Below are 72,089 nucleotides of genomic sequence, written 5' to 3'. Positions count from 1 at the left end.
TAAGAGGAGAAACAATCAGCTGTGCTGCCAGGCTTAGAAAGGAAGATAGAAACGAAGTAGAGAAACTAATGGCCAAACTAGTTGAGGTGGAAGAACAACATATAAAGGATATCGCTACTGGCAGTAATACCGAGGCTAGTCAGGGAGTTCTATTGGAAGTAAAAGCGGCACTTCAGAAGGAGGTTACACAGAAAGCAATAGGGGAGTACCAAGCTTCGAGGGCAAAGAGGTATGAAACGGGTGAGCAAGCTGGTAGAGCACTTGCACTCCGGATTAGACAGGAAAAAACAAAGAATGCGATCCCATGTATAGAAGAGGAAGAGATAACATACACAGAGATAAAAGATATCCTAGCGATATTTAAAAAATACTATCAGGAACTATATGAGAAGGACCCTTTCAATTACCAGCCACCAGCCGACTGGACTGGACTACGGCAACGCCCTCTACGCCGGAACCACCGCCAAGCTGCAGAAGAGACTCCAGCGGATCCAGAACGATTGAGCCAGACTCATCCTCGACATCCCACGACACAGCCACATCTCCGGACATCTGAGAGACCTGCATTGGCTCCCCGTCAACAAAAGAATCACCTTCCGCCTCCTCACCCACGCACACAAAGCCCTACACGATCAAGGCCCCAGCTACCTCAACAACCGCATCAACTTCTACGCTCCCAAACGACACCTCCGATCAGCCAACCTCGCCCTCGCCGCCGTCCCCCACATCCGAAGAACGACAACGGGAGGAAGGTCCTTCTCCTACCTGGCCCCCAAGACCTGGAACTCCCTACCGACCGACCTGCGCCTGACCCAAGACCACCTCTCCTTCAGGAAGAAGCTCAAGACCTGGCTATTTGAGCAGTAGCAGCACCCCCCCCCCTAGCGCCTTGAGACCCTCCGGGTAAGTAGTGCGCTATATAAATTCCTGTGATTGATTGATTGAATTATGATCAGGAGGATAGGTGTATTGACAGAGGACCGTGTTTGGATAATACAACAAGAAAAGCACTCTATAAAGATATTACGTCTGAGTAAGTCTTATCTGCCCTGCGAGAATTAGCACCAGGGAAAGCATCTGGTCCTGATGGTCTCCCCTCGGAGGTTTATAAAGCTATTGAAAAAGAGATCGCTCCTCTTTTAGTAGATCTTTTTAATGGGATATTGTACACTGGGGTGGTCCCCGATTCATGGAAGGAAACTAACATTATAGTCTTCCACAAGAAAGGCAAACCAGCAGAGAAACCGGGGTCATATCGACCTATATCTTTAATAAATGCCGATACCAAGTTATATTCACGGATCTGGGCGAAGAGGCTGGGCAGGATCATAGGCGATCTTGTCTCTCCATGGCAACATGGTTTTGTTCCTGGGCGTGGTACGACAGATCACATATCTAGAGCAATAACTCTGTTTAATGCTCAGGAAGCAGTGGGGGGAGGGATGGCCATGATCCTGCTCGACGCAGAAAAAGCTTTTGATCGGGTGGAGTGGAGCTTCCTTTGGAGCATTTTGGCCGGGAGGGGTTTTGGTCCAAATATTATTAGGGCTATTAAAGCTATGTATATAGACCCAGAAGCGACAATTACGATAATGGGAGAGTAATCAGACAAGTTTAAGATAAGTAGAGGGACACGGCAGGGTTGTCCCTGCTCCCCCATACTATTCGCTCTATACATTGATCCGCTCATTCAGAAGATTTTAGAATGCCCTACAATATCTCCTGTGATTTACAATAGTTATGAAAATAAGATCTTAGCCTACGCTGATGACTTGGCGGTAATCACAACAGACCCACAGCAGGCACTCCCAGAACTGGTACAGCTGGCTAAACTTTTTGGTCAAGGTTCTGGATATCTTCTGAATGAATCCAAAACCCAGATAATCTGCTCTAGAAACATTCCAAGACCCGACCCAAGGCATGTTGATTCTGCTTTATATTTAGGGGTTAAGATAAATGCTACAGTGGGTAAGATAGTGGAAGAGAATTACCTACCCCTTATTAAATCCATAGAGCTAGAACTAAAAAGGATGGATGCCCTTCATCTTTCGCTGGTCGGGAGAGTAAATGCTGTAAAAATGGCGATGTTTCCAAGGGTGCTATATGTATTTAGAACAAGTGGTGGTGATGGACAGAGTCTCTGAATTAAGCAGAGTACGCTCACCCAGTCAAGAGATCAGGGCTAGATCCAACACCGTTTTTTAGCTCATTGCACCATCCCAGTTTCAGAACCTGGCTGTATGCAAATTAGTCTGTCCCTGGCCCAGTGCATCATGGGAACAGGGCAGACCAGACTACAAAAGCCAATTCTTACACTGGGAAGGAAACAAGCTTCCGGGGACCGGTTTCTGGCATTACAGCCGTCTTCGGCCCGGCTTGCTTGAATCCTGATGGTGCAATGAGCAACTACAAAAGAATTGGCTTTTGTAGTTTGTACATGCCATTGTTAAACAGAAACATATTTCTCTTAAGACAACATACTCAACTACATCTCATTGGGCTAGTGATACTATATAGGTCTACATTTCTAAAAATGATGCACTGCTCTGAGATTATCAACATGTCCCATACTTGTTTATAATAAGTTTATGTCTAAACAAACCATTAAGTAGTCCTTCTCCAAGTGTATATCAAAAATGTGTGTTCTTGATGTAGGATGGTAAATCTTGGACTAGTCTCCGTAAAAATAAATCCACATATTTGGAAATCTTCTAAAGTAGGCTGCCTATTGCTGAAATAATTGGCCTGCCTGGAGGTAGATCTCGATGCTTGTGTATTTTTGGCAATATATGCAGGATTGGTATCTTTGGGTGGGCAGCTTTCAAAAAGTTGTATTTATCTGAACTGAGTAAACTTGCATCACAACACTTTTTCAAATCTCTGTAGAAAGCCTGTTTAAGGTTGTCATAATCATTTCTTGTTATCTTACAGTAACAGGCTATATCATTAAGTTGTGTATATGCGTCCTGCATATACATTTCCTTAGGCCAAATAAAAATATTACCTCCTTTGTCTGAATTGCGGAAAATATATTTGTTAGTATCTGACCATTTTTTCATCACTCTGTTGTATTTAACTTCCATAAAGGGTTACACTGTCTATTTCTCACTTCAGAATTTTTCAATTTCTTAAAATCATGTGTCATACTCTCATTGGAAGAATCTATACTGAGTTGTAGCAAAGGAGGATTTTGGTCTAAAGGGAGTATCTGCTCCTTAATCACACTCAATTCACTCCACCTAATGCACACCTCCCGGCGGTTAGCTCAGCGGATACAGCATACGCCCCCCCAGTAGATATGGAACCCCCTCAGACCATGTTCTCAGCTCCCCTCCCCCTAACCGCATCTTTCCCATTGCTTCAGCCTTGCCCCATAATGCTGCGCATTACACTTCATCACCCCGTCTTGCCCACTCCCCAGTCATCTTTTTGCACAGAAAAGGACACCCCTCTTCAAGTCTGAAAAGTCACTGCCCTCAGTACACACCCCCTCCAAATTTCCCCTCCCACACTCACACCTCAGACAGCCACCCGTACAACTCAGCTATCTACCTCCACAACACTCTCATCCACTCCCATAACAGTGCCTTCAACACTACACATATGTGCACCTGACCACACTCCCACCCGGACCACTACGCAACCATTAAAGTGCTTAGCAACCCCAGTCTCACCCATAACTCACCCATCCACATTGGCAACATTCGTTCCAACAATGTCTGCCTGCACTTGATCACTCACTCAACCCAAGCACTCTCCAGCGATCCACATGCATAACACAGTCACCAACCCCATACATAATCATACCAGACCCTAGACTGGATGAGATTATGAACACACGGCACCAAATCAAATGGGAACTCCAATCTTTTAAGGAGGTGATCTCGAAACAATCAAGGCACACTACTCTTCCAAGAACATTGACTTCTAGAGTACGCCCACACCACCCTACTCTAATATCGAAATCTACCCTTCCTAGTTGGAAGACAGTTCCCTATCATAACATCTTAACACGCCCAATGCGTAGCACCAACTCACTCTCCGAGAGCGATCTCTTCTCGCTACTTCACTCTTACGAACCCACTCTTACGAACACCTGAACTCCCAGTCAGATGCCCATTCCTACCATCCCTCCCAACCCTTACATGTCCTCTACTCAAAACAATAGAGGTATCTTCGATAACAACCTCAGAAGAGTCCCTCTCATTCAAGATCCCACCTCTTCCCTCACCACACCCCGTCTCAAATGCATACTCCTAAATTGTTGATCTGCCTCTAGAAATACAGCGGACATAGCTGATCTCATCTCCTCAGAGGAGCTAGACTTGATTATATTAACAGAAACCTGGCTAACGGAATCCTCCCCTCAACTCTTCGACATTCTAGTTTCCCTAAATATGACATCAATAGATTTGACGGAATCGACAAGATAGGTGGTGGTATCGCCTGCAAACACCGTAGCAACATCACAGTAAACAGAGCCATAGCCCCTGTGTTCCCCTCATGCAAATACATATGCCTCGACATTAGCAGTAATGGCAAAACAATATGCTCGCTACACATCATCTATGATCCACCTGGAGACAACCTCATCTTCACCGAACACCTCATGGATATCATCTCATCGAACACCGGGGGGCAGAATACCCAAATTTTCTTGGGCGACTTCAATCTCCATTGGAACAACCTCAACGACGCAGTGGTTAATAGTCTCAAATACTTCCTTGACGAAGTAGCCCTTATCCAAATGTGTAACAGCCCTACACATAAAAAAGGATCAATCTTGGATTTAATAATATCCAAAAGTGATCCCATTCAGTTGGACTCGATCTAACCCTGTGGGTGGTCAGACCACCAATATATCAACTTCTTTATCAACAAAACTTTGAAACTGAACCTGGTTCAATCAACAAAACCAAAGATTTGGAAAAGAGACCTAAAAAAACTCAACCTCAACCCTTTACTCTCTTTCTGCTTCAACCGTCATCTGCCCCCTGTAGAATCCTTCCATGATCTCACCAACCATTACCTCAACTCTATGACCTCGATAATTAACGAGGTAGCACCCCTGCAACTAAAGAGAGTTTCCACCAAAGACTCTAAGCCCTGGTACAACAGTCTTCTTAACGAGCATAGACGGTTTCTCAGATCTGATGAATGCATTTGGAGATCAGTCCCATCTTCGTATCACCTCAATTTACTAAGGAAAAAGAGAAACACTTATTATAGAAAGATCAAGCATACGGGAGCTGACTTCTTCAGCCACCAAATAGACCAAGCAAGAAATCTCAAGATTCAGCCAGCTTGCAACCCAACTGTGAAGAATGTTCTGCCTTCTTCATTCAGAAAAGTGACAACATCAAGCAGGATCTCCAAAATGACTATTACTACACCCCAGACCACTCATGAACACCTCACTTCCACCCCCTTCCGCACCACACCAAATCACCTCACAGTCCCTTTTAAAAAACAACGCAGCCTGGTCATCCTTCGCTACATATACGGAAGAAGCTTTAGGCAAGATTATTATTACCCTAAAGCCTGCCAATCACCTCACCGATCCTCTCCCTGCAAATTCTGTTAACCCCTTTTATGCTCATGACGAGCTGAGCTCGCCATGGCATACAGTGCTCGGGTGCTTATGACGAGCTCAGCTCGTCATGAGGCCTGATCCTACTCTTTTTTATGGGGAAGGCAGGGGAAGACCTTCCTCTGCCTCCCCCGCCCCACCTCCGCGTCATCAATAATGTCAGCGTGTGAGGTGCGCTGACGTCATTGGATGTTCCCTTTCTCCTCTGATGTGCAGGGAAGCCATTTGCTTCCTGCGCATCAGAGGAGAAACTGGTAAGTTTCATCGGGTGAAAGGAAAGGGTTTTCCTTTCCCTCAAGGCCTCTTTTGAGCATTCCTGCGGCACGATCATGCGATCGTGCAGCAGGAATGCCCACTAGATGCCAATGATTATTTTTTACTACTTTGGCAATATTTTTTACTTTGGGGACCAGCTCCTTGGGCAAGGGTCGCTCCCCTTTAGGGGGCACTAATTTTTGCAATGTCTGCCACCCGGGAGGGGGCAGAAATTTAAATATTCACAAAAACAATTGGCGCAAAATGGGACATGTTTTGGGGAGTGCCCCCTTGGGCAAGGGCCACTCCCATGGGGGCCATTTTAGGGATGCCTCATCACAATATTTAGTCTTGGGGAGAGACCCCTTAGGCAAAGGTCGCTCCACTTTTGGGGGCAATGTGTATTGCTTTGTCTGCCCCCCTTGGGGGGCATCATTTTAATTTTAATTTAGAAATGTTTCTATTGTGTTGGGGAGTGGCCCCTTGGGCAAGGGCCACTCCCATGGGGGCCATTTTAGGGATGCCTCATCATAATATTTAGTCTTGGGGAGCGACCCCTTAGGCAAGGGTCGCTCCCCTTTTGGGGGCAATGTGTATTGCTTTGTCCACCACCCTGGGGGGGCAGAATTTTAATTTTAATTTAGAAATGATTCTATTGTGCTGGGGAGTGGCCTCTTGGGCAAGGGTCACTCCCATGGGGACCATTTTAGGGTGCCTATATTTTAAAATGTAGTCTTGGGGGCATTATAAATCGCTTTGTCTAATACATTTTTTTAAAATTGATCCAATGTGCTGGGGAGTGGCCCCTTTGGCAAGAGTCACTTCCATGGGGGCCATTTTAGGGAGCCCAGTTTATAAAATGTAGTTTTGGGGAGCGGCCCCTTATGCAAGGGTAGCTCCCCTTTTGGGGGCCTATAATTTTTCTTTGTTTGCCCCCGGGGTGGGCTGATTTAAATGTTTTGAACTCGGGTGGTGGAGTGAGCAAAAGAATGATGATAGATTAAACCCAGATTAGTTGATGGTGGTGAGAGTTAGATTTTCTGAAGCGCTCTGTCCATCATCCCTTTTGATATCACCCTGAGGGGCAGTTCGGCATATTCTTTTTTTTTGAAGGGCCAGTAGCCCACCAAGTTTTTTTTTTGGGGGGTGCCGCCTTTGGACATGGGTTACTCCTCTTTATGGGAGGATGATTGTGACCTTTTCTGTCCTCTTTGGCTGGCAGAGTAGCAGTATGTTTTTAGGCCCATCTGCTCCCAATGGGGGCAGAAGCCATTAGATGCCAGGGTTTTTAAAAAATAGAATTTGGGGGGTGGCCTCGAGGGCAAGGGTTGCTCCCCTTTTACGGGGGTGAATATTTAATTTATACTCTTAGGCCCACCTACCCCTTAGCTTGGATGGTGGTTTGGTGCATTGTTTGCATATATGATTGTAATGTTTTTTTCTCCTTTTTTTCTAGTGTAAAGCTTTTGATTCCTGTTTGTGGTTTCGACAGTGGTTGTTGTGCAGTTTTGCGTACTTGCAGTTTTTGGGTAATTAAAATATTTGTGTTGTATTTGCTCCAAATGAGTAATATTGTAATGTAGGAATACATTTTTTTGTGAGTGGTCTCATAGTGGCAGCATATTTAGTTAGTGTTTTGAGCAAGAACATCTTTGTGATGTGTTTTGCATTGTCTAATGTGTAATTTTCTTTTCTCTTTTTTTTGTGGGATATTGTTGATCCATACTGTGTCTGTGCAGAGTACGTGGTGTAACTGCTTCTGGCAAGTGAGTGGGATTGTTTTGGAGTGTAATGGTTATTTTTGATAAAGGTGAATTTTGTTCACTGTTTATTTTACAAAGTGTTTGTTGTTGTTGACTTGTGTGACAAGTTACCTTTATTAGTAATTATTATGGCTAGACGTAGAATGACTGCTCAGCAGGTGGTTGGTATTCTTCTTGAATCTTCCTCTGAGCCGGATTATGACACTGACAGTGCGTCTGAGGGAGAGGATGGAGGGGAAGATTCTGGCAGTGAGTTTTCTCTCCTCATGGAATCATCGGATGATGAAGGTTCTCTCAGTGCAGATGAAGTGCCTGTTTTAGAGGAGGATACTGCTGTGCTGATGGTACAAGAGGCATCTGGATTGCAGCCTCAGGCTGCTAGGCTTCCTCCTGGAAGTGCTTCACCCTGGGTTGATCCAAACATGGTGCAGCCAGTGTTGCCTGCCTTTAGCGGTGATGCAGGGTGTAGAGTGGATTGTGATTTTTTTTTGCCTACACAGTATTTTCAGTTATTTATGGATGATTTATTTTTGGGTGAGATTGTTGAGCAGACTAATTTGTATGCTGAACAGTTTTTGAGGTACAATAGTGACAAACTTAGGCCCCACTCTAGAGCTACCCGGTGGAGTCCCACAAATCTGGAAGAGTTTTTGGGTTTGACTTTATTGATGGGTTTGGTAAGGAAGCTGAACATGGCTTCATATTGGTCTTCCAGTCCCTTGATGGCGACAGCCATATTTCCAGCAGTTATGACTTGTGATCAGCATTTACTTTTGCTACGCATGCTGCATTTTGTGGATAATTCTTTGGCGTTGCCAGGTGGTCACCCTGACTGTGACCGTCATTTTAAGATTCGGCCTGTTCTTGATGACTTTGTTGATCGATTTTAAAAGATTTACATTCCAGGGAAAGAAATATCTATTGATGAGTCTTTGGTTTTGTTCAAGGGTCATTTGGTTTTAAGGCAGTACATCCCTAGCAAGAGGGCACGCTATGGAATTAAACTGTATATGTTGTCTGAGAGTAAGATAGGACAGGTTTTTAATTTTCATGTGTACACTGGTAGAGATTCTTCTATTGACCCCCCTGGTTGTCCGTCCACTTTTGGAGTTTCAGCGAAAACTGTGTGGGATCTTGCTAGAAGACTGTTCAACAGAGGCCACCATTTGTACCTTGAGAACTTATACACTGCTGTGCAATTGTTTAAGGAATTGTTTAAAGTGAACACTTTTGCATGTGGCACAATCCGCTCTAACCGCAAAGGTTTTCCGAAAGAGCTTGTTTGCAAAAATCTTCAGAGGGGTCAGTGCAGTTCCTTGCATAGTGAAGAACTACTAGCAGTGAAATTTGTGGACAGAAGGGATTTGTACATGCTGACTACCATCCATGATGAGAGTACTTCACCTGTGCCTGTTTGGGGTCAGATTGCTGAAGTGCACAAACCTGTGTGCATTCAGGACTACAATAAGCACATGGGTGATGTTGACAGAGTAGATCAGAGGTTGGAACCTTACACTGCTATTCGGAAGGCTTATGTTTGGTATAAGAAGTTGGCCATCAATTTTTTCAACTTAGCAACTTTCAATATTTTTATTGTGTTCAAGGAGTGTTCTCCTGCATCAAAGTTGACATTTCTTCAGTTTCAGCACTCTGTGATAGCTAGCCTTGTTGTTATGGAACAGGTAAGTGTTTCTACATTTGGAGTGGTGGAGGATGTGGCTTGATTGAAAGATCACCACTTTCCTGATTACATTCTTCCCACATCTACAAAAGACTTTCCCACTATTAGATATAGTCTGTTGGCGAAGAGGTTTGCGGAAGGAGACCCATCTTTTCTGCCCTGGGTGTCCTTCTAACCCTGGGCTGTGTGTACCTGCTTATTATGGAGCTTACTACACAGAAAATAATTTTTGGGAGTATCCATGAGTGGTAAAATGAACTGCCTGGTCTGTATTGTTTAAAATTTGTAATCTGTTTTAAGGTTGACATTAGTGCAATGTATTTAGTTTTAGATTCTGTGTTAGTAGATTTGTATCTATTTGCAATTTGTTTGTGTTTATTTTGAAAAAAAAATCAAAATGTGATGGTGGTGTGTGTGTAGGCTGGCGGTGTACGTAGACTGGTGCTTGGCTGGCGGTGTGCGTAGATTGGCACTTGGCTGGTGCTGTGCGTGGATTGGTGCTTGGCTGGTGGTGTGCGTGGATTGATGCTTGGCTGGCAGTGTGCGTGGAGTGGCTCTTGGCTGGCGGTGTGCGCGGAGTGGCGCTTGGCTGGCGGTGTGCGTGGAGTGGTGCTTGGCTGGCAGTGTGCGTGGAGTGGCGCTTGGCTGGTGGTGTGCGTGGAGTGGCGCTTGGCTGGTGGTGTGTGTGGACTGGCGCTTTGCTGGAAGTGTGCGTGGAGTGGCGCTTGGCTGGCGGTGTGCGTGGAGTGGTGCTTGGCTCACGGTATACGTGGAGTGGCGCTTCGCTTGTGGTCTGCGTGGAGTGGCGCTTGGCTGGCGGTGTGCGTGGAGTGGCGCTTGGCTGGTGGTGTGCGTGGACTGGCGCTTGGCTGGCAGAGTGCATGGATTAGCGCTAGGCTGACGATGTGCATGGCCTGGTACTTGGATGGTGGTGTGGGTGGACTGGCGCTTGGATGGCGGTGTGTGAGTAGTTACTTTCTGTTGGTCACTACACACACTGCTAGCTGAGCGCCACTCCACGCAGTCCATCACTTTGTGTAGTTGCTGTGTCAGGAATGTGGGCGTGTCAAAGTGATGGGCCCTTGAATGGCACTGTCTGCTGGTGTGAGTGTTGTAATGTGATGGGCCCGCGGCTGGGCCTGTAAATGTTTTGTATGTGTCACACATATAAAAGTTATATGGATGGCCTGTAAAGAGGTTGGTGCCATGACATGGCTTTACAGCTCACGAGCTGTGTGTCAATGGTTCAGTTTCTCATCCTTTCAAATATTAACAGTGCATTTCATTTTTGTGAAATGACTTGCTAATACAATTGTATATACTGAATCATCACTCACCCTTGTGTCAAATCCAACCAGTATGTGTGTGTGTGCTTGAGGATTAGATGGCTGTGCAGTAATATTTGTCTTTTTTCTCCTTCTGAAGCAGGGTGTACCTTGTCCCTTTTCGTGAAAGTTGTAATGTGTTGCTTTTGCTCACGGCTGGTGTGAATGGTCTTGTGTGTATCAGGTATGAGAGATGCGTCAATGGACGGTAAAACGGATGGTGCCTTGCCATGGCTTTACAGCTCACGAGTTGCGATTCACTGGTTTGGTTTTTATGCATTCAAATATTGACAGAGCATTTCATTTGTGTGAAATCTCTTGTTAATAAAATGTTATGTACTGAACCATCACTCGCCCTCGTGCCAAATCTAACCAGTATGTGTGTGTGTTTGAGGAATAGATAGCTGTGCTGCAATGTCCGGCAAACTTGAACATTTCTGTCACAATTTCCATGCAATATTGTCCGAAAAATCTCACGCTGTAGAACTGAACACATAATTAAGTCAAAACAATTTGGTTTTGCAAGGGAGGTCACCTGGGTTTTTGGTGCTCTGCTCAGCGCCCATCTATGGAAACCTACCAAACCCACACATTTCTGAAAAGTAGACACCCGGGGGCTTCCAAAGAGGTATGGCTTGCATGGTTTCCCCAACGTTCCCTTACCCAGAATCCTTTGCAAGCGTCAATATTAGCTGAAAAAATCTGTTTTTTCACACATTTTTGTGTGGGAAAGCGTGGCTTCATTGGGCTCACCCAAATTTCCTACCACCCAGCGTTCCCACAGGTCTCCCGATAAAAATGGTGCCTCACTTGTGTGGGAGGCGCAAGAACCCGTGACAGGCAAGGGCCCAAAACATAGTGAGGCGACTTCAAAATTGCCTATGTCAAAATCACCTGCTTTTGCAAGGGGGGTCACCTGGGTTTTTGGATCCTTGCTCGACAGCCATCTAGGGAAACCTACCAAACCCACACATTTCTGAAAAGTAGACACCCGGGGGATTCCAAGGAGGTATGGCTTGCGTGGATCCCCCATCGTTCCCTTACCCAGTATCCCTTGCAAACCTCAATTTTAGCTGAAAAAAATTATTTTTTTCACAGATTTTTTTGTGGGAAAGCGTGGCATCACCGGGCTCACACAAATTTTCTACCACCCAGCATTCCCCCAGGTCTCCTGATAAAAAGGGTGCCTCACTTTTGTAGGTGGCCCAAGTACCCGCGACAGAAACACTGGGTGGTAGGAAACTTGTGTACGCCCGGTGATGCCACGCGTTCCCACACAAAAATGTGTGAAAAAACTGTTTCTTTCAGCTTGAGGTTTGCAAGGGATTCTATCCAATGGAACATTGGGGAATCCACACAAGCCATACCTCCTTGGAAGCCCCCGGGTGTCTAATTTCCAGAAATGTGTGGGTTTAGTAGGTTTCCCTTGGTGCCGGCAGAGCTAGGGTTCACAAACTACAGCCAGGCACTTTGCCAGAAAAGGGTCAGTTTTTCACTGTGAAATTGAGGTATGACCACGTTACGTTTTGTGCCGTTTTGTGTTGCAGGCACTAGGCTGACCCACACAAGTGGGGTACCATTTTTCTCAGAAGACTTTGGGGAACGTGGGGTGGAAGGAAATGTGTGGATACACGCAGACTCCAGAACTTTCCACCACAGAAATGTGGAGAAAAAGTGTTTTTTAAAATAATTACTTTAAGTTTGCATGGGTTTCTGGGTAACAAACCTGGTGGGAGACAGTCAAGTCACCCCATTCTGCATTCCCCAGTGTGTCTAGTTTTCAAAAATGTAAACGTTCACTAGGTTTCACTTGGTGACGGCAGAGCTAGGGTTCAAAAACTACAACTAGGCACTTTGCAAAAAAAGGGCAATTTTTCACTGCGAAATTGAGGTGCGACCATTTTGCTTTTTGCGCCATTTCCTGTCACAGACACAAGGCTGACCCGCACAAGTGAGGTACCATTTTTCTCAGAAAACTTTGGGGAACGCAGGGAGGGTGGAAATTTGTGGATCCCAACAGATTCCAGAACTTTCCACCACAAAAATGTGGGGAAAATGTGTTTTATTTGTCAATTTCTTTAGGTTTTCAAGGGTTTCTGGGTAACAGAACCTGGTGGGAGGCAGTCAAGTCACCCCATCCTGATTTCCTCTGGATGTCTACTTTTTTAAAAATGTATAGGTTTTCTAGGTTTCCCTAGGTGCCGGCAGAGCTAAGGTTAAAAAACTACAGCTAGGCACTTTGCAAAACAAGGGTCATTTTTCACTGCGAAATTGAGGTGCGACCACATTGCATTTTTCACCGTTTCCTGTTGCGGGCACAAGGCCGACCCACACAAGTTTTAAACACTGGTTCTCCTTTTACAGGGGTTAGTTGTAGCAGACTTCCAAATACAATTAAATGTTTTCCCCATAATCTGTTTTTAATACTTGTTACATTCTTAAGTGTAAAAAAGCAAGCATTCAGTTTGAGGCCATGCTCACCTCATCAATAATTAAAAGTTTCATTTTTTTCAGCACCCTTGACACTTTATAAGAAGCTTCCCCAGACAACATCTGATATTCTAATTTGTTATGATGCTCAACTGGTAACATCAATAGTCTATGCAAAGTAACATTGTGTGCAGCTAATCCAGTTGGAGCTGTTACCACACAACATAAATGTGAACCAGTAGTTTTTTGAAGATAACTGGTCAAAACTTTAATAAAAAAAGTTTTACCTGCCCCAGCTTGACCACTGATGTACATCAGAAGACATTTAAAAGATGAACAGAGACATTCATTTTTTCATGCAACAAACCATGTTCTATCTGTTCTGTCACTTGCACATATATTTTTTTCTGTTCAACATTTACTTCTAAGTTTTTCAATGTTATATTCTCCTTATGTGCTTGTTGAATTGCAATTTCAAATTCATGCATAGCAATCGCTGCTTCATTTTCCAGCATTGGTTGTCCAAGAGGATCCTGACTACATGGACCACTACTTTGACTATCTTGAGAACTTTCATGAGCTATTTCAGCTATAATAGTCTTTTCCTGTTCAACTTCATGATTCAACATTTTTAAATATGTACAGAAAATTGTACATCCAATGCTATCTTTACAAGCATTAAAAGAATCTTCATAGCAGTTAAACTCTCCAAGTAAATCACTTTCACTACGCCATGGTTTAAACAACTGCAGAAGTGCTAAATAGTAAAATTCTCGCCGATCTGGAATTTCACAACTACGTTTCTTGTGGTTTATAAGATTACCCTTTGCATGTTTTACTAAACAACCATGACATCCAACTACTGCAAACTTTCCTTTTTTTAAATTCTCTTTAACATTTCTTTTGAAGCTGTGATGTTGAAGTACTTCATACAGACATGGCTGTTCCAAATGTCGACTCCTTTTTAGATAGTATGTGTTCAACATATTAGTTTTAAGAATGTCTGTATTGTCTGGCTCATTTGCTGTTCAATTTCATCCAATGATTTTATCACTCTATTTCGTTTGCAGGCAAGACCTAAACTTACCCAAATGATTCCTTGTGACTTTGAATATAAACTTGAAGAGCACAAGCGGTCTGAACATTCATAGGATACAATTTCCTGGGGAAAAAGCATTTGCAAAGTAAAGCTGTAAAATTTTTTACTAAGACTATTCTCTTATGCAATTTCTTCCCACTTTTGTTTCATCTCTGTTTCTTCTGATTTTGTTATGTACGATGTAACATAACGTGCAACAACAATTGAGTTATCTGCAACATACTGGATGTCCATGTTCACATTTCCACATTTTTACAATGCCTGGATTGTAATCATTGATATACTTTGACACTTCTGTTTTTTTTTAAGTTGTAGGTATTCTTTGGAGAATTCGGAGTTAATGTGTGCCTTACAGAAGAAAAAATATATTGTACTCTTCCTTTACAAATGACTGGACTGGGAGAACCAAACCGACATTTGGTGTAAAATTTTCCTTTAGACTTGTATTTTCTTCTGCAATACTTTCCACAATGGTGACTTTGGAAACATAAAACTTGCTGTCTCAAGCTTCTATCTCCTTCTTCTCTTGGAATTTCACATGTCACATACTGTTCGATAAAAGACAATACTGTTTCATCACAATGATTTCAAAATTTAGGTGCATCCTTGATCCATACTAGCACATGTATATGAGGTGCATCTCTCCAAAAGAAATCAGTAACTTCTCTAAGAGGTGGATTCTCTTTATTGCAGATAAAAGACATAGCTTGAAACCTATGATTTAAAATATCTGCACACATTTACAGGATCTAATGCATACTCTGCACAGCTAACTGTGACAAACCATGTTGGTGTCCTTAAGTTCTGTAACATACACTTGAATTATCCATGACGACGATACCAATACTCATTTGTTCCACGTTGACATGCCATCAAGTTGATTACCTGTGCTTCTAAATTTTCATGTTTCTTGAACTTTCTCCACAAATTCTTTCGCAGAAAGAAGTGATTGATTAACTCCAGTTTTAAGTATGTGGTTCACTGCATACGAGAGAGAAGACAGATCACTTTCAAACAAAAATTGAAATATGTATGGAATGCACTGTCGAAATCTAGGATCTTCAGAATATAATCTTGATGACCGATATTCTGAAGCTGTAATCTGTACAGGTCGGTCATCATATCTCCAGTAGGAAACAGCTGTGGAAAACGACAAGCTTCCAAGCTTTTCTCCCATACACTCATTGGAGTTACCTGTGCTTTTTTCATTTGAAATAACTCAATACTACTTCCTATCACTTCTTTTGAATGCAAAGGACATATTGTATAATGTTCATAAATCTCTTCAGTCCTTGACTTGTCCACTTTCTCTGATAGACCACATGAAATTTCAGCTTCATCTTCTAAACTCATTACCTGTTCATCCACATTTATATTTTTGTAATAAATATTGTTCTCTATAAGATACAAGGTTAATAACATCCACAAAGTCTTGCCATATTTTCGACTCTTTGTTGGTACACCATTTACTAAAATAACTACTGCCTCATTTTCCTCTTTCTCTCCAGCAATAGTTTCAATATTTTGCTTAAAATCCAAAGGTAAGTACACCACTCTTCCTGTTGGTGGCAGTTTACCTGTTGTAGGATCCATCGGAATTATAGTTCGAAAAGGATGTACAGATTGAAGTAGAACCAACTCATATGTATTCAATTGAGCCAGTTCCTCTGGAAAAGCTACAAGTTCTAATTTATTATGTACTGCTCTAGCAGGCATTTTGTTCTCTTCTAGTTTGTTGTAACAATATTTACATATACGTTGATCACTACCTAAAACAAATCACCTTCAAAAAACAAGTAAGTTGCAAATTCTTCTTACTTGACATTGTTTGCTTTTTTACTTTTCAAATACAAATCAACATTCAGACTTTAACTTTTATAATGAGTACGTCGACAACAAACACAAACATTGGGGCCGATTATGTTGGCGGACGGACCTGAGTCCGTCCGCCACCATAGAGTAGGAGGGACCGTCCGCAGGGGCAGTGGCGGTCCCTCCGTGCAGATTAGGATGTGACCGCCAGCGTGGCGGTCACATCCTCTATCACTCATGACATCACGATGACATCTCAAATTGCATGACTGATGACATCACTCATGGCATTTGAGATGTCATCAGTGATGTCATCAGTGATGTCACTGACCATGTAATGAGTAATGTAATATGTGACGTCATCAGCAGTGCATTGCGGGCTCGCAAGTTATAGTTAGCTGAACTAACTATAACAGGGGAATTTCAATGTTTTTGTATGAGTGAAATGTCCAGCGAACTATAACATGTTATGTTATGTTATGTTATGTTAATTGAATTTTAGAGCGCACAGCTGCCCCACCAAAGGGGCGTCCCGGCGCTATATCTGAAGAAGGTAACATAACTAACAGCACAGAAAAAGTGGGTGGTAATTAATAAGGCAAAGGAAAAAAATAAGTTTTAACAGCTTTCCTGAAGGACAAAAGGTCTTCTAAAGACCGAATGTAGAGAGGGAGTGCGTTCCATAGTTTGGAGGCCAGAACCGTAAATGATCGGCCACCCAGTCTGCATCTTTGGAAACGAGGAACAAGTGGCAAATTTTGGCCGGCAGAACGAAGGCTGCGCGAAGGGGTGTACAAAGTCAGAAGGTGCTGAAGGATGGTGGGAGTGTCAGTTTTAAGGATTTTAAAAGCAAAGCAAAGGGTTTTAAACTCTATGCGCCTAATTACAGGCAGCCAATGTAGTTTGTAGATCGTGCTACGGGCTGAACAGAAGCGCGGCAAGCCCACTAGGGTCCTGGATGCCGCATTCTGAACCCGTTGGAGTCGCAGGACTTCCGCCTGATTGGCGCCCACAAACAGTGAGCTTGCGTAATCAAGCCTTGGGGGCATCAAAAAATTTGAGGATAGGCCTCAAACCGCGCAGAATGCCAAAGCACATGGATGCCACCTTTTTGGTATGGAACGAAAACGTCAGCTTGGAGTCCAACCATACGCCAAGGTTTTTCAGTTCTGAAACAGGTTTTGGGGGAGGTCCCAACTCTTTGGGCCACCAACTAGCACCCCACAGATCAGGATGTTTCCCCAGTACCATCACCTCAGTTTTGAGGGCGTTGAGTTGTAAACAGTTGGCGGTAAGCCAACTAGCAACAGCCCTCAAACCATCCGCAAAGTTAGATGCCAGTTGGTCGGAGCCCCCATTAAGAGCCACCGCCAGCTGGGTATCATCGGCGTATAATACCATGGTGAGACCCCAACTCTTCGCAACCTCCGCCAGAGGTTGGACGTACAGGTTGAAGAGAGTGGGGCTCAACGCCGAGCCCTGCGGGACTCCTTGGGTGATGGCATGGGGCTTAGATCTGAACGGTGGCACTACAACCTGAAAGGATCGTTCCGAAAGGAATGATTGAAACCAATCCAACGCCCTGCCTGAAATACCAGCCTCACCCAGCCTACGTATGAGAATGGTGTGAGATACAGTGTCAAAGGCGGCACTAAGGTCCAAAAGGACCAGTGCCGTCGTTTGACCTGCATCTAGTACAGAGCGGAGATGTTCAACCATATATAGGAGTGCCGTCTCTGTACTATGTCCAGATCTAAAACCATTCTGCTGTAGGATCAAGTAGGTGTGCAGAAGCCAGATGTTTTGTTAAGATGTTATTCACATGGGCCTCTGTGATCTTTGCCACCCAGGGAAGGAGGGAGATAGGTCGATAGCTCTCCGGCTTCAACGGATCCGAGCCAGGTTTTTTTATGATGGGCATGACACAGGCAGCCTTCCAACTAGGTGGAACTGAGCCGGTGGTAAGGGATAGCTCCATGGCGAATAGGAGGAAGGCAGACGGGCGCTGAGTCCAAAAACTGGTGAAACCTATGGATTTTTTCAGTGAATTTCTAAGGTTTTTTAAATGCTAATTCCTAACTATATTGTGGCTGAAACCTATAGTTTTTTCAGTGAACATCTAAGGTTTTTTAAATGCTAATTCCTTACTATAACGTGACTGAAACCTATGTTTTTTTCAGTGAATTTGAAAGGTTTTGTAAATGATAATTTTGAAATGTATTAATTGTTATTTTTTTATACTGGTTTACTATATTGTTTTAAACTATTTATTTTTAGATATTTTATTTTTTAAATTGCATTACATATTTTTAATATAAATTGAAAAAAAAATGTTTTTAAAAATATTAAAATTGAAATATTTTTATTTTTTTATTTTATATATTTTTTTAATTTATATATGTTTTATATAGCAGGCAATTATATCCTATGGAAGAAAATTCAAGTTACTGTAAGTACGGTTAAAATTACTTTTCAGGATCAGTAGTGGGCTGAAAAATGCAGCACTGAGGTCTCTCCTGATAACAGGTGAGTAAATCGGAATTCGTAGTTCGGTTGATTTTAGAGGAATATTTGTACAATGGTGAAGGATGGGGCGGGGCCTGCAATTATAATTTTTGATAGATACATTTTGAACTTTTCAAATAGCAACTCCACATAGGAGGCTTAGTACCCAGGACGACTTTTGGGGTGAGGTGGGGGGGATGACTATATAGCACAAAGACTATATTTTCCACATGGTTATAGCGGACTTGAAGGTGGCAGATTTTCCGAAATATTGTCTATAATAATAGATAATGAATGATCAGACATAGATAATTAATGAATGTACAATAGAAGTATAAACAAATCTATACCTTTCCTTACATAATTGTGTTTGTGGAATATTATGAGGCCAGGTGTTATAGCAGTTAATTTTAATTCACTTGGGGCTATTTCTATCATCATGTAAACACAAGTAGGTGTTAAATTGTTCTTATTGTGACCAGTTTATGCAAGATTTTGCTAGTTTACAACTGGCTTCATAGGTGTATTGTTCTGTCTTGCTGATTGCTTTACCTGTTGATGCATTTATATACGTGGCAATCATAGATTTAATAATGCTTAAGAACCAGAATGTATTTATTTTCCAATAAGCTGAATTTGTACAAAGTGTCAACTTCAGAGAGAACTACACTTATGGTATGATAATTACATTTTGTGGCCCCTTTTGAATTGTAGAACATGTAAATGCTGTGTCATGTCATGAACTATAAGTCGATGGTTGTTTCCTTTCCTCCATAATGAAAATAAGCCTGTAAAGTGCAAACTATAACCAATAGTAATCATGATGTCAAACTGATATTACCAAATGAGACACAATGAGGTCCTTTCTTAAATTGATATAATAGTGTATTGCAGTTTTAGAGCATTTTAAAGAAAGTGTGAGGAATCAAAATTACACCCCCTGTTGGATCTCAGAAAATGGATGTGGGACAACTAGGAGACTGATCTTGTTCGGGGAGCTTTGATGAAGATATCTATGCAAGAGCATCTTCGTGAAGGAAGCTGCAGTGTCGTAAAATGCCTTGGGGCACAAGCATACTGCCTTAATTTGAACCAATTTAGAGACTGGGAGCCAATGCAACTTGTGCTGTGCCTCTACAATTCTTTCAGATTCCGTTATGTTGTAAATATAACGGCACAGCTCTGTTCTGTACCCCTTGTAGGGCAATAGCGGATGCAGGAGAGGCCAATGTAGCATGTATTTGCACAGCCTAACCTGAAGATGGCCAAGGCATTGACTACTGAAGTGTTAAGATGTTCTAGAGTAAAAGGCAAGACTTTCTTTAACATCTTAATTTGAAAATCGCAGAGAAATCTAGGTGTATCTGTTAGGATAGAGTAAGTTCCTTGGTGTTTGAATTGGTCCACACGAGTTGGAGCATCCCCTGTAGTGGATGCCCAAATGGTGGACATCCAAAAGGGAATGTGCCCTAATACTTTAGTTTTAGGGGTATTGCGCCTCAGGAAGTTGTTTTCCGATGCAGAACTGATGAAGAATATCATGTGGTGAGATATTGCATTCTTAGGTGACTTTATCAGGCTATAAAATAAGTTGGGTGTCTTCTTCAAGGGATATCACCAAAACCTGATAATATTAGCAATGGGGTGTAAATGGATATAAAATTGGATGAAAGTGAAGCGACCTCTGAACCTCCACATTCAGTAGAAAATGGCTCTAACTTTAAATATGAAAGAGATAGGGTTTGTCTCATGCCATAGAGAAATAAAGCATACTATTGTGAATCACTGATGTGTATTCCCACCTCCTCAATGGGCTTGCCGTGAATTGGACGGTCTGCAGTCTCAAATTCAGAAGATCGATCTGACATAATGAGGCACAGTGTGCACAGCTGTTAAAGCTGCTTCAGTCCCAAGAACAGATTTAAAGCCTCACGGATTGGAATCATATTAAATAAAAGAAATCTTCAAGTATCTGGCCATCCAACGATCGAGAAAGCTCACCCCGAATTTCTTAACCGCTGGAAGAAAGTTAATGTGCTTATAGCTGATATCAATTTTGGTTATTTATTAAGTTTGTAGAGCGCGGCAGCTACCCAAAAAGGGTTTCCCGGCGCTGGATGGATAAGTGCAGGTAATAGCTTTTTTATACCGATAGACAGAGCTTATTGGTTAAATAGCCAGGTCTAAGGGCTCTGTGGAAGCGTGTGTAGATGGTTTCTTTGCGGATGTTGAGGGGAGAGAGTTCCATAGCTTTGGACCGAGGTAGGAAAAAGATCTCTCACCCATCCTGGAGAGTTTGACTCTGGGTAAAGTGAAATTACCATGAGTTGTAGACCGTAGATGGCGAGTGGGAGTATAGGAACGGACAAGGGATTGAAGGTACTGTGGATCCGTGCCCATTTTGATTTTAAAGCTTTGATTGATAGCTCAGGGTTTTGAATTTGATACGACTCTCAACCCTGAGCCAATGTAGGTCACGGAGGTAGATGGAGATGGGAGAGGTTTTGGGAATCCTGCACAGTAGTCTTGCGGCAGAGTTCTGAGCCAGCTGCAGTTGTCTGAAAACTGCGTTGTTAGAGCCCAGATAGAGGACATTACCATAAACAATTAACAGATCCATGCTATGCTTTTTGAGGAGGGGTTAACAGCAACTCTTTTCCTACCAGTGGGTACTACGCCTGATGTAAAGGATGAATTAATAATGGTTGCTAAAGGAAATTAGCGGCAAAAAGTAGAAGTATCTTTGTTTCCAGTGTGCTTGGGCTGAAATGCATCGTCTCAACTGCTCAGATATGTGATGTTCTGTAGGCTCCTTACTACAAACATGCTGTTTTGTTTTCTTACTACAAACATGCACTTTTCCAGTGAAAGAAACTGTGTATTTTCACTTTTGTCACCAGTATTATCAGAGCAGTATTTTTATTTTTTATTGCCACTAATTAGTTTGAGTCATTTGCAATGACGCACAATGCAGGGATATGAAGAGGCTCAGCTGCCCTATTTTTTTCCCTTGTTTTAAACGAACTGCGCCTGTTTTACAGACACGGCTGCAATGCAATATTTGCTGTACACGCTAAATAAACCAGAGAATGTATACATTGTATTCATGTGTAAACTAAATATATATCATTATAAGTAACAAGGACCCCCTGAAGATTGGATCAAGCTCTGGGGTCAGGGTAAATAGACTATTGAAAATAACACACCCAGGCAAGCAACCTAGATAAACAGTGTGATGAGACCCAGACAACTGAAAATGACATGAAACAGCAAAATAGTATCTGTTTTAGAAAATTCTTAACGTTTTATTAATTATCATATACATATGAATAAAAAAGTACATTGCATAGACAACAAATTATATAAAAAAATTATTTAAAAATGGTGCAAATGAGGTAATGACGAATTCTCATTACCTCATTTGCACCATTTTTATTTATTTGTTTATCTAGGTTGCTTGCCTTGGTGTGTTATTTTCAATAAACTAAATATATATCTACTTGTCGAAAATGTTCACTGCTTAGCATTCGCAGACAAGTGTGTGTACAGTAGAAACGTATCGCCTGGCTGTATTAAAACAACAAATAAGTGTAACCACAAAGCAATTGGAAAATAGCATTTTTGATTTCAGTGTTTATTTTTTATAAATCACGTATGTATTCCTCCAAATCGAAGTGTCATTTCGGTTAGGAATGAAATTGTTTGTTATGTTTAAGCAGACCGTACAGTTGCGTCCACCCTGAGTGCCATGTCTGCCATACATAGGTTTTTATTTTTTTAGTTTTATATAGCCAAACTGGACCCGAAGGCATCAGAGTGCTTTACACGGGCACCAGTTGCATTACAGACGGACACATTCATTTTGTTAGGCACTGGGAGATTAAGTGATTTCCCCAGAATCACAGTGTTAGACCTGTCTGGCCTTTTGCGTAGTCCCTCCAATTTATTATTTATTTTGTCCCTTTTTTGCCCCTCATGCCTTTATTTATTTTTGTGTCCACTAGATTTTTATGGTGTTGGTCTGGGGGATAGGTGCTCTATCGCCCTTCTAGTTTTTTACCTCAGGCCTAGAGGCCTTTCCTGATAGGAATTCCCTTGGAGTCACAAAATGGTGGCTACCAACTGTCACAACTGACATACCTGGAACCTGCCCCATAGGATAGAGTAGGGCATTCCAGAACCTTCTGGTCCCTTCTGGACCTCTGAGGGTCAGCCTATATAAGGCGGAATGCTGGGCAGCCATTTTGGGAAGAGTGATAGTGGTTTGTTGGTGCTTGGTGGAAGAGAAACTCTGAGGTCTGGTTGGAGCATCGATTACTGTGAGAAGGAGAAGGGAGATCCTGTCAGGGTTGTCAGCCCTTATTGAACTGCTGCCCAGTCTGCGTATCTGCCTCCCTTCCAGTGGATCAGGCCCAACTGAGGGAAACCCCCACGCGGTAGAACTACCAGTTCAGAGCAGCAGGAAAAACCACCACAGTGAGCGCTTTCATCGGACCTGGCCGCGAAGAGTAGGAGGAGGAAAGGAGACCGAAGCGTTCCCCTACCTTACTCCCCCTCGTCGTTAATTCAGCAAGGAGGGGCCCCCCTCCGTCTGTTGTGATGCACAGAGGCAGCTCCCCTGCTGAGGGAGTTGGAGCCCCCGCCGTCTGGGAGTGTCCGGTGGTTTCCTGGCATCTGGCTGGTGAGGAGAAGGGGTCGGAATAGCGTCTCCCCGTGTGCGCAGGCCAGGAAGCCTGAGCAGAGTTCTTCCCCGGCTGTGGGTGGTGCCGTCTCCGAAGCGGATTTACTCCCGCGCATGCACAGGGAGTGAGGCGCGAAGGTAGCGTCTCTTCAGCGGCGCTACCGGAGTGAGGGCGGAATCAGTCAGTCTCCCCCTGCGCGATCTACACGGAGACCAAGACTCTCCGCCGGGCAGTGGGAGGCTCAAGTCAACCCCCGGTCGGAGCGGATTGCAAGCGGAGGGCTGGAAGACGTCTTGCTGCCTTCCTACACCCCGGAGGTCTGTGAGTAAATTGAGGTCCCAGCGGTAGGAGAAGGGTGTTTCACTCGCGCACCCACCAAGTAAGCTGGGCCCACAGGGAGGTTTGGGGAGAAGCCAACCAGGGTATCCCCTGAGCCCCCACTGACTGAAGCTGAAGGGAGAAGTGAGGTGAGGACAGGGAAAGTCCTTGAAACCCCACGCAGCAGCAGGGGATAATCCTTGTGAGAGTCAACCCGGGTGAACAGAGAATTGGGAACTGGAAATCCGGCTACAAGTCTTCACTAAATCCAGTTCCTCTGTGAATCTCTTTAGGAGTCCTGGTAGTCCCTCTGACTGGATTTCCCCTTGTAAACGAGATATCGATTTGGGTTTGTGTGGGGACTGTCCCCGATCAGTATCGGCAATAACCCCGGTTTGCTGGGACAGGAAGAAGAAGGGTTGGGATGCTAACACTTTGAGAGAGATCAACTTACATATCCCATGAGTCATTGAAAGTGTTGTAACTCTGTTGAATGAACGCAATACAGAACAGTGAAAAGTGCTGGCTAAATACTGTAATTTAACCTACCTTACATGTATGAAGGAAAGTCTATTAGAACTGTATAAGCTCAACTTAAAGTGACTGTTATTAGTTTGACTAATGAAAGTAAAAGTAGTAATGATTTGTAAAATTCTGTGATGCATTGAAATCGCGTAAAAAAAAAAGAAAGTCAACAAGACCAAAGGTTATTTTTATAAACCAGCTCTTATTTTTACACAAACCTTGGTGTAGTGTCATTTTTGAGTGATATTTCATTAAATTACTACTTGGTGGTTTGCAACCTTTACACATGTGCCTCTATTGATACTGTCTTACCCTAGGCCAGGCTACCCTGGGTGACCTGACAACTCTAGGTCCAACATATTGGTGTCTAGCGGTGGGATGCTGACTGTGGTTGCGACTACTCTGCAGTAACTAAGTGTAATCCACTAACCTACACCTGGAGTTTTCTCCTGGCGGCCTTCCTAATTTTTACTTTTGCTTTTTCCAAATTTATTCCTGGTGGTGGGGTGGAGGTAGCTTCAGGTTGCCCTTGCAATTCTATCCTTTTTGTGTGCTTGACCTTGAATTGCCTTTTGCAAAATGGAATTTGCACTGAAAAAACTGGACACTTATCCATTGGCCCAGCTAAAAGATTTCTGTCAACAAATGGGAGTGTTCTTTAAGCGTGGTGCCAAGAAGGGGGAACTCCAGACCAGTTTGAGGGCTTGGGTGGAAGCGCGCAGAGAAGAGAAGGAGGAGGATGAGGAGACCGACCGGGCCACGGTCATAGGGGTAGAGGGATTGTTCCAACCAGAGGTGGGAAATCTACTCCCCGAACCAATGACCTCTTCTAGGAGGGGCAGTAGTGTCACCGGGGGAAGCTTGACCGAAGCAGAGCTCACAGACAGGAGGGAAAAAAGGAAGCTGAAGTGGGAGTTAGCCAGATTAGAACAGGAGAGGGAAGAGCGGAGAATGGCTCATGAATTCAAATTAAAAGAGTTAGAACTCCAGGCCCTGCAACGGGGACCTTTTCCAACTCCAAATGGTGGCAGCGAAACCAGAGAACCAACCAGGGAGTCCAGACCCTACCTGCCTAAGGATATAATTGCCAGCTATAGTCAGGGGGATGATATAGCCAAATGGCTGGCTGCCTATGAGGTCTCCTTAAGAGCCCATGGGATCCAGGAAAAACACTGGGGGGGTGGGTTGTATAAGTATATGCCTCCCACTGGTCGAGACACCTTGTTAACTTTAGAGCCAGAGGAGCAGACTAACTACCCCCCCCATGAAGCTAGCATTGATCAGGAAGTTTGGGCTAACCCCAGAAAAGTATCACCAGTAGTTCAGGGGGAGCCACAAGTTAAGCACCCAGAACTGGGTGGATTTCCTGGATTATGCGAGGAAGGCATTGGAGGGCTGGGTACAGGGCAGTGAGGTAAGGGATTATGAGGGGTTGTATGATCTTTTTCTTAAAGAGCATCTACTCGAGAAATGTTTTCCCGAGCTGCGCCAGCACCTGGTGGACAGCAAGCTGACTAACCCCCGGAAGCTTGCAGAGGAGGCGGACATCTGGGCAAGTACCCGGGTGTCCTCAAAGGGGACTGGAGGGGATTCCCAAAAGGCCGGACAGGGCGCCCCTCAGAAGAAGGAGGGGGGAGATAAAAAGCAGGAGTTCTCTAAAGGTCCACAAAACTGTTTCCAGGGAAAGGGAACAGGTTTCACCCCTAAGGCTAACCCGCCCAGAAACCCTCATCCTGGGCAAAGCCAGCAGCCAAGGGTTGTCCACTGTTTTGAGTGTGGTGGTGTTGGACATTATAAGGGAGATGTCAGAGGCCCAAAGAGACCACCCCCTCCCACCAGAGGAAAAGCCCCGGGAGTAGCTAGTGTAGCGCTCGGGGAGGAGTTGCCTTTAGATAAGGGGGGTGAGTGGGCGGGTGTCACCTTAGTGTCCCTGGGAGAACGAGAGATGGTTCCTAAGATCCAGGTGCCCCCAAATACTGTTAAGTATGGGCAATGGATCACCATCAATGGCCAGAGAGGGGAGGCTCTGAGAGATACAGGAGCCAGTATGACTATGGTGAGAAGTCAACTGGTGTCTCCAGAGCAGGTGGTTCCCAATGTACTCCACCCCGCCGCGATGGCTGATGGCAGAATGGGCCACTATCCCGTGGCTGAGGTTCCCTTTGAGTGGGAAGGGGTTGCAGGTTCACTTCCAGTTGCTGTAAGCCCTGCCGTGCCAGTTGATTGTATGTTGGGGAATGACATGGAGCATAATGCTTGGAGAGAGGTGGAATACCGGACGCATTCAGCGATGCTAGGTACACCTGACTGGGCCTGTGTGAGCACAAGGTCTGCGACTGCCCGGAGAGGGAGTTCGCCTGGGTTGGAGCCTGGAACAATGGCCCAACCCGCTGCCAAAAAGGGACAGACCCGAAGACAGGAGAAGCCTGCTTCGTCTTCCACACCTCATGTGACAGATCGGCCACCTGCGGTGGTGGACCAGGAGTCCATGAAGGGGGAAGTAGATTCTCTGGAGGACCTGCCCATCCCTGCTGAGTGGCATGTGGAGGGAGGGCCTACCAGAGAGGAGTTCTGTAAGGGCCAGAAGGAGTGCCCTACCCTTGAGGGACTGAGGCGACAGGCTGAAGCCCAGGCAGCAGGGGACGTTGCGGGACACTACCACATTTACTGGGAGGATGGACTCCTTTACAGTGAACCCAAGGCACCCTTACCTGGTTCATCAAGGGCCTTGGTAGTCCCGCAACGGTACCGAGCCTTTCTGCTGGAATTGGCTCATGAAATTCCCTTAGCAGGACACTTAGGTCAGGACAAGACCTTTGCTCGGCTTGTCCCCCACTTTTACTGGCCCCAGATGAAAGTGGCGTCTAACACCTACTGTCGGACGTGTGTAACCTGCCAAGCCAGTGGGAAAACAGGGGTGAAGCTGAAAGCTCCCCTGGAACCACTTCCTGTCGTTAGCACCCCCTTTGAAAGGGTGGGCATCGACATTGTAGGGCCATTGGATCCACCAACAACAGCTGGTCACAGGTTTATCCTGGTTCTGGTGGATCATGCCACACGGTACCCAGAGGCAATACCTCTGAGGACTGTCACTGCACCTGTGGTGGCTAGGGCCCTGATGGGGATCTTTACCCGAGTAGGATTCCCCAAGGAAGTTGTGTCCGACAGGGGGACCAACTTTATGTCAGCATACATGCGGGCAATGTGGAAGGAGTGTGGAGTGACCTACCGGTTCACCACTCTCTATCACCCCCAGTCCAATGGACTGGTAGAAAGGTTCAACAAGACCTTGAAGGGCATGATCAGAAGTCTGCCTGAAAGCCTGCGGAGGAAGTGGGACGTCCTCCTACCCTGTCTGCTATTCTCCTACAGGGAAGTGCCACAGAAGGGAGTGGGCTTCAGCCCCTTTGAGCTTCTGTATGGGCACCCTGTACGCGGTCCTCTCAGCCTGGTGAAGGATGGATGGGAAAAGTCTCCCAGGAAACCCCCCCAGGATGTGGTGAGCTACATGCTGGCCTTCAGGAGCCAAATGGCGAAGTTGTGGAAGCAAGCTTCTGACAACCTGGAGGCCAGCCAGGCGGTGATGAAGGAGTGGTATGACCACAACGCCCACCAGGTTGAATTGGAGCCTGGCCAGAAAGTGTGGGTGATGGAGCCTGGAGAGCTTAGTGCCCTCCAGGATCGCTGGACAGGCCCCTTTGAGGTGTTAGAAAAGAAGGGTAAGGCCACATACCTGGTGGACCTTAAGACCCCTCGACAGCCCCTACGGGTGCTACATGCTAACCGACTCAAACCCCACCATGAGAGGCCCGAGGTCATCTTAATGATGGTGACTGATGGGGGAGAGGAAGCGGAAAGCGAACCTCTCCCAGACTTGTTCTCGTCTCAAGAAAAGGATGGGTCAGTGGAGGGAGTGATTCTCTCTCCAACCCTAACTCATGAACAGCGGGAGGACTGTCGCCAGATACTGGAGCAGTATTCTACGCTGTTCTCCCTTGTCCCGGGAAGGACTCACCTGTGTACCCATGATGTGGACACAGGGGACAGCCCACCAGTGAAGTCAAAGACCTACCGGCTGTCCGACAAGGTGAAGGCTAGCATCCATGGTGAGGTTGCCAAGATGCTGGAGCTAGGAGTAATTGAACCTTCCAGCAGCCCCTGGTCCAGTCCGGTGGTTCTAGTGCCAAAGGCAGCTCCACCAGGCCCCAATCCAGAACTGAGGTTCTGTGTGGATTACCCGGGACTGAACTCAGTCACCAAGACTGATGCTCATCCGATCCCTAGGGCGGATGAATTGATTGACCGGCTGGGAGCTGCCCAATATCTGAGTACCTTCGACCTCACTTCAGGGTACTGGCAGATCTCCCTTACAGACGGAGCAAAAGAAAGGTCAGCTTTCTCCACGCCTGAGGGACACTTCAAGTTCTGCGTGATGCCCTTTGGGCTCAAGAACGCCCCTGCCACTTTTCAGCGGCTGGTGAACCAGGTCCTCTCCGGAATGGAGGGTTTCTCCGCTGCTTATCTGGATGACATTGCTGTCTTCAGTAGCAGTTGGGAGGACCATTTGCAACATTTGCAAGCAGTTCTCCAGGCCCTGAAACAAGCTGTATTGACAATCAAGGCCAGCGAATGTCAGATTGGGCAGGGGTCGGTTGTGTACCTTGGACACTTGGTGGGAAGGGGGACAGTGCAGCCCCTGCAGGCAAAGATTGAGGCAATTACGGCCTGGGAACCCCCCAAGACACAGACTGAGGTCCGAGCTTTCCTGGGCCTCACAGGCTACTACCGTCGCTTTGTGAAGGGGTATGGCACTATTGTAGCGCCCCTCACAGAGCTTACTTCAAGGAAACAACCTCGACGGGTAGTTTGGACGGAGGCTTGTCAGCAAGCCTTTGAAAAGTTGAAGCAGGCAATGTGTGCAGCACCGGTCCTGAGGGCCCCAGACTTCTCCAAGGAGTTCATTGTCCAGACAGATGCATCAGAACATGGCATTGGGGCAGTGTTATCGCAACTGAATGAAGAGGGCCTGGATCAGCCTGTAATTTTCCTATCCAGGAGACTGCTTCCCCGGGAACAGAAGTGGAGTGCAATTGAGAGGGAAGCTTTCGCGGTGGTGTGGGCCCTGAAGAAGCTGCAGCCATACCTGTTTGGCTCGCACTTCCTGGTTCAGACTGACCACCGGCCTCTTCGTTGGCTGATGCAGATGAAGGGGGAAAATCCCAAGTTGTTGAGATGGTCCATCTCCCTACAGGGAATGGACTTCCGGGTGGAACATCGGCCTGGAGTGGACCACGCCAATGCAGACGGTCTCTCTAGGTATTTCCGCCTTAGTGATGAGGACTCCCAAGGGGTTGGGTAGTTCTCCCCACTTTCAGCTGGGGGGGACGTGTGTTAGACCTGTCTGGCCTTTTGTGTAGTCCCTCCAATTTATTATTTATTTTGTCCCCTTTTTGCCCCTCATGCCTTTATTTATTTTTGTGTCCACTAGATTTTTATGGTGTTGGTCTGGGGGATAGGTGCTCTTTCGCCCTCCTAGTTTTTTACCTCAGGCCTAGAGGCCTTTCCTGATAGGAATTCCCTTGGAGTCACAAAATGGTGGCTACCAACTGTCACAACTGACATACCTGGAACCTGCCCCATAGGATAGAGTAGGGCATTCCAGAACCTTCTGGTCCCTTCTGGACCTCTGAGGGTCAGCCTATATAAGGCGGAATGCTGGGCAGCCATTTTGGGAAGAGTGATAGTGGTTTGTTGGTGCTTGGTGGAAGAGAAACTCTGAGGTCTGGTTGGAGCATCGATTACTGTGAGAAGGAGAATTGAGATCCTGTCAGGGTTGTCAGCCCTTATTGAACTGCTGCCCAGTATGCGTATCTGCCTCCCTTCCAGTGGATCAGGCCCAACTGAGGGAATCCCCCACGCGGTAGAACTACCAGTTCAGAGCAGCAGGAAAAACCACCACAGTGAGCGCTTTCATCGGACCTGGCCGCGAAGAGTAGGAGGAGGAAAGGAGACCGAAGCGTTCCCCTACCTTACTCCCCCTCATTGTTCATTCAGCCAGGAGGGGCCCCCTTCCGTCCGTTGTGGTGCACAGAGGCGGCTCCCCTGCTGAGGGAGTTGAAGCCCCCGCCGTCTGGGAGTGTCCGGTGGTTACCTGGCATCTGGCTGGTGAGGAGAAGGGGTCGGAATAGCGTCTCCCCGTTTGCGCAGGCCAGGAAGCCTGAGCAGAGTTCTTCCCCGGCAGTGGGCGGTGCCGTCTCCGAAGCGGATTTACTCCCGCGCATGCCCAGGGAGTGAGGCGCGAAGGTAGCGTCTCTTCAGCGGCGCTTCCGGAGTGAGGGCGGAATCAGTCAGTCTCCCCCTGTGCGATCTACGCGGAGACCAAGACTCTCCGCCGGGCAGTGGGAGGCTCAAGTCAACCCCCGGTCGGAGCGGATTGCAAGCGGAGGGCTGGAAGACGTCTTGCTGCCTTCCTACACCCCGGAGGTCTGTGAGTAAATTGAGGTCCCAGCGGTAGGAGAAGGGTGTTTCACTCGCACACCCACCAAGTAAGCTGGGCCCACAGGGAGGTTTGGGGAGAAGCCAACCAGGGTATCCCCTGAGCCCCCACTGACTGAAGCTGAAGGGCGAAGTGAGGTGAGGACAGGGAAAGTCCTTGAAACCCCACGCAGCAGCAGGGGATAATCCTTGTGAGAGTCAACCCGGGTGAACAGAGGATTGGGAACTGGAAATCCGGCTACAAGTCTTCACTAAATCCATTTCCTCTGTGAATCTCTTTAGGAGTCCTGGTAGTCCCTCTGACTGGATTTCCCCTTGTAAACGGGATATCGATTTGGGTTTGTGTGGGAACTGTCCCCGATCAGTATCGGCAATAACCCCGGTTTGCTGGGACAGGAAGAAGAAGGGTTGGGAGGCTAACACTTTGAGAGAGATCAATTTACATATCCCATGAGTCATTGAAAGTGTTGTAACTCTGTTGAATGAACGCAATACAGAACAGTGAAAAGTGCTGGCTAAATACTGTAATTTAACCTACCTTACATGTATGAAGGAAAGTCTATTAGAACTGTATAAGCTCAACTTAAAGTGACTGTTATTAGTTTGACTAATGAAAGTAAAAGTAGTAATGATTCGTAAGATTCTGTGATGCATTGAAATCGCGTAAAAAAAAAGAAAGTCAACAAGACCAAAGGTTATTACACAAACCTTGGTGTAGTGTCATTTTTGAGTGATATTTCATTAAATTACTGCTGGGTGGTTTGCAACCTTTACACATGTGCCTCTATTGATACTGTCTTACCCTAGGCCAGGCTACCCTGGGTGACCTGACAACTCTAGGTCCAACACACAGGATGAGATTAAATGATTTGCCAAGAATCATATGATTTTGAGCGTCCCAGTCGAGAGTCGAACCCGGTTCCCAGCTTTTGGGCGCCCGCTCTAGCCGTCAGGCTACATCCTCTCCCAGTTCATCAGAGGCGAACCGCCACAACTGATTTAGGGTTGTAAAGAAGAGCCCTGTAAGCAGTGTGTGGTGAAAACCATACCAGGATGTTTCATGCTGGAGGAATAAAGTAATTGGTTAGACAATGGTGTTTTATTTCTATTGAACGTTAAGTGTGCAAAGAACCATGCCCCTTCCTTTAAATGATAGGCCTTCTGTTTTAGGTACTCACTGCCTACCTACCCCGGCCTACCCTGCAGTCAAGGAGTGTCTCCTCGCAGGCTGCAGCCACTGGGAGCTTGCTGTAGCCACGGGTCCCGGCGGTGGTTATAGAACATTTATCAGAATAGGGGTGCTGAGTAGAAAAGTCACCTAACTAAAATCATAAAGGGTTTGTGGCAGTCTCTTTGAAAATACAACAAGTACTACCAGGTGAAAGCCCTATACTGTTTAAAGTTGTATGAGGAGTTACATTGCCACTGCGGACCCCGCGCTCCTCCAGGCGCCTTGTGAGGGCCCAGACGAGGAGCCCTCTGCCTGTCTTATGTAGACCTTGTGATGGCCCCTGGCGCGAAGGGCCTCGCGAGTCATGAGGGTCAACTGGTTCCGAGTCCCTTCCGGGCCTGGCTGCCGTGCATCGGGCCCCCTCGGCCCTTCTTCGTATCCGGGGCCTTCTGTGGGCCGTGGCGGCGGCCGGGCCTCGTCAGTGCCCTCTCTGCGGAGGGTCACCTGGGCACTGCGCGGACTCCGGTCCCAGCCCTGTCAGAGCAGCTCCAACAGGCGAAGGAGGGCCTCTGCAGGCTGCACTGTCAGCCGCCTTATCAGAGAGGCCTCCTAGCCTCGAGCCCCTAACCCCCGCACCTGCGAGGCCTCTTCTGGGCACTGGCCTTGTGAGCCCTGACAGCCCACTCTGGGACCTGGCCTTGTGAGCCGCTCGTCGGGAGGCCTCTTCCGGGCCCTGGCCTCGCCGGGGTGCGCCTCCTAGTCTGGGCCGCATGGAGCCCTGCAGAGCTCGGCTCTCATTAGAATAATGGCCGGTTCGGGGAGGTTTCGAGTATTGAAATGGCGCCGCCCGCACTCCTCTCATGTTTACTAATTCAGGATGTAATCATAGCCAGTCAGCGCCGCAGAGGAACCCTCGGAGGCAGGTGGCGGTGTGTTTACATTCGCGTCCTCCCATGTGCTGCCACACAAAAACAACATTGCCTCCGGGAATTGTCCCCCCCGGGGGCTAATTTCAAATGAATCAGGCTTTGTTTTTTTTTGTTTTTTCGCGGGATACGCGTATCCTACACCCATCCCGTGATAATTTTTTTTTTTAAATGTGGGACCCCTTGAGCAGGTCTAGGGGGTCAGGTGGTTTGTACCCTGCCCCTTTTGTGTCTTTTGCGCACTTGTTTATCAGTTTTCATGTGCCTCGGTTCTACGGAGACACAAGATGGCTGCCAACACTTCCTGGTTTGGAGTGTTGACAGACAGTCGACAGACAATTAGCATGCAGCTCGTGCTCATAAGGGTCCTCAGACGATACGCCTACCGTACGCGCCCATAGATATATCTATGATTTTACTTTTGATTTTCTCAGGAACTACTGCACGGATCTACAACAAATAACAAAAAGCGTGATCTGTAAACCAAACTCTACATTTCTGCCAAATTTGGTGTAATTCCGTTCAGCAGTTCGGGCTGTAGCCTCGCTTAAAGGTTCCTATGGAAAATTGCATGGGGAAAACATGTTTTGGGACCCCGTTTTTTTCTCGGCCCCCGCTTCACAAATCACCCCGAAACTTTCAGGATAGGAGCGGAGCGGAGTGGGCCATCTTCTTGGAGAATTTCGCGAAGATTCGTCAACCGGGCCCAAAGTTATTCCAAATAGAAAGTTGCGGATTTCCTATTGAAACTAGGTCCTTACTATAACTACCTACTGGCGACCACCAGTAGGTAATTATACATATATATATATTCACTGAAAAAACCATAGGTTATAGACCATATATAGTTAGGAATTAGCATTTACAAAACCTTAAAAATTCACTGAAAAAACCATAGGTTATAGACCATATATAGTTAGGGATTAGCATTTAAAAAACCTTATTTTACTCACACAAAACCATTGAAATTCCATATATAGTTAGTTGTACTAACTATATATCACGCACCCGCAATCCACTGCTGATGATGTCACATATTACATCATTCATGACATGGTCAGTGACATCACTGATGACATCACTGATGACATCTCAAATGACATCACTGATGACATCACTGATGACATCATCCAGTGACTGTGTGTTTCTGTAAAGTTTAAATATGTTTTACATATTGAAGAATGAGTAGATGTAGAAGTGTCTGGATGAAGGATTTAGTAGGTGCGTGACTGACTGTATGAGTGAGTGATTAAATGTGTCTCACTGAGTGCATGGGTTAGTGACTAAACTGTCTTAATTTGTGCATCATTATGTCTGTTGTTCTGTAAACTGCTGCATGTGTTGATCAGTAGCTATATGAGTAACTATATAGGTTATTGATTGGTTGCCCAAGCATTTGTATGGGAGACTGAGTGTGTGTGTGAGTGGCTGGGAAGTGTATGACTCTGTGCATAGATGTATGGGTTCAAAAGTGCATGTTGGAAACAGCTGTATGGGCGGTTGACTGTGTGCATGACTGTATTGGTGAGTGAATAGATATCTCAGTGCTACATGTCAAATTAAGTACATATGTAAAATACAGTACATGTGAGAGTTGACATATATAAATAACTGTGCATAAGAGCCAGTGAATGTGTGAGTGGCTGTATGGATCATTGTGAACTTGTATCCAGGATTGTATAAGTGAGTAAATATGTTTTAGTATTTGTTTGAATAAGTAAGTAAGGTGTGTTTAACTGTATAGTTAAGGAAATGGAGGTGTGATTGATTGTTTGCATGACTGTCTAGGTGTGTGTGTAACTTCATGGATGAGTGACAATCTGTGAGTCTGTGTTTACACTGAGTGTATCTAAGGTTATATTAGAGTCTGAAGAGGTTCATCGTATTATCACAACAGTGATGTCATCAGTAATGTCATTTGAGATGTCATCAGTGATGTCATCAGTGATGTCATTTGAGATGTCATCAGTGATGTCATCAGTGATGTCATTTGAGATGTCATCAGTGATGTCATCAGTGATGTCACTGACCATGTCATGAATGATGTAATATGTGACATCATCAGCAGTGGATTGCGGGTGCGTGATATATAGTTAGTACAACTAACTATATATGGAATTTCAATGGTTTTGTGTGAGTAAAATAAGGTTTTTTAAATGCTAATCCCTAACTATATATGGTCTATAACCTATGGTTTTTTCAGTGAATTTTTAAGGTTTTGTAAATGCTAATTCCTAACTATATATGGTCTATAACCTATGGTTTTTTCAGTGAATTTCATTGGTTTTTTAATAGCTAATATCAAAACCTTTACAATGTATTATTCTTTAAAAAGAAAAATATTTTTTACATGTTTTTTATACAATTTTTTTTGTATTTTTTTTGTTTCGCTCCCAGTACGCGTACCGGTTAGCTTCCCGTTAGCTCAATCCGGAGGCGCGACCCGGTACGCGAACTGGTAAACGTTCCTTTAGCGCACCTCTCGCGTTACAAAACAACATCGCGACGCTTCGCGTCAGCATGACGTTTCGCGTTCTCGCGTAATACGTCATATTACGTGCTACGTTCGCGTACCCGGAAGCGCAGCGGTACGCGAACCGGAAGCGATCCGCGGCGCGGCGCCGACCGCGTAATGTAAACATAGCAGGTCATGTGACTCGATAATAACACTTTTCATTGGTTCATTTCACTTTTGGTTTCCTAATGATGTAATACAAGGTCATGTGATCTAAAATGGACACTTTTCATTGGTTTAGAACTTTTGTTTTTCCCAAATGATGAAAACCCCTCCTTCTTTCATCACTCTGACTTTCATCTTGGTGAGAGAAAGACCCTTTATTGAGACTTTGTGATGGCTTCATTAGTAGCTTCAGCTGGTGCTAGCCCACCACCTCCACCAAATCCAAGAAAGAGAGGACCACCTGCAGAAGTAATTCTGCAAGAAGAGGAAGAACAGGAAGAGGAGGAAGAGGAGGAAGAGCATGAGTTTTTGCCAGAGGAGCCCAGGAGGTACAATCGACAGGAGAATTATATCTGGCAATTCTACAGAATTCCTGAGGGGCAAAAGAAAGTGAATGCTCGTTACGTGTTTTGCCGCATATGCGGTGACAGATTGTCAAGGGGCACTGATAAAAAATATAGTTATGGCAATCATACTATGCATCGGCATATGAGTAGGTGGCACCCAAATAATTATAGTGCTGCCCAGCTACGTGACCAACAACAAAATCCCCTCCAAATGGCAAGAAGATCGGTGGTTCCAGAGGTGTCGGGACCAGAGGCGAGGGAGGTGATTGCAAACATCCAAATGTTGTTTGGGCACGTAAAACAAGTGTGCGTGGAATGTGGCGCTTTCATCTGCTACAGAGAAAGTAGCATCACTTTGATTTTGCGAGCAATTCAAAATCATATTAATGTTTGCACAAGACGCACCAAAAAATAAATTCTTTTTTTTTTTTGCTCCTGTTGAGCCCTTTATAATGGATCGTTTTTGTTTCCCCCCCCCCCAAAAAAACCAAAAATTTTTTAAAAACGTTCAGAAAATACAAAAAAAGTAAAAAAATGTTCAAAAAATACTAAAAAAAATATAAAACAACAAAAACATAAAAAAAAAAGTTCTTTTCAGAACTAACTCCCCATTATAAAAAAATTGGTAGAATATTTGGAACTCTGCCAACCTGTATTTCTCTTAGTTCGCTCCCGGAGCGCTACCCGGTACGCGTACCGGAAGCTAACCAAAAAAATATTTTTTAAAAAAGAACAGTAACTATAAGGGAAGGAAATACACAGTTATGTTAAAAGAAAGACAGCTCTAGGGAGTAAACTAAGGATACTGTTACCTACAATCCACTGTTGATGATGTCACATATTACATCATTCATGACATGGTCAGTAACATCAACAGCAGTGGATTGTAGGTAACAGTATCGTTAGTTTACTCCCTATAGCTGTCTTTCTTTTAACATAACTGTCTATTTCCTTCCCTTATAGTTACTGTTCTTTTTTAAAAAACATTTTTTTGATCAGTCATAAACAGTGACATTAATAGAAACAGAGAGAGTGAACAAGAGTGAAGAACTATGGTCCTCCTCAGCCACCCTCAGAAAACCAAGGGGGTCAAGATACATCTACCGTGCCCCCTTCTACCTATTCTGAACATTATTTGCCCTCCATCTTGTATCTTGATTCGAACGAAACACAAAATGGTGGACTGCCATAACGCTGCTGGTTTGCGAACCGGGCAACTTCCCAGGAAGCGGTCCCCAAAAAAAAAAAGTTGGGAAAGTAATTCACAGACACTAAGAGTAATAGAGATGGAGTGAGTGAACAAGACTGAGGAACTATGAGAACAGAGGGACTGAGAAAAAGAGTGGAAGGAGTTGAGTAAATAGGTAATAGAGAAAGGAATGAGGAAAGTAGCAAAGGCAGGAAACTGAGGATTAAAGAAGTGAAGCAGTGGATCTAATAGTAGGTGAATGTGATAGAAATGTAACGAAAAGAGTACAACTATTTACCTTGTAATTGCCGTTAAATTAATCACATTTTATTTCTATACTTTCAATCTGTGAAAGAGAGAACCAACATTTGAAAAAAATTAAAATATGTATTTAAAAATTACAAACGACAAGGGAAAATATTGAAGGACAAATAGTTTTTCAACAACTTTGACACTGACAGAAGCTTCTGCTTCTCCAGGTCCTCTACACAATGCTAAAGATATACATTTTAAACTAACAGTATCTTGATGCAGATGAAGTGAGGCCTATCTTAAAACATGGTGCATCTTTTGCATTGCTCTTGTTTCAGAAAAGTGTCGCTTCAGTATGCCAATAACATGTCTCCTATCCAGAGATTTGTTTGAGGTGAGGCCTACTCAGAGTTCAAGATGAGATTTACACTTGTTGAAGTGTACAGAGGAGATAATATCTGTGAAAGTCTACTAATGAAGTGAGTCATGTCCACTGCACTCTTCAACAAAGTAGAAACCTCCTATGTTTCCCTGGACAGACCTAAACTTGATCTGCACAATGTGATTCGTAATGATAGGAAACTCAGGTGATGTAATTGAAATATGTGCAATTTATTTTGCTCATTTCACAATCACATCACTTGTGTTTCCTTTGCTTAGGTATCTCATTGTGCAGATGTAGTCCAGCATATGAAAGAATACGTAGAAGTGCAGCACTGCATACAATAAATTTAACACTTACAGAAAACTCACCTTCTCCATGCCTCCTACACAGTTCTACATATACATCATAAATGCAAACAGTACAGAATTAATTATACATGTTAAATGGTTTATTTTTGCTGTTCTCAGAATGTATCAAAATTCACTAAAAACAGTGACTTGAAGGTATTCATCATGTAACAGCGGGGAAAAAAAAACACAATCAAAATGATTGTGTTTAAAAAACCCATACAACATCAGAAAATAAAATTCAGAACTCCTTAAAGTTAACTTACTTTCCATGACGTCCAAGGATGTCCTATGAACAGCTTACACTCTTTTGTGCTGTTATTACTTTCAGCCCGCCACTTTCTGAAAGAAAACCTCCATCGTTTTTAAAAACACGTTACATGCAATAAATGACTTCTTGCTCTCTACCACTATTTTCCACAAGGCCAAATCTAGTCAGAGATATTTATAACTCTTGGATTTCTTGTAAGCCAATCCCATCATTTGGCATTTCCGCAACTTTCAGAATTAAAATGTTGAAGATCATTTTCACAATCCTGGAATAGTAATATCTTCCCCTTCTTGGTCAGTCATGTTCTACATTTCCTATGACACTGATACTGCTTAATATGAAGCAGACTTACACTACCTCTATGAGTACTACAATTATTTAATTCTCTACATCACTTTTAATCACAAAGCAATGTAAAACAGTAGACAGCATTGCAGACTTACATTCCCTCTACTCCATGTTTTGATTGGCTGCTTCAATTAGCTTATGAAAAGAAACAGTTTTTCTGAACTCATTTAAAGTGCACATACATCTCCATGATGTCCAATCCTTTGATTAGAAGTTATGTCTCTGAACTACACTTATCCTCAAGGCCAAATTGTGTAGGAGCCATTAGAACTTCTTGAAATTCCACAGATCATATCCCGAGATTATTTTCCTAAAATTTTGGTTTTAAAAACACCAGGTAAGAGTTTTTAAGGTCATACGGCAATTTTTTTTGAAAATTAAAACAGAATCATTGCAGAATGACCAGCCATTTCTAGACTTTAAATAAGCTGTGTAATATCCTGATGATATTGAAGGGCCGTCATGATATATAATTGCTGTAGTTACAAAAGTCCTTCCTGATATTGACAACTGCGAAGCTACAAAATTTTTTATTAAAGTTGTCAATTTTGTTCCATCAGGCCTACATCGTTGGAACATTAAAATGACGTACTGGCCATATGTTCGTATAAATAATGTGGACATCATTTCAGATTTACATTGGCTACACTCCATGCTGTGATTAGCAGCTTTTACTAGCTTATTAAAGGAGACTGATTTACTGTCTGGCAAAGTTAAATATATAAATCTTTCTGAGTCTACACTAGTAGTACTTGATACCATACAGTTCTCGCAGTCATGCTGCCATTGATAAGAAAGCCCAAACAGCTGATCTACATCTACACCTTCAGCATGTAATACATCAAGCATATACATTAAAAACTCCTGACAATCTTGCTGAATATTTTGAGAGAATTGTGTTTGCCCTGAACATCTGTCTAACAGGTTTCGAATTTCAGACACACTTTCTATTTTTGTTCTATCTGTGCTACATTTCTCTAACACAGAATTCAACAAACTGCAAAATCTTTGATCAGAATTGACCACAATCTCTTCTTTTACATTTTTTAGAGAAAACAAAACATTAATTACTACATTAGCATAGCAGTTGACACCAGAACTGTTTTCAAACTGAAAACCAACAACATCTTCAACAGAATCCTCTTTGTTTCTGCTTGTAATTTTAGGTTCATTCACTTTTTGTCTTTTTGCTACAACCTCCCCAGTATTGTTCTCATTTCTTCGTTTCCGGCCTACCAGACGTTTCTCAAACAAAGGAAACTGAGGCAAATGTGGCGCATACTCTCTTCTTAACCTATTGTATTCCTTAACACAATCTAGATCTGCACAAATGTTTCTGACATCACACTCAATCAAGTACAATCCCGATAAAGTTCTAACTCGTGACAATGCCACATATGCCATACCCTCCTTGAACACAGAACTGCCGATATTCACCAATGCAGTGTCTACACTTAAACCTTGCGATTTATGAATTGTCACCGCATATGCCAAGCAAACAGGGAACTGCTTACGGCGAACATATAAGTCTTTTACAAGCAAAAATCTAGCAGAACAACGAGCAATTAGCTGTACTTCCTCAATGCCATCAAATTTAATTTTTAAAAATTCAATTCCATCTCTATTTCTGTATTTCACAAAATCAACAACATTACCCATTGATCCATTTACCAGACCTCTTTCAACATGTAAATTCCTTCTTAAAATTATACGGCAGTTCAAGCACACATTCAGAGTCTTTTCAAAACCTGCAGTTTTAGATATAGTCTTCTCTAATGAATCCAATTTTGATTTCAGATTCTCAGACAAAATAATTGTTGATCCCATATGCTCTACTCTATCAATAGCTTCCACTTTCACAATCTCTTGCTTTTCTAAATGCAACATTTTGTTGTTAAATTTGGCACATTCTGCAAGAGTTGGCATCAAACATATTCCAGATTTCTTATCAGTAATTTTCTGAAAAATATTCTCAGGCACAACATCTTGTTCTGGATATAAATTTGACAGTAATCGTGCATGTAAAGCTTCTTTCCCATGCTCGGTCACTTTTCCAATTCTAACATCTTGTAGAATAGTCTTGTAAACTTCATCCTTTGCCTGACGCATATTTTCATGCAGTTCAGCATAATTGAAGTTTAACCATATATTGACGTTGCCAATGCTGCCTAGGCACTTCCTGGTATCTTCATGCGTGAGCATTTTGAACACAGGTTGCCCTTTCACTGGTGTCAGCTGCAGAAGATCTCCGAAAACAATGATGTGTTTGCCACCAAATAACACATCATACTCTGTTTTGAGAACTTCTTGCATCCTCAAATGCACAAAGGCAAGCATGACATTGGAAACCATGCTTACTTCGTCAATGATAAGAAGTTTCATTTTCCTCAAGATTCTTGAAACTTCAAAACAAGCATCTCCAGATAGCTTGTGATATTCTAATTTGTTGTCATGCTCCACTGGCAGCATCAGTAAACGATGTAAAGTAATCCCTTTAATATTATGTGCTGCCAGTCCAGTTGGAGCAGTGACAACACAAGACAGCGATGACTCTGTCCTTTCCTGCAAATAGCATGAAATTGCTTTAATGAGGAAACTTTTTCCAGTTCCCGCTTCTCCACTCACGTACAGTCGGACAGGCTTCAACGACGTACATGAGCACTCTTTCTTATCATGACTTAATCCATGATCAATTTGCATGGTAACTTCGTCATATATTTTCCTCTGCTCAACGTTGAGTTGCCTTTCCAACTCTTCTAAGTTAACCGCATCCTCTTGAGCATGTGCCATGGCTCTTTCCACCTCATTCATAGCAGTGGCAGCTTCATTTTCAATAAGAGGTCCTCCTAGTGGATCCTGACTCAATGAAGCAGAACTCTGACTGTCCTGAGAACTGTCTCTGGCAATCTCGGCTGCAATCGTTGCTTCCTGCTCAATTTCCGCATTCAACATTTCTACATATTTGGGAAAAGCAGGACATTCTATGGTCTCCTTGGCGGCATTGAAAGAGTCTTCATAACAGAGGAAATCTCCAAGCAGTTCCTCTTCTGCACGCCAAGGCTTGAAAAGTTGCAAAAGTGCTAAATAGAAAAACTCCTTTTTTTCAGGAGATTCGCCACTCAATTTTCGATGGTTTATCAAGTGGCATTTTCTTTGCTTCACCAGACATCCCTCACTTCCTATTACAGCATACACTCCTTTCTCAGTATCTTCTTTGATGTTCCTCTTGAACATGTAATTTTGCAGAACCTCATACAGACAAACATTCTCTAGGTGACTGCTTCGATTTGGATAATATGTATCCAACATGTTTGTCTTCAAAATGTCGGTACTGTTTGGCTCCTTTTCCGCCAAATACTCAATTTCCCGCACAGGTTTGAGAACTCGATTACGCGTTGCAGCAAGACCAAGACTCGCCCAAACGATACTCCTGTACTTGGCATAGAGACTTGCTGAAGACAACCGGTCAGAACATTCGTACGCTCCGATTTCTCGATGCGACAACATCTTCAGACTGAAACTGTACAACTTCTTGCTGAGGCTCTTTTCATGGGAAATGTCCTCCCACATATCCTTCAATTCTGTCTTCTCTTTTTTGGTGATGTAAGACGTCACATACCGAGCCACAGCCATACAGTTATCAGCCACAAACTGTATATCCATGTTAGCATTCCACATGGACAAAATCACCGGGTTGTAGTCGTTGATGTACTTGGACTCTTCGTTCCTCTTCAAATTGTAAGTGTTTTTAGGTGATTTCTTCATGACATTGTGTCGCAGCGAAGACATCAAACTGTTTACTCTTCCTTTAGAAATCACCGGTCGTGGAAAGCCGAAACGACATTTAGTGTAGAACTTGTCCTTGTTTCGGAATTTACGACGGCAGTACTTTCCACATCGATGGCTTTGGAAACGCAGAACTTTTTCTCTTAGGCTTTTCTTCTCCTTTGCGTTTGGAACAGCACACGTAGAATACTGTTGGATGAAACTCATCACTGAGTCATCTGGATCCGTTCCAAATTTAGGTGCATCCTTGATCCACAGCAACATATGTATATGAGGAGCACCTCTTGCTTGGTACTCCTTTCTCCAGAAGAAATCCAACACCTCTCCAAGAGGTGGATTCTTCTTATTCATGATGAAAGACATCATAGCTTCAAATCTATGATTGAAGTACCTACATACATTGACTGGATCCAAAGAGCACAGTTCTCCGGGTGTCTTGAATTCGATGTTTTCTACGTTAGCATTTGCCTCTCGTAGAAATTCAAGTAAGTCTTCCCAGCCATACTCGGCACAGCTCAGAGTGAGGAACCATGTGGGAGTACCTAAGTTCCTCAGCATACATTTTAAATCACCATGACGACGGTACCAGTACTCATTAGTACCACGCTGACACGCCATGAGATTAATCAGGTGAGAATCCAAAATACTATCTTGGACATTCACTTTATCCATAAAATCACTTGCCGAGATGTTTTGCATGTGTATACCACTTTTCAAGATGTGGTTCACTGCATATGACAGTCCAGACAGATCGCTTTCAAACAGGAGATGAAACAAATAAGGAATGCATTGTCGAAACCTAGCATCTCCTGCATACAATCGCAAAGTCCGGTATTCAGAAGCAGGAATTTGATGAGGTCGCTCATCATATCTTCCTCCCTGACCTGTTGGAAAAAGCTGTGGGAAACACCGAGCTTCCAAACTTTCCTCCCAAACACTAATGGGACTCCCTTTGGCTTGTTTCATTTGAAACAACTCAATAGCATTCCCCATGACTTCCTTTGAATGCAAAGGATGAACACTATAATGTTCATATATTTCCTCACTAGTAGAGGGTTCTACTTTCTCAATTTGACCAGCACACAAATCGCTATCCTCTTCCTCACTTACTTCCTCTTCTGCAACATATACATTCTTATAGTATTTATTATTTTTTTTCAAATACAATGTTGCCTTTTTAACTTTCCTAACATCTACTAAATCTTGCCATATTTTCTTATTCTTTGTCGGAACCCCATTAACTAAGATAACCAGAGGTTCCTCTTCCACTTTTTCTACTCCAATTGTGTTAATGTTTTTCTTCAAATCTAGAGGCAAATAAACAACTCTTCCCTTTAATCCTCTCTGTAAATCTGATGGAGGCAATTTCCCTGTCTTTGGCTCCATTCTTACAATAGCCTGAAAGGGATGGATACTTTGAATCAAAATAGATTCATAAGTATTTAAATCCTTCAATTCAGAAGGAATCTCAACCAATTCCAGATTATTATGAACTGCTCTAGCAGGCATCTGGTTTTGTTTTAATTTGTTACAACAATAAGTACACACACGTTGATCCAATCCCAAATCAAAACAATTTTCTACCATCAAGTATGTTGCAAAATCCTTCCATTCACTATTATTTTCCCTTTCACTTTTTGCATATAAATCCACTAACTTAGTCTGATTCTTATAATAAGTGCGTCGACAACACACACAAGTGAAATTAGGCCTCTCACTTGATTTCATGTCAAACGTCGCAATTTCCCTCTGGAAATTATCTGTACTGGAAACATGTACAGTATCTTCCAAATGACCCTCTATTTCTTGCTCAATTTCAACATTCTCCTCTTTACTTCCAAAGTAACAAAACTCAATTTCTTCACATATATTCCTCACATCTATTTCAGAACCATGCAAAAGAGCAGCGCATAATTGTTTCAGCATAATTGCTGGACTCTTAGCATAATACAACAGTCTAACTAACTTCCTCACTTTGTTATGATGCACTGCTAGCATCCTGAAATGATGAAAAACACTCTGGCATACTCTCCTGGAAAGACAAGCCAGTGAATGACCATGCAAACCTGTCACTTCTCTCACTCTGCAAGGATCTAATTCTTGCAACAACCTCATTTTCTGCTTCAAACTTTTCTTGTTAAATGACCGTACAAAATCACAAAGCAAATTGATGGAATCCTGTCGCACACTGCAAATACTACTACACTTCCAGGTGTACACAGGACCCTTAGCACGTCTTCCTAAAACCTCATTACCTAACAACTCTTCTGCCTCTGTTGTCACAAGTTTTTCTTTTTCAACTGGACAACCATCTTTCACTTCATAAGCACGACCACTGATGTCAACTGCATGCACCAAATCATTATCCTGGAAATAACTCTCTTCATTAAAAAATGCCTCACAGCTTGAACTATGTATCCATTCTCCAGAAAAAACTTCACAAAAATTACTACGATTAACTATTCTCTTCCATCTACTATTTCTTTTGAAATCAAAAATTGCCTTGTTTAGCTTCCTAATTCTATTGATTATCAAAATAAATAACTTACGTTTATTTCAAAAGCCTGATCAATAACTTTCTCAACTTTTTTTTTTCTCCTATAAAAAACTAATTTCTGTTGACCTTTCTTAATATTTTTTAACAAATTGCCAATTATCCTGTTACGGAACATTCGTTTACGAATCTCCGTAAACTGTTGTTTCCTTCTACTATCATGCACAGATTTATCTCTTGCTCTAGCAGTAACATTTTCATTTGTCCTTTTCTTTCCATTTGATTTACTTGTGTTGTTATGGATTGAAACATTTTCTGTACTAATATTTTTTTTATTAGAAATATTTTTTATGAAATATTTAGAGCTCTTACCCGGTGCTTTCTTCATCGCTTGAGAAATCTTTTTGTTAGAGGACTGCTGCATTTTTTTTTTCTCCTGCTGTCTTTGACGTTTTGCAGCCTTCATCTCTCTTATTTTTGTAGGCATAGTTGAATCTGAGGAAAAATATAATAAAAATGTTATTAAACATTATTATCAAACAGTAAATCAGTAATAGTGATCAAAAACATAACACACTACTTGACATTTTAAATAGAAGATTTTTTAGTCCTTGCAAATTTACAATACAGAAATAGCAGAAAAGAAATGAGATTTATATTTATGTTACCTATGCTATTTTATATGTGAATCTGATCTAATTTTATGAGCATATTTTAATATTTTATTGAAGACACTACACATAACCTGTTTTTGAAGGTGTCTTTATTTTTAAATTAAACGGTTTACCTTTTTACTTTTTATTGATTATAAATTTTAAAAATAAATGTTTATAATTCCAAAGGCTCAAGCAGGTCAGCTTCCCATCCTATATCATATAATTCGGACAAATCTGCATCCTCATCACGCTCTTCTTCATCCTCAGGATTTAAATCATCCAATGGATCAACATCCACTGATGTTTCAATTACAAGTTCAATGATGAGGTCAAAATCAACTGATTGCAGATTGTCGCTCATGTTGAGGTTGTCTTTATCTTTAAAGAAAGACAACAACAATGAGATGTTGCAGAGTAAGAGACAAATCTCACAGATTATAATAGTAAAATTATTTAACAAGAGTAACATTTTGCAGCTATTATTTAGCCATGTCCAGCGATGCTGAGCAGGTGAAGCCTATGTCTAATTTTTCACTGAACAGGACTCATCTGTTCTTAACCTTGGATAAGCCTCAACGACTCTGTGTCCCCTGCACATACTCAAATGTTAAAGTGCAGATTTATATTAAATGGCACATCCCCAGGCATGCACCAGTTAATGTGCACCACTGCTTTACCACCCATGGTGTGCCGCATTTACAATCAGATAGGAGAAAGCTGCTTCAAAACCCTGCGCCTGCTTGAAGCTGGCATAGGTCTTGACGCAGCATTGTATAGATGGGGCACCCCTGATCCTTGCTGGAGCTGCATCGCACTTACGATACAACTCCAGCAATGCGCCACCTTTACAGCACAGATGCGTCACGCATCTGTGCCTTTTTTGCCCCATGCTGCGCCGCATTGTAAATGCAGCACACCATGGGTGGCGGAACAGTGGCGCAGGATGACTGTCACATCCCTGGGGATGCGCCACTCATCATAAATCTATCCCTAAGCTTCTTATCTTGTTACAGATGAACTGCCATATGTACCATCAAAATATTTTACATATTATAAATAGCAAATTTTAAGGAATAAATAGCGATTCTTTACTATTCCTAATTTGCAATGAGCAAATTGCTAATTGCAAATTACCCATTCATTTCCATAGGCTAGGAGGCTCATAGGAATTAATGTTGCAAGTTGTGATTAGCAATTAGCTCATCACAAAATAGGATTTTTTTCAAGCGTGCAGGGGTATCTCAAGAACACCCTGCTGCACCCCTGAAAAAGAAATTTGGGAGCACATGGCACACCTACATGCCCTAATGGCATGTATGGGCGTCATATGGGACCTTTTTTTTTAAAAAAAAAAAATGCTTTTTGAAAAGAATTCGCAAATTACCACAAACTACAAGTTGGTGGTAGTTTCCAAATCCTTAATATCATTTTTTACATATTTTTTTTTTATACATTGCATTTAAGGAATCACAAATTTTGAATTATTGACATTTTAAGTAATTTCCACATGTGCACTGTTTTCTAAATATAATTTGAAAATCGTTTTTGGGGAAAAGTAATGGTTTGCAAATTTATGACAAGGACATAATGGTGTATGCTTCTCTATAAGGCATTTCAGTATCTCTAATGTCATTTTTCCCATATTACATTATAAGACCTTTCCCCATGAAGCACATTCCTTGTAAATATGCTCCCACCAGTGCATTGCAAATTTAGATTTTGACTGTTTCAGACACATAGCCATGTTGAAAGTGACCCAAAAAAATTGCAAACGTTTTAAAAAAAAACATTCATGTGTCTTAATGACATTTTAAGTCATTTCCCCATGGACAATGTTTTCTAAGTGGCACAAAAGAGGTATACACCTATCATAAATCTGTCCCTAGAATTATAAATGATTAAATCAGGATGACAATAAGATGTGGCCTATCCAGAGGTTTGTTTAAGGTGAGGCCTACTCAGGATTGCAGATTAAAGTTATGCTTGATGAAGAATACAGAGGAGATAATTTATTGTAAAGGCCTACCAATGAAGTAAGTGATTTCTACTTCATTGCACCAGTCATCATAAATGTATCCATAAGCTTCTTATCTTGTTAGACATCAACCGCCATATGTATCATATAACTATTTTGCATTTCCAAAAAAGCGAATTTTAAGGAATAAATAGCGATTCTTTACCATTCCAAATTTGCGATGAGAAAATTGCTAATTGCAAATTACCCATTCATTTCCATGGGCTAGGAGGCTCATATAAATGAAGGTGCAATTTGCGATTAACAATTTGCTCATCACAAATTAGGAATTTATTCCAAAAGTGCAGGGGTGTCTCAAGAACACCCTGCTGCAACCCTGAGAAAGAAATTTGGGGGCATATGGCGAACATAAATTTTAACAACATTCCTTTACCTCAAAAACGATTTTCAAATCATAACTTCAAAACACTACACATGGGAAAATTACTTAAATTGTCCTTAAGACACATAAAAGCGTATTTTGATTGGCTTTCCTGCATGGTAGGGTCACTTTTAACATGGCTATGTAACATAAACATTCAAAATCAAAATTTTCAATGTACAGGTGGGAGCATATTTACAAGCAATTTGCGCCACAAAGAAAGGTCTGACATTAAAATGGGAAAAATAACATCAGGGACAGTCAATTGCCTTATAAAGAACCATACACCATTATGTCCTTCTCATGAATTTAAAAACAATTCCTTTTTCCCAAAAACGATTTTCAGATCATAATTTCAAAAAACTGCACATGAGAAAATGACTTAAAATGTCATTGAAACACATGAAAGCGTTTTTTTATTGGCTTTCCTGCATGGTTGGTTCACTTTTATCATGGCTATGTAACACAAACATTGATAATTAAAATTTTCATGCACATGTAAGAGCATATTTACAAGCAATTTGCGCCACAGAGAAAGGTCTTACACTAAAATGAGAAAAATAACATCAAGGACAGTCAATTGCCTTATAAATAACCATACACCATTATATCCTTGTCATGAATTTAAAAACAATTCCTTTTCCACAAAAACGATTTTCAAATCATAATTTCTAAACACTGCACATCAGAAAATGACTTAAAATGTCATTAAAACACATGAAAGCATTTTTTGATTGGCTTTCCAGCATGGTTGCGTCACTTTTAACATGGCTATATAACAAAAACATTCAAAATCAAAAATTTCCATGCACATGTGAGAGCATATTTACTAGCAAATTGCGCCACATAAATCATAATTTTCTCTTTAAAGCACACTATTCTCTATCTAAAGTAAAGAAATATTTTCTCACCTTAGCAAATACTTTGAGTTTGAAAACAGTCTAAGAAACACACCAATTTGTCTTCAGCAGAGCAAAAGGTATGCACTCCAGAGTCTGCAGCTATCAAAAGCACAGAAATGGTGTAATTCTTCACACATATTTCTCATGTCACCCAATCAAAACTCTTCCCTCACTTTTTTTCAAATGAAAACCCTTCCCCCTCTGCCCTTTCTGCCTATTTTCCATAGCAACCACCTCTTGGAGAAACTCTGGTGTTTGCAAATTCACACAACAATGTTGCAATTGAACTCTGAACTCTCAGTGCACCTGCATATCCAGTGCTTTCTTTCATTTAATGATTTTTTATTGACCACTCAAAATACATCTTTCAAAGAACACATCTCTACACCCTAACTTTCTGTTTTCATCAATCAAAATCCACCAATCACTGTTACTACTTCATGAACACAGAAACTCCACAGTTCTTTTCATTTCAAACTCACATTTTTTCAACTGCCATTTCATTGCCACACTTCATCTGACTGCAGGAGAACCTTCTCTCACCATGTTTTCTGTCTGGATTGTTGGTCATAGTTATATTCACTGGGCTCAAAGGTACGTTGAAAGCAGGAATTTACCTAACCTCAATTTACAAGATGTGGAAATTAAGTGGTTTGGCCAGAGAGGATTAAAATGTCACCAATTGATACCATTGGTGAAAACCTTTATGCATTTGCCAAAACCTGACCTGTTAATTGTGCACTGTGGAGGTAATGACTTGGGCACTTTGACTGGTGTAGGTCTGGAAATGCTTTTAAAGGACACCTTTGAGCAATTAATGGCACTTTTTCCTCAGACTGCCTTGGTATATTCAAATATATGCCAAAGACAGAAATGGAGGTGGTCAAACCAATTTTGTCCACAAATTGAGAAGTCGAGGAAGCATGTAAACAAATCTGTTTCAGCTTACATGAGAGACCATGGAATGGGCTCCCTGTACAACAATAACTTGCGTTACTACATGCAAGATATCTACAGAGGAGATGGAGTTCACTTCTCAGATGAGGGCAACAGAGTTTTCACTCTGAATTTAAAAATGTGCATTGGTACCTACTTATAAGTACCTAAATGTACCATAAACCCAAAAGCTCTTCTCAGAGCTACCCTACATCTAATCACTCACAATTATTTTTTTACTCTAACTATTTTCACTAATTTTCAACAAAATACGCTCCCTGGTGCGCTACCCGGTACGCGTACCGGGAGCTAACCTCGCGAAATTTTTAAAAAAAATGTTTTTTTTTCCGCACATATGGGCCTCCTCAGCCACCCTCACAAAACCTAGGGGGTCAAGATAAGTCTACCGTGCCCCCTTCTACCCATTCTGAACATTATTTGCCCTCCATCTTGTATCATAATTCGACCGAAACACAAAATGGTGGACTCCCGTTACGCTTAAGGTTCGCGTACCAGGGCGCTCACCGGTTCGCGTACCGGGTCGCTTCCTGGGAAGCGCACCATCAAAAAAGGTGGGAAAGTAGTTCACAGAAAAGCCACTGGAGACAATTTCACCAAATATAGAATAGCTCATACTACATACCAATCCCTACCATTTTCACAAATTTGATTGGAATTCCATTTAGCCATTTAGCCTGTAGTCCTCTCTAAATACCGTGAGGTAAATTACTTCACAAAACACATCTGAAGTGTTGGAATTGACAACCAATTAAAATGTTACTTTCATTTTCTACTTTTTTTACCTGACATTTGATTGGTTATGTACCCGAATATATATAAAGGAAGAGAAGGAAACACAGCCATTTTGACTACTACTTCCTGGTGTACATTTCATTTGGATTTTCATTAATAACTTCAACTTCTTTTTAAAGGTAAGTTGTTATTTTTAAAACTGAAGTATATTGTGCACTTTAAGTTAATATGGCAAACTTTTTCTGTTAGTTATATACTATCCCTCTGTAGTACTTATAAATTTAGATACACTTTTTTATATTCCTACTTCCACTCTGATACTATACACTGCCCAAAGATAAATTCTCTGATAAAAACTGCCTATCTAAAATTAATCCCAACAGTGCCCTACCTCTACTAATATATATTTTTTTTATGCAAATTTCAGGAAAAATGGAAAGTGAACAAAACATTTCATTTGAAATTGTCCTTCCAGAGTCCAACACAGAAATCATTGATCCAAATGAGATTGAATTTATGGATGAAACATGGGACCAAGAACTACTGCAATGTGTGCAAGCAGTAGATAACCTCCTTGCAAATGAGGACATTTTACAACCTCAGAGACTACAATCTATATTCCATGATTATGAAATTTCTGACAATGAAATGTTAGAAAGTTTAATAAATTATGAAACACAATAAAAAAAGTTAAAAAAAAAAAAAAAATAATCAACAAAACCAACAATCAATTAACATACAGCATTTGAAAAGTCTATCATTCATTTTTTATTGTGATACGCTCCCCAGTACGCTTCCCGGTTCGCGTACCGGGCGCTAACCACGAAAAAAAACAAAAAAAATTTTTATTTTTTTTTGCTTAGCGGGGCCCCTTTAAAGCCTCCACATCAAACCTAGGGGGTCAGGGAGTATCTACTATGCCCCCTTAAGGTCATTTGCCCCTTCGCTTTTGACCTCCTCTTGTCTCTCGATCCTACCGAGAGACAAGATGGCGGCCGCTCCGGACTGTTTAGAATGTTGACAGACACCGGAGAGCCAATCAACTTCGCTACGCGAAGTTCCGTTACGCGTCAAGTACGCGTACCGGGGCGCTGCCTGGTCCGCGCTTACAGATATATATCTTTTTTTGAACGTTATTTTCTCAAAATCCACTGCAGCACATATATTGAGACCTACAAAAGGCACATCGGGCTACCAGTCCCTACAATTTTGCCAAGTTTCGTGCAAATCCATTCAGCCGTTCGGGCTAAAAGTGAGGCTAACCGCCCTATGGAAAACTCAATGTTAAAAACACGTTTTGGGACCCCCCTTTTTTCTCGGCCCCCCCTGGACCAACTCCCCCCAAATTTCCAGTGGCTGCTCAGAAACAAAATGTTCCATTTTCCAGAAAATTTCAGCCAATTCCGTCCACAAACGCCAAAGTTATTAGACATAGAATTTTCAAAAATCCCATAGGGAAAAAATCCTAACTATATATACCTACTGGCGACCGCCAGTAGGTAATACATATATATGTGTGTGTGTGTGTGTGTGTGCATGTACATTCATGTAGATATATACACACACATATATACATATATATTCATATACACATATATCTAAGTGTGAAGGTGTGTGTGTGACCCGCACTCAAAATATGTAACTGGTGATCCACACAATCGTGCACCTCTTGATGTACCTAATACAGTGGAGAGGATTTATCAACAAAGTATCCTGAATGTAAAATAGGACCACAAGCTGGAGGCACATTATTAAGTGGACTCTTTCCATAAATGCCTGGAACCAGATATTTGATGTTTGTTGTGCCAAGCTACTTCAAACACTCACTTTAATGATCATATGCAATACCTATCAACATGGTGGAGTTTGTGACATTCTGGCTGTATTTATTTTGAAAAATAAAATCTTAATATATCTTCTGATGTAATTTAAAAATGAGTACCCAGTGAATGCTGGAAACATAGGTGTTCTCAAGTGCCTTTCTTGCCAAAATCTTCAAATAACTTTTTAAAGAACTGTGAAAGTTCTCCTACATTGAGATGGCACTGTAGGCTTGAACATTTCTGAAAAATATTGAGCTTTGACTATGATCAGCACTAGGGATTTGGTCTGCTTTGCTCTGAGCCTCCTAACTATTTTCCTTGGCATTTGGTGTCATTCATTTACTTTAGGTCACTTTTAGATTTCCCTTGCCTCATTCGTTTTTGATGACTAATCTATAAGTGAGTATGATTTATGCTGCACACAAAACTAAGAATATATTTCGCAGGTATTCACCTTAAATGAGCCAAAGCTCTAGTAGCAGACACGTTTACGAGTTACTTACAGAGCAGACAGATAGGCGTTCCACATAACAAAACATAAATATAGATACATTCTGAAGACAAATAAATGGTGCCCACACTCATAAAAAAAGAAAACTGAGATTCCCTTTGCCTCAGCTAATGCTGGCATTAAATACATTACCTGTGAGATGAGCATGAGAAAACGCAGGCTGAGCTGTGGTTCTCAGCTGAAATTCCTGAAATATCCACTTATAGAAGCATTTTTAGAAATTAGGAGTTTCTCGATTCTTTACTCAGGCTGTAATTTGGTATTGCAACTAAGATAGAGAGAGGACATTGCCTCTTAGCATTGTTTAGGTACATGAAAGTATCTTTTTTTGCACAACCAAAATTCAGGCCGCAATGCAGGCACCCTAGCAACATGGTGCAAGGGTGTTTGCATTGGCACTAGGCAGACTCAAGTGTATCAGCACCGATATGGCGCTGAAGGTGTTTATATCTCAGTAGATATGGTGCTTTTCAGCTCTCTCCAGTTTACACAACACAGTGCAGAAACTTTGTTTTCTGCCCTGTTTTGTGTGAATTTTGAGTAAATATGACGCAACATGGGCATGTTCTTTCTTACAATAGGACCAGAAGGGATATATGTTTTATGAAGGGAAACATTTGAAATGGGCAATATAAAAAGTATGGAAGATAGTGCTATTTCAAACGTATGAAAATGTGCACATTTATGAAAGTGTATTAACCAATATTTCATATTGTATGTAATACGATAATATGTATTGCAGCTGTGACTCACAATGATGTGAGTCCTGAGAGGAACTTTTCTCAATGATGTTATGTTATGTTATGTTATGTTATGTTATCTTATCATATCTCATCTTACATTAAGGTATGTGCATGGATAACGCACATTATCACCTTCAAGAGTATCCTGGTACTGAGCAGGTGTGTGTGCATAGCCCTCCCTAGGGTGGGATGATTAATTAAAAAGCCAGGTCTGCAGCTTAACACAGAATTCATGAAGTGAGAGGGAGGCAATGGTGTGGAGTAGGAAAAGTTTGCTCTATGCTTTAGTCATGATGTAAGAGAACGACAGTCCTCCTGAACTGGTTCTGTCTATTCATGGAATGTGTATGAATAGGAGTCCTGCAGAGGGGAGGTGTCTGGGTGAAAGATGATGCAACTGTTCTGGTAGGTGGGGCCTTATTTGTGTAGTTCCTTAAATGTGTGTGTATTGGGAGCCATTGGAGCTCCCTGAGGTATGATGTGATGTAAGTTCTGTGTGGGAGGCTGAGTCCTGCTGCAAAGATCCACCAAAGAGTTTGTGCCACAACCTACAATGATCTGTATTCGAGAGCATATTGTGCCTTAATATGTTGTCAAAAATAAAGTCTGCCTTTCATATCATTGCTCCAATATTTTGAAATCATGGGATAATATATCTCAGGTAAGAACAATTATATTTTTTATTTTTCAATGTGTTTGTGATTCATATCATTTTTTTAAATATTATCATATACAAGATTAAATTATACTTTTACAATTTTAATATGTATATTATTATTTTATTCAATATTTTAGGAGGGGTTTTATAGGATGTAGGGGAATTGGAAGGAAAGTGTTTCAAATGTATTTTTGTCTATTCTTTTAACATTTTTGTGTGTTATGTTTTACATATTGTTTAACAACAAATGTTGAATTTATTTTTTTCAGTGCATATCACATTACAAAAAGTTTTATGGTTTTATTTAAAAAAAAGTTTTACCAATTATATATTTTTTATTTTTTTATTGTGGTGGGGAAGCTGCCCTCATGAGCATGAGCTTGTGTCCGCCAAATCCTGGGCCAATCAGTCTTTCTGCCTCCTGTTGGTGGAAACGGCCCCCATGGGCATGAACTTGTGTCCTCCAATCCTGAGACAATTCAATTTTGTACCCTCATGGGGAGGAGATTAGGGGTATACACCCCTATGAGTATTCATCACAGGGGATTCCTATTGATTCATTCTAGTTGCGGGCACTAAGCTCAGTCATATTTATCTGGACAAGTTGGGAATGTTGGGTAATAGGAATTATCTTGATCCCTGCTGATTCTGGAAGTTTCCCTCACAGAAACTGGAGGAAAAAGCTTGATTTTAGGCAAAGTGTGAGGTGCGCATGGCATGACAGGTAAGGAAACCCGGTGGGATTCATGCAATTCCCCCCTTCAATGGATTTCTCAGTGTGTCTAGTTCTCAAATGTGTGGGTAGTTGATATGTTTCCATCGGCGGTGGGTGAGCACAGCTCCAAATACCGGAACTACCCTTATCACTGATCTCACCACTCAGCACTTTAGGGTCTTTTGTTTAGAGCTTTCTTGGCCTCTTGCTGTGCCATTCGTACTGGATAATTGTGCGGAATTTGTGGATCTAGCATATCCCAGAATTGTCTGTCACAGAAATATGAGGAAATTGGTTTAATGTAAGATATACAAATAACCCCTGCTCCTAAACTCAAAATCTGGTGTCCATTTCAGAAATACATGGGCTTCCTTCATCCTCATTTTCCTCTATAATTTAAATTATGAATTGCTCTATACTCAATACACACTGAAAAAACATTGTATGGTTCAGCTCATAATTTGACCCTTCGTACCTCAGGTTCTTAGACAACCTGCAAACCTGACATATCCCCACAAACAGCCAGAGAGTCTAGTGGACGTACTGGTGTATTGTTTTTATAAATCAACCATTGTGACAAGAAGTTACAGATAAAAATGTTGTCACAAATGGTCATTTCTTTCCTACTTACTTTTAATATTTTTCATTTTAATAATTAGTTCCTTTGGGTACATCTTGAGGAAGCTACACAAAGGACATAATGCTGAATTTATACTTTTGACTACTTTTAAAAAATCTGTAGCTTTCCAGGAATCCTCATGGGTTTTTAATGAGCACAAAAATGATAAATATTGGACTACCTTTTTGGAAAATGCTATTATTGTGCTAAAATACCGTTTTTTAATTAATCTCTGCATGTTTCTGAAAGCTGGAAAGACAGTGACTTTAGCACAGCAAACCTCCCTTTGATATCATTGTTAGGAAAAAAAAAATGTTTGTTGGATCACTTTTTTCCGATTCCCCAAACTAAAAATGTAGGTATATTTAGGATATTTTCTCAGTCCCCTCACAGGGAAACTACAAAGTGTGGGTACCCATGGCATCCCTGGAATGTATGGAGAAAAAGGACTCAAAATTTGCGTGAATATCTTGTTTATAAAAAAGGTGTGGAAGCCTAAATTTGTACTGCCCTGAATAGCCAAAACAGAGTTCAGTACTTCGAGAAAAAAAGCCTCAGCAATTAAGGGGTTCATTTATAAAAATGTTTTATTTAATTCTTATCATTTGGTATAAAATTTTCCCCTAGTGTGTGTAAGTTTGGAAAGTTATTGGTAAATATAACTTCTGCAAAAGCGTATAATTTCAACAAAATGGATAGGTTTGAAGTGGCAATAGTACATATAAATTCTGGCTTAGCCAATGCACAACACTTTCCATGAGTAATTAGGTTTGGAGTGGGGACCCTTTAGGTCCAATGCTTTCCCAACTGTGGCTACATTTGGAGTGGGAATAGTATATCTATTCCTCCCATCCTAATTCCAAACCTATTTCAATGTGACTGATGTGACTGATGTCGGAGTGGGAATAGTAAATTTTGCCCCCTTCCAAATTCTAAAACTGTTCCTGATGTTGTTAATTTGGAGGAGTGAATAGCTACTGTTAGACTTGGGATCTTTTGGCGTGCTTCAATTGTCTTTTTGCTTTCTGACCTCCTGGTTTAGACTCTGCTTTTGCTGGTTTAGTGTCTCTGTGCACTTTCTCACTGCAGTTCAGTGTTAAAGTGCAAATTCTCCTGGTGTAAATTGGTGTTATGGATTGGTGATTCCATGATTGCTCATTTGATTTACTAGTCAGTTCCTAGAACAGTGCACTGTGTTTGCCAAGGACCGTTAAATCAAATGCTGCTAGTGGGCTTGATTCACTCGTTGTACCACCCACACAAGCGGCCCTTCAAAGGTAACTCAGACCTGCCACTGCAGGGTCTGCTTTCAGTTTGTAAATGCCATGTCGACTTATTGTGAGTTTCTCCAAGGGCTTGAGATAGAGCTTGTCCCCTGTTCAAGACGTCTCAGGTACAGCAAATATTCAAGTTCTTCTGCCATCAGCATTGCGGACTATGGGTCTCATTTGTATAGCAGGCGGATCGTCTGCGCAAATGGTGGTGGCAATCCGCCCGCTCAAAACCACCGCCTGCTCCCAAATCCCCCCGCCATATTACCATGGCGGGGTGACCCCGGCAGATGTAAAGACCGCCTGCCGGTTTTCCGCCAGGTCGCAGAGTTGACTGGGCGGAAAATCAGCTAACATGGTGGAGGTGTCTGGGAAACACCGCCATCCATAATAGAATGAATGCGGGGATGTGCCTTTGTTGCTGCCACAGAAAGGCAGGTGGTTTCTGCCATTGGGGGCCCGTTGCGGACCCCCAGGGACTCTGGGGTGGGGGGAGCACATGGGGGTGCAGTTCCATGCCCAACATGCCTTCCTGCCATTGTTCATCACCACCCCCTTTTCTGAATCGTTTTTGGCCACTATAGGTGTGGCAGGGTATACTCAGACATGAGTCCCTTGCTCACTGCTCCATCAGGATTCAAGCAAGCCGGGCCGACGAGGCTGAAATGCCAGAAACCGGTCCCCGGTAGCTTGTCTCCTTTCTGGTGAAGAATTGGCTTGGTAGTTTGGTCTGCCCTGTTCCCATGATGCACTGGGCCAGGGACAGACTAATTTGCATATAGCCAGGTTCTGAGCTGGGATGGGGCAGTGAGCTAAATAACGGTGATGGATCAAGCCCTGATCTTTGGACTGGGTAAGAGTGGTCTGCTTAATTCAGACACTCTGTTCATCACCACCCCCTTTTCTGAATCGTTCCTACCATTGTGGCGGGCAGTGCTGAATCCACAGTGGCAGGTGCATCCTTATGGCCCCCACGGGACCCCCGCCCTTATGGCGGCCGGTCCCATTTTAGGACAGGTGGAGGGCGGAACCTGACGCCGTCTACGACACCCCTGCTGACTCTGTGTCCTGGGGTTCATCCCCTATAACTTAAATGTCATTTTCCTTGTTGTGAGTTGATTCATGTTGCAGTTTCAAACATTAAATCTCTGGATTGTAGAATTGATAAAATATGGTATGATTATATGTTATTAAAAAATACATATTGAGTAACACATTTTAAATGTTTTGCTTACATTTTTTGAGTTTAATTTTTTGAGTTTGTAGATTTTGTGTTTGCTGGAGGGTTGTTTTTTATTCTTTCATTAATCTTTTTATTTTTAGCCTTGAGAATAAAATATGTTTTGAAGTTCAATTTCATTTTCTGCTACATTTTATTGGCTATTTTTAAATGTTAACAAGTGTGTAATGTATTTATTTTAGCAGTTTAGTTTACTATTTTTACTTAGTTTTCTTAGTTTTCTATTTTGCAATATGATTTTCTTCAATGATGTGTATTGGTCTTTGTTTTATACTGTTTAATGTTTCATTTATTTGCAGCTTTGTAATCTGTGTTTGGAAGCTATGAGATATAAATAGTTGATTGTACATTTTCGGTATTATACAAATATTAACATTGTTGGGGTACTCAAGTTTAAGTTATAGTTTGATTCAGTAGTAGCTTTATTTTTGAAGAGGGGTGTATCTTTTCTGTACCTATATATATGCAGAGACGGTGGCCCGCAGTAAAACAGAGGATGTTTTCTGGATTTTATGGAAGGGGCATGACACACTCTTGTGTGCACCGAACTACAGACAATCGATATATATATAAAATTTACAAGACACTACAGCAGACACTCTGTAGATTTCTTAGACGTCAGAGTCACGAAGACCGATAACCAATTGACCACCTTACTCTTTCGCAAAGAGACAGCAGGGAACTCCTTACTTCACTCCTCCAGCGCTCATCCCCCTAGCTTCCGATGGGGAATCCCTTTCAGTGAATTCCTGAGTGCCAAACGTAATTGCTCAATTGAACCCCACTTCCAGAAAATCAAGGAGGAGATGAAAGAAAGATTCAAAGTGAGGGGGGACTCAAATAAATCACTCAGAGAAGCAGAATCAAGAGTTGATAAAACATCAAGAGAGAAAGCCCTAACACCAAAAACTACTTCACCGACAACTAAACCTGATTCCCTGAAAGTGAGGTTTATAACAAAATACTGCAGTCAGTCCAATCAAATAAGACAAATACAAAAAAATAGGTGGGATATACTGAGACAAGACCCTATATTGAGAAATGTCATTGGTAGCTCTCCAGGCATTTCATATCAACGTGGTCAATCCCTTAAAGATTGCCTAGTACAAAGTCATCTAGCCCCCAAAGAGACTGATTGGATGAAAACCACAAAGGGATTTAAGAAATGTGGGAATTGCAAGGCGTGCAAGTTTAGTCAGCACTGTAAAAAGATCCTCCTACCTAAAACAAAAATGAAATGGAAGATTAACACCTTGATTACATGCAATACAGAGTACGTTGTGTACCTAATCCGTTGCCCCTGCAACTTGTGGTACATTGGGTCAACCACAGCACCTGTAAAAAAACGTATTCTTGAGCACTTACGTGCAGTTACTAACCAAGACTTCTCATACAGCACAGGCAGGCATTTTAGCCGATTCCATCAGAGCGATGCATCAAAAGCAAGCTACATAGGCCTTGCAACTATTAAAAACAGCATCAGGGGTGGAGACAGATTGGGGGCACTACGCAAATTAGAATCAAGATTGATTCTTCTGGCAGGCACCCATTTTCCTGACGGTTTAAATATGGATGAAGAGTTACACTCTCACCTTTGAAAGAATTAGCAGACTAATATAAAGAATGGGATAACTGAATTCTCCCCAGACTATAAATACCCCTTTTTTAATCTACCCTTCCTGCACACCTTTCCACTTCCCCTCGTTTTTCTCATTTTTTGTAAACCTATACCAGCTTTAATAATTAATAGCAAACATGAGGTTTTAATCATTATGATATTTAATAAGGTCCTGTGAGTACTATTATGAACTATGTAGATAATCCGGATGCACAATATGAACCAATATACTCTTTCCTCTTCCTTTTCAAGGTTGTGAAGAAGAAGATACCAGTTTTGATTTTCATCTACACATGTGAAATTCACATCTTTCAAAATAGAAATCTACATTATTCCAAATAGAATGTATATGAATAGGTACATTCAGTTGTACAAAACGGTTATAGGGTACTACACCAATAATTGTCTATAAGGAAAAAAGAAGAAAGTATTATGGGTTCTATGAGGGTACTATACCCAGATTAAGGACCAATGTTATACCTCACTGCTGAACGGACTATCTTTAAAACAAAAAGCTGGTTGTGTTACTATGCAATTTTTTTTAATAATGTTTTTTTTTCACAACAATCACTTATGTATATAGTGCACAAAGTTTGTCAATGTCAATAACTGAGAACGAAGCCAGTATACTTCTTAAAGATTATCGAGTGTAGATTGAGATATGTTTTCTATGTTCATGACATTATGTGACTACGCCTTTAAATAGTGGGTTGAGATGTACGCGGGTCATGTGACCAAGAACAACTTGTTGTTCGAAACGCGTAATCCCTCGACGTTTGTTTTTGGCGAATAAAGATCTTTTCGGATGCACTACGGGCTTGTTTGGATTCATTACCTGGATTCTTTTTCTGTATATATATTTTTATATATATATATATGTATATATATATATATTACCTACTGGCTGTCGCCAGTAGGTATATATAGTTAGGATTTTTTCTCTATGGGATTTTTGAAAATTCTATGTCTAATAACTTTGGCGTTTGTGGACGGAATTGGCTGACATTTTCAGGAAAATGGAACATTTTGTTTCTGAGCAGCCCCTGAAAATTTGGGGGGGTTCGTCAAGGGGGGGCCGAGAAAAAAGGGGGGTCCCAAAACGTGTTTTTAACATTGAGTTTTCCATAGGGCGGTTGGCCTCACTTTTAGCCCGAACGGCTGAATGGATTTGCACGAAACTTGGCAAAATTGTAGGGACTGGTAGCCCGATGTGCCTTTGCTAGGTCTCAATATATGTGCTCCAGTGGATTTTGAGAAATTAACGTTCAAAAAAAGATATATATCTGTAACAGCGGACCAGGCAGCGCTCCAGTTCGCGTACTTTTCGCGTTACGGAGCTTTGTGAAGCGAAGCTGATTGGTTCTCCGGCGTCTGTAAACATTCCAAACAGTCCGTAGCGGCCGCCATCTTGTCTCTCGGTAGGATCGAGAGACAAGAGGAGGCCAAAGCGAAGGGGCAAATGACCGTAAGGGGGTATAGTAGATCCTCCCTGACCCCCTAGGTTTGATGTGGAGGTTTTAAAAGGGCCCCGCGGGGCAAAAAAAAAAAAATAATAATAATAATCGAACGGCTGAATGGATTTGCACGAAACTTGGCAAAATATTAGGGACTGGTAGACCGATGTGCCTTTGCTAGGTCTCAATATATGTGCTCCAGTGGATTTTGAGAAATTAACGTTCAAAAAAAGATATATATCTGTAACAGCGCTCCGCTTCGCGTACTTTTCGCGTTACGGAGCTTTGCGAAGCTGATTGGTTCTCCGGCGTCTGTAAACATACCAAACAGTCCGTAGCGGCCGCCATCTTGTCTCTCGGTAGGATCGAGAGACAAGAGGAGGCCAAAGCGAAGGGGCAAATGACCATAAGGGGGCATAGTAGATCCTCCTTGACCTCTTAGGTTTGATGTGGAGGTTTTAAAAGGGCCCCCCGGGGCAAAAAAAATAAAATAATAATAATCGAACGGCCGAATGGATTTGCACGAAACTTGGCAAAATTGTAGGGACTGGTAGCCCGATGTGCCTTTGCTAGGTCCCAATATATGTGCTTCAGTGGATTTTGAGAAATTAACGTTCAAAAAAAGATATATATCTGTAACAGCGCTCCGCTTCGCGGAGATAAAATTATCTCTGTATTACCTAGCTGTTGCTAACACCAGTTAGCGACCGCTAGTAGGAGATAGCGACCATCTTGGGCCCCACTTTGCATGTCAGTGATATTTATCACTAATGACATGCAAAGTGGGCATGCCAAGATGTTAGCGACTGGAAACAGTCGCTAACATTGCTATCTCCTATTACCAACTTTTGGAGATATTTGCGCTAAGCGCAAATATCTCCAAAAGCTACCACCTGCCCTGAGCAGTTCTTAGCCATGTTATCCAATGGGAGGTGGATAACATGGCTAAGAGCATTAGCTCAGTAATGCATGAATATCGCTGACTTTTCAGCGACATTAATGCATTGCGGGCGTGTTTTATCGCATTTGCTATAAACCTTGATAATAGCAAGGTTTATCTGCGATCATTTCTGACGATGCTTAGCGGTAAAAAATTCGTTGCTAAGCATCGTTAGCGATAAATATCGCTTAACTTTGGTAATATGCCCCAACGTCTGTTAACGTCCGATTCGAAGGACATCAGGAAGTGTTGAAAAACATTGTCTGCGCCATCTTGCCTTTTTTCAAATGCCACACTTTTGTCGTGCACGGCAGTCATTTTAGATGCCTTGACCAGACCCACTCTCTGCACGCTGTCGATCCTTAGCATGGCTCCCCACCCTCGCAAGCATCTCCCCCAGGCACTGGTCACCCCCGCTCTCTGTCTTATGCATGGGTAATAAACCTCCCCCCATCTGTGCTGCGCTTCCCTGAGAATCACACCCTGTGCCCGCCCGACACCTCCCTTTCGCCCTATTCACTACCGCACCCTCTGACACTCCTTTTACTCTGTGTCCGATTGTCCAGGCCGGTCCTAGGCTATCAGCTAGCCCTGCAGATGTAGTTTATGGCCCCAGCTGTAAAGAATCACCCCTCTTCAAAGGAGTTATAGTAGATCAAGGCCCACACTCGATGAGATCCGTCACAGCACACGCGTTCCTACTATCTGAAAACCATCCTGTATTGTGATTGGGGAGGGGACCGAGCATGAAGCGGAAGATTCCAGGGATGACTCTTTGTACATCAAAGTTTTTACAATTATGTGTCACATTAAAAATATATAGCACTCCAACAAAGTAGTAGGATTATAAAACTTTAATAACTTATAAATATATACAACAAAACAAAAACAGTAAAAACATTTAACCATTTTTAAGGAAAAAGAAGGAAGTAGCGGTCGGTTGTGCGAATAGTCCCAACGCAGCACAACGTCCAGATTTCTGGACGGCACCCAGGTGATGTTGCCTGGGTGCCGCACTGATTTCGGTATCCGGCGTGGGGCGTCGCGGGGGGTGGGTCATCAGTAGCGGTCTGTTGTGCGAATAGTTCCAAGGCAGCAGAACGATGGCACCAAGGTGATGTCCAGTAAGTTGCCGCCCTCCGAATAACGGCGTGGGGCGCCCCGGGGGGGGGGGAGGCGGCGTGAACGGGCCTCTCCAGGTGGAGTCTCGTCTGTTGTAGTAGGGCGCCCCTTTACCGTTTCAGTTGCCATTCTGTCCGCTTTTGGTCCACTGTGTCAAAAGCCGCAATTCAGCTAAGTTGCGCTCACTCTTGCGGTGCAGCGATAGGCGGCTGTCACAGGACTCTCAAAATGGCGGCAGGCTCTTTCCTTTTTGGTCCTGGTCCACTGAAATGGCCCTGGGACACCTTGGAAATCGGACGCTTGGCTGCTAGGTCTTGGACCCCATTCTCGAAAGCGTCCCCTCCGCCTTGAGGATTCAACAAAAGTTTTGGGGGCCCCCGACTCCTGCAGGCTTCTGGTGGGGAGCGGCTGCCATGATTGCTCGCGGAATGACCACGACAGAGCCACGAGATGGTGGTGCTTTCATGCTGACGCCAGCTTCAGTCTGAAACATCCAGAAACAAGGTGGGGCTTTCATCGTTTGGGAAAAAAAAAAGTTTTCATCCAATGAAAAGTGTTATTTTTAGGTCATATGATCAAGCCTTCCATCATTAGGAAACCAAAAGTAAAATGAACCAATGAAAAGTTTTATAAACAAGTCACATGACCTGTTATGCGGCATAGGGTATAAAATGCGGAGAAAATACGTTGGCACGTGAGGCGGCGTCAGTAGCGGACCGATGTGCGAATAGGCCGAAGGCAACACAACGCGCCAAGATCCGGATGGCACCGAGGTGGTGTCCAGCAAGTTGCAGCACTGGTGTGGCCATCCTACAATGCTGAAAGTCGGCGTGGGGCGCCCCGTTGGCCTGTGAGTTCGCGTCAGTAGCGGACCGATGTGCGAATAGGCCGAAGGCAGCACAACGCGCCAAGATCCGGATGGCACCGAGGTGGTGTCTAGTAAGTTGCCGCACTGGTGTGGCCATCCTACAATTTTGAAAGTCGGCGTGGGGCGCCCCGTTGGCCTGTGAGATGGCGTCAGTAGCGGACCGATGTGCGAATGGGGCCAAAGGCAGCGCAACAATATTTTCCGAATAGAAGACACCACTGGGCGCTGAGATGCCAAGATCCGGATGGCACCGAGGTGGTGTCTAGCAAGTTGTCTCACTGGTGTGGCCATCCTACAATGTTGAAAGTCGGCGTGGGGCGCCCCGTTGGCCTGTGAGATGGCGTCAGTAGCGGACCGATGTGCGAATGGGGCCAAAGGCAGCGCAACAATATTTTCTGAATAGAAGACACCACAAGGCGCTGAGATGCCAAGATCCGGATGGCACCGAGGTGGTGTCTAGCAAGTTGCCGCACTGGTGTGGCCATCCTACAATGGTAAAAGTCGGCGTGGGGCGCCCTGTTGGCCTGTGAGATGGTGTCAGTAGCGGACCGATGTGCGAATGGGGCAAAAGGCAGCGCAACAATATTTTCTGAATAGAAGACACCACAAGGCGCTGAGATTCGGTTACCACCGAGGTGATGTCTAGCAAGTTGCCGCACTGGTGTGGCCATCCTACAATACTGCTCCGAATAACGGCGTGGGGTGCCCGAAGGGGGGGGGGGAGGCGGCGTGAACGGGCCTTCCTAGGTGGAGGCTCGTCTGCTGTAGTGGGGCGCCCCTTTACCGTTTCAGTTGCCATTTAGCTGAGTTTCGGCCGCTCTTGATGCTACAGCGACAGGCGGCTGCAACAGGACTCTCAAAATGGCGGCCTGTTCTTTGGATTTGGGCCTGGTCCACTAAAATGGCCCTGGGACACCTTAGAACTCGGACGCTCGAATTTTTTTTCCTTTCCTCTACATGCAAAAAAAGGTAAATGCCCGGTACGTTACACGCTTCATCTGCCACGATGTACTCTCCAGAGGAACCGAAAAAAAATATAGTTATGGTAACTATACCATGCATCGTCATATGGAGAGGTGGCACCAATTAATTATAGTGCTGCATAAAAGAGAGATCTGGAGGAGAACCCCCGACCTGCCAGTACATTCATCAAAGAAGTGGCACTGACAGCATCAGAGGCAAGGGAAACGGTCCCAAATATTTAGAAGAACTTTGGAAAGATTAAAATGACATGTTTAGATTGTGGCAAATTAATTTCATGTGGACAGATGAGTGTTACTCTAATAAATACAGCATATGAACATCATCATAGTCGATGGTTGGTAGAGACATTTTGACTATATCCTGGACCTGCCCGTCCTCGCCCAAAATGGCGCCGGAATAAATGGGACTCGTAACTCCTTGTTGTGTACTGGTTGCACAACCTTGATATCACGAGATACGTATGCAGTTTTGAAGCACATGGCGGGCGGGGACGAGAATAGATTGAATATTTCGACATCTCTGTTGATATTAAGTTCTGATGTGTTATTGATTACTGTACTATTGAAAGTTCGAATTAACGTCACCCATGGTACTTGCCCGCAAATGTATATCTAGATAATTTTATTGTAACTGGCCCTGTCGTATTTTAATTATAAAATGTACGTCCACCGATTCCGCAACTGTTAGACACCTTAGTTCTTGCAACCTAATGGCCCGCCCGTTACGTTCCTCTACAGTGTAAATGTCTACTTATCATATACGATTACAGTTTGCTCCGTGGCCGGCCCACGTGGTTATAGGCTCGTATTTGTATAATGAAATTTTCACAATAAAGGTTTTTAAAAGAAAACATGGTAGTAGTATATACATTGGTAAAGTTTTTAATAATAGTCACTGTTTTAGAATCAGTAAAAGGCAAGTGAAATAAAGCAGACCAATTACATGAAGGGTAAAAGGTATAATACGCAGGAACGCAGTAAAGATAAATGGTCAAGGGCTGTTGTGTTTTCTACTCCTGCAACATAAAGTGATCGATAAGAATCTCATATTCAGGCGTATCGGCGACTAAGACAGCAGGTTGACCCTCTTTTGCTCAACGGCTCCGTCATGGGACGGAGAAACGCCCTTTTTCTCGAAAAAAGAATATATTTTACTTGCAGGACAGTTGTACATTTTCCGGGAAAGTACATTAGCCTGGAACATTATAACATATATTTAAGAAAAAATAATGTTCGGAAGTAATAAAAAGCGTAATTTTTAGGTCATATGACCAAGCCTTTCATCATTAGAATAAGAAAAGTAAAATGAACCAATGAAAAGTTTTATTAACACGTCACATGACCTGTTATGCTTACGTTACGCGCTGCGCGTCGCGCCCCGGATGACTTCCGGATGCGCTAACGCGGCGCGTCATATGACGCATTACGCGACAACGCAGGTCCAGAATATAGTCAAAATGTCTCCACCAACCAGCGGTCGGAACACAACCCCTTTCAGCAGGCTAAATAGTTCTGTTAAATGACAACAGAAGGGACAGGCAACAAGAACCATCAGTCAAAGAGGGGAGGGCTAGTTCTTCTCTACCGGGTTACGTTGGGGCGCTACCGGAACTGATCGAATTGGTAGTCTACAGTGTTTCTGGATGTTTCAGACTGAAGCTGGGGTTAGCATGAGAGCACCACCATTTCGTAGCTCCGTCGTGGCCATTCCGCGAGCAATCATGGCAGCCGCTCTTTATCGTTATTTTGGGAGGGGTGGGTGGCGGAGCCGAGCTGTATTGCAGCCATCATGGTGTGGAGTTCAGTTCATCTCACTAGTTTCGTATTTGTCATGAGGGGTTGTTCCTAATGTTTCTATTTTAGCGAGGTCAAAAAGAGATCCTATTAGTGGCCTACTGATTTTGCTCGATTCCTTTTGTTTTTTTACACGATTTTTCGTTATCTGCAAAGACTAAACAGAGTATTGCGACTCTGTGTTTGTTTGTAAATAGAGAATGAACCAAACAGAAGCAATTCTAAAACAGTAAATGCTTGTATAACAATCAATCAAATGGAGAGAGAAGCAGGCACGACGTATTACAACGGGGGCAAAGGCCTGCGTTAACTACCTTTCACTATCTGCAAAGAGAGAGTACTCCTAATAGAAATGAGGGGGGGGGCAGCATTCAAAGCAGATCAGTGTGCATAAACACAAAAATGTTTTTACTTACCACGTACTTGACATTCGACAGCTTATGATATTTGCTATTAAAAAACCATTGAAATTCACTGAAAAAACCATAGGTTATAGACCATATATAGTTAGGAATTAGCATTTACAAAACCTTGAAAATTCACTGAAAAAACCATAGGTTATAGACCATATATAGTTAGGAATTAGCATTTACAAAACCTTGAAAATTCACTGAAAAAACCATAGGTTATAGACCATATATCGTTAGGAATTAGCATTTAAAAAACCTTATTTTACTCACACAAAACCATTGAAATTCCATATATAGTTAGTTGCACTAACTATATATCGTGCACCCGCAATCCACTGCTGATGATGTCACATATTACATCATTCATGACATGGTCAGTGACATCACTGATGACATCACTGATGACATCTCAAATGACATCACTGATGACATCACTGATGACATCTCATTTGACATCAATGACCACATCACTGATGATATCATTCATGTGACAATACAATGCATCTCCTCACATTTTAATATAACCTCTGTTTCACCCAGTGTTAAATACAGAGTATAATTTTTGAAACCATTGACACACCAATACTAGTTACTACATACGCACTCACTGATTCCTACGTCTACACACACCTTCACTCATTCACCCATAAAATCATTCATACATACAATCACTCATCTTTACAACACTATCATATGCACTCATACACCTATACAGACACTCACAGTCTGCCACTCATCCATGGAGTTACTCACACACCTAGTCAGTCCTGTAAAGAATCAATGACACTTCCATTTTCTTGTCTATACAGTTAAACATAGAGCACCTTACATTTTCAAACATATACTAACACATACTTACCTTCTTATACAATCATTGATACAAGTACACATTGATCTGCACAGAGTCACACACCTCCCAGCCAGCCACACACACACTCAGTCTCCCATACAAATACTTGGGCAATCAATCAATAACCCATATAGTTACTCATATAGCTACTGATCAACACATGCAGCAGTTTACAGAACAACAGACATAATGATGCACAAATTAAGACAGTTTAGTCACTAACCCATGCACTCAGTGAGACACATTGAATCACTCACTCATACAGTCAGTCATGCACCTACTAAATCCTTCGTCCAGACACTTATACATCCACTCATTCTTCAATATGTAAGACGTATTTAAACTTTACAGAAACAAAAAATCACTGGATGTTGTTATCAGTGATGTCATCAGTGATGTCATTTGAGATGTCATCAGTGATGTCATCAGTGATGTCACTGACCATGTCATGAATGATGTAATATGTGACATCATCAGCAGTGGATTGAGGGTGCGCGATATATAGTTAGTGCAACTAACTATATATGGAATTTCAATGGTTTTGTGTGAGTAAAATAAGGTTTTTTAAATGCTAATTCCTAACGATATATGGTCTATAACCTATGGTTTTTTCAGTGAATTTTCAAGGTTTTGTAAATGCTAATTCCTAACTATATATGGTCTATAACCTATGGTTTTTTCAGTGAATTTTCAAGGTTTTGTAAATGCTAATTCCTAACTATATATGGTCTATAACCTATGGTTTTTTCAGTGAATATATATATATATATATATCTATATATATCAATATATATATATATATATATATATATATATATATATATATATATATATATATATATATATATCTATATATATATATATATATATATATATATATATATATATTACCTACTGGCGGTCGCCAGTAGGTATATATAGTTAGGATTTTTTCTCTATGGGATTTTTGAAAATTCTATGTCTAATAACTTTGGCGTTTGTGGACGGAATTGGCTGAAATTTTCAGGAAAATGGCACATTTTGTTTCTGAGCAGCCCCTGAAAATTGGGGGGGGGGTTCGTCCAGGGGGGGTCGAGAAAAAAGGGGGGTCCCAAAACGTGTTTTTAACATTGAGTTTTCCATAGGGCGGTTGGCCTCACTTTTAGCCAGAACGGCTGAATGGATTTGCACGAAACTTGGCAAAATTGTAGGGACTGGTAGCCCGATGTGCCTTTTGTAGGTCTCAATATATGTGCTACAGTGGATTTTGAGAAATTAACGTTTAAAAAAAGATATATATCTGTAACAGCGAACCGGGCAGCGCTCCGGTACGCGTACTTTTCGCGCAACGGAGCTTTGTGAAGCGAAGCTGATTGGTTCTCCGGCGTCTGTAAACATTCCAAACAGTCCGTAGCGGCCGCCATCTTGTCTCTCGGTAGGATCGAGAGACAAGAGGAGGCCAAAGCGAAGGGGCAAATGACCATAAGGGGGCATAGTAGATCCTCGCTGACCCCCTAGGTTTGATGTGGAGGTTTTAAAAGGGCCCCGCGGGGCAAAAAAAAAAAATAATAATAATAATAATCGAACGGCTGAATGGATTTGCACGAAACTTGGTAAAATATTAGGGACTGGTAGCCCGATGTGCCTTTGCTAGGTCTCAATATATGTGCTCCAGTGGATTTTGAGAAATTAACGTTCAAAAAAAGATATATATCTGTAAGAGCGCTCCGCTTCGCGTAACGGAGGTTTGCGAAGCTGATTGGTCATTCTGTCACTGGGCTATAGTTGGGCTACATCTGGCTGATATTTGGGCTACATTTGTTTTTTTGTCTCTGGCGGCCATCTTTGGGCTACATTGGGCTACATTGGGCTTCATTGGGCTTCATTGGGCTACATTGGGCTACATTCTGGCTCCAACATATATATAGGCCAATGTAGCCCAATATATATTTTTCAAAGTTAATTTTCGTAAAAACCACTGGAGCATATATCTTGAGACATAGCAAAGGCACATCGGGCTACCAGTCCCTACAATTTTGCCAAGTTTCGTGGAAATCCATTCAGCCGTTCGAGCTAAAAGTGAGTCCAACCGCCCTATGGAAATGAAGGAAATGAATGGGTAATTTGTAATTAGCAAATAGCTCATCGCAAACTAGGAATGGTAAAGAATCGCTATTTATTCCTTAAAGTTCGCTATTTAGGAAATGCAAAAAACTTTGATGATACATATGGCGGTTCATCTCTAACAAGATAAGAAGCATAGGGATAGATTTTTGATGACTGGCGCATCACCAGGGATGTGTTAGTCATTCTGTGCCGCTGTTCCGTCACCTATGGTGTGCTGCATTTACAATGCGGCGCATCATGGGGCAAAAACAGCACAGATGCGTGATGTATCTGTGCCGTAAAGGTGGCGCATTGCTGGAGTTGTATCGCAAGTGTGATGAAGCTCCAGCAAGGGTCGGGGGTGCCCCTGTCGCAGGGTTTCTGTTCTCACACAGAACTGTGGACAGAGGATTGGAACCTCGGCGAATTAGGGTGCCCCAAAACTCACCTTAGTAATCAAAAACCCCTTAGCAAGCTAGGTACAGTGTCACATTGGATATAACAAACTCTCAATGTTTAGACAATCCAGAATATGAACTTATAGTACCTCAGGATACGTGGAACTCATGAACAGTCGGTCGTTATATATTTCTTAGAAACCAGAACATGGAGTTAAGAAGAACACATGTGTATTTGAAATGTTTATTTACTAATGCCGTCTTCTCAGGCGTAGTATCTTAGATAATACAAGTACACATATTATCAGTAGCAAAATTACCAGCATAGTTACTAGTACATAAAAAGCGAATGGTGACAGTATGTTAACATGCTGTAAATGAATAAGAGTTAGCAACACTTATAAGCAGCCACGGGCTGTGGAGGGAGTTACGGTGGGGCAGGGAGGCGGGGAGGGGGAGGGGCAGGGTGGAGAGGGCTCCACCCTGCCCCTCCCCCTCCCCGCCTCCCTGCCCCACCGTAACTCCCTCCACGGCCCGCGGCTGCTTATATCTCACCCTCCCTAATACACATATTATATTATTTGCTAAGAAGGTCTGTTTGTGTTGGTTTAGGGCGTGCCCATACTTTAGTGTCTTAGATTTGAAGGAATCACATCAGCATACACCAGCTCTCTCTTCATGTGAACCGCATCAACTGTTGTGTATGTGTGTTCGGCAAAGCAATATAAAACCCGCCTCATGCCCAGAATTGGCAGAAGCTGCACTTATGTTATGAGTATGAAGTCGTGGAGATCAGACCTCATAACAATTCTGTATCGTGTTGTTCTTGAAACTTCAGCACTCGCTGTACAAATATAGTTTAACAAGCAAAGCAGATAGTAGAGCAATAACATATTATTCTCATGTAAACCACGATGAACTACTAGGTTGAAAGCTAAAGCAACAACTAAGTGTCGTGTGCCGAAGTTGCAAAAAAGGAAAAATGGCGTTTAAACCGGTAATGAGCCCATGCTAACTTAACACGGTGTAAAGATATCCAGGACCTAGATGACACCTCCCCATGATCCGGAAACGAACTGAATAAGATAATAGAAGTGCCATCTCATGAGAGCAGATTGCAACTTTATATGTGGACGGTCCACAAGGTAAAACATTAAAAACTAGGAAAATTTAATGCTAAAGAAAAATAAAACAGCCAAGTACTTTATCGAGTCTTAAGCCAATAGGCAAGCTAAATAATAAAAACTTGACAAATAAGTCAATGTATTGTCAATGAAATGCTAGTACTCAGCATATCAAACATGAAAAAGGTCTATGACATAACTGTGTATGCAAAATAAGCTGCAACAGCCTCCAATAGGAAGTCACCGTCTTCATCCGAAAAGAGTTCAGCCATCCAATTTAAAAGCGGAAAAGAACATACGTGCTCTCCCAGCACCGGATCCTCTATCACCATCAGAGGACAGCTCGGTGGGTTTTCAAGAAAGCTCTGTTCCAAGAAAGACTGTGTTGCCGCCAGTAAATTCCAGGGACCAATTAGTCCATGCATCAATGTCACAGCCATAATCCTTTCGCCAGGACAAACCAACTCGTGAGTAATGATAGGAGTCATCAGCTGATTAAAGTCGACGTCAGGAGAAACCGGTCCGCAGAGACACAAATCAATGG

The sequence above is a fragment of the Lissotriton helveticus genome, chromosome 8, assembly GCF_964261635.1.
Source record: "Lissotriton helveticus chromosome 8, aLisHel1.1, whole genome shotgun sequence".
Taxonomy (NCBI): domain Eukaryota; kingdom Metazoa; phylum Chordata; class Amphibia; order Caudata; family Salamandridae; genus Lissotriton; species Lissotriton helveticus.
This window is presented reverse-complemented; position numbering follows the sequence as displayed.